The 69,245-nt window shown below is 32.6% G+C and overlaps 10 protein-coding genes across 31 annotated transcripts in view; 7 read left to right on the top strand and 3 right to left on the bottom strand.

Moving 5' to 3' along the window:
* Positions 1-4,144: 4,144 nt before the first annotated feature.
* Positions 4,145-8,562, top strand: LOC137814932 (cytochrome c oxidase assembly protein CtaG / Cox11 family). 4 transcript variants are annotated; one of them, XM_068617896.2, is made up of 8 exons: positions 4,145-4,615; positions 5,401-5,527; positions 5,857-6,169; positions 6,269-6,321; positions 7,175-7,247; positions 7,620-7,724; positions 8,016-8,096; positions 8,174-8,562. In XM_068617896.2, exons 2-8 carry the CDS (start codon positions 5,448-5,450, stop codon positions 8,273-8,275), a joined length of 807 nt encoding a protein of 268 aa, XP_068473997.2. In that variant the 5' UTR covers positions 4,145-4,615; positions 5,401-5,447; the 3' UTR covers positions 8,276-8,562. The 4 variants fall into 4 exon arrangements, with proteins under 4 accessions (XP_068473997.2, XP_090150055.1, XP_068473998.2 ...); XM_090293929.1 differs by having other exon boundaries at positions 4,441-4,615; positions 5,821-6,169; XM_068617897.2 differs by having other exon boundaries at positions 4,453-4,615; positions 5,428-5,527.
* A 7,730-nt stretch (positions 8,563-16,292) lies between these two features.
* On the top strand, positions 16,293-19,807 carry LOC137814931 (TPX2 (targeting protein for Xklp2) protein family). Of its 5 annotated transcripts, XM_090293922.1 has the most exons (9): positions 16,346-16,645; positions 16,750-16,809; positions 18,211-18,243; positions 18,331-18,357; positions 18,473-18,511; positions 18,587-18,709; positions 18,795-18,854; positions 18,949-19,043; positions 19,302-19,807. In XM_090293922.1, the coding sequence occupies exons 1-9, from the start codon at positions 16,613-16,615 to the stop codon at positions 19,429-19,431; spliced, it is 600 nt and encodes a 199-aa protein (XP_090150048.1). In that variant the 5' UTR covers positions 16,346-16,612; the 3' UTR covers positions 19,432-19,807. The 5 variants fall into 5 exon arrangements, with proteins under 5 accessions (XP_068473993.2, XP_090150048.1, XP_068473994.2 ...); XM_068617892.2 differs by lacking the exon at positions 18,211-18,243 and having other exon boundaries at positions 16,293-16,645; XM_068617893.2 differs by lacking the exon at positions 18,211-18,243 and having other exon boundaries at positions 18,599-18,709.
* A 3,358-nt stretch (positions 19,808-23,165) lies between these two features.
* On the bottom strand, positions 23,166-28,595 carry LOC150029691 (uncharacterized). The gene has a single exon (XM_090296948.1). The coding sequence runs from the start codon at positions 28,593-28,595 to the stop codon at positions 23,166-23,168; it is 5,430 nt and encodes a 1,809-aa protein (XP_090153074.1).
* Positions 28,596-29,906: 1,311 nt separating this feature from the next.
* Positions 29,907-35,560, bottom strand: LOC137814930 (protein serine/threonine kinase). Of its 2 annotated transcripts, none has more exons than XM_068617890.2 (13): positions 35,305-35,560; positions 35,148-35,194; positions 34,992-35,062; positions 34,744-34,857; positions 34,474-34,649; positions 34,284-34,372; positions 34,038-34,155; positions 33,848-33,921; positions 33,209-33,256; positions 32,189-32,357; positions 31,827-31,943; positions 30,783-30,869; positions 29,907-30,393 (listed from the first exon to the last, which is right to left on the bottom strand). In XM_068617890.2, the coding sequence occupies exons 1-13, from the start codon at positions 35,386-35,388 to the stop codon at positions 30,205-30,207; spliced, it is 1,383 nt and encodes a 460-aa protein (XP_068473991.2). In that variant the 5' UTR covers positions 35,389-35,560; the 3' UTR covers positions 29,907-30,204. The 2 variants fall into 2 exon arrangements, with proteins under 2 accessions (XP_068473991.2, XP_068473992.2); XM_068617891.2 differs by having other exon boundaries at positions 30,783-30,848; positions 35,305-35,556.
* Positions 35,561-37,003: 1,443 nt separating this feature from the next.
* On the top strand, positions 37,004-39,199 carry LPA66 (Pentatricopeptide repeat (PPR) superfamily protein). Its single transcript, XM_068617889.2, has one exon. It carries the CDS (start codon positions 37,193-37,195, stop codon positions 39,107-39,109), a length of 1,917 nt encoding a protein of 638 aa, XP_068473990.2. The 5' UTR covers positions 37,004-37,192; the 3' UTR covers positions 39,110-39,199.
* Positions 39,200-41,990: 2,791 nt separating this feature from the next.
* On the bottom strand, positions 41,991-44,215 carry LOC137814928 (uncharacterized). Of its 2 annotated transcripts, none has more exons than XM_090293903.1 (5): positions 43,566-44,215; positions 43,313-43,422; positions 43,133-43,202; positions 42,747-42,860; positions 41,991-42,440 (listed from the first exon to the last, which is right to left on the bottom strand). In XM_090293903.1, the coding sequence occupies exons 1-5, from the start codon at positions 43,606-43,608 to the stop codon at positions 42,181-42,183; spliced, it is 597 nt and encodes a 198-aa protein (XP_090150029.1). In that variant the 5' UTR covers positions 43,609-44,215; the 3' UTR covers positions 41,991-42,180. The 2 variants fall into 2 exon arrangements, with proteins under 2 accessions (XP_090150029.1, XP_090150033.1); XM_090293907.1 differs by having other exon boundaries at positions 42,736-42,860; positions 43,566-43,719.
* Positions 44,216-47,547: 3,332 nt separating this feature from the next.
* Positions 47,548-50,153, top strand: LOC137816105 (cation/H(+) antiporter 15). The gene is made up of 3 exons (XM_068619198.2): positions 47,548-47,739; positions 47,828-48,835; positions 48,918-50,153. The coding sequence occupies exons 1-3, from the start codon at positions 47,548-47,550 to the stop codon at positions 50,151-50,153; spliced, it is 2,436 nt and encodes an 811-aa protein (XP_068475299.2).
* A 1,873-nt stretch (positions 50,154-52,026) lies between these two features.
* MDO1 (telomere-capping, CST complex subunit) lies at positions 52,027-55,711 on the top strand. 3 transcript variants are annotated; one of them, XM_068617886.2, is made up of 5 exons: positions 52,027-52,165; positions 52,831-52,959; positions 54,461-54,617; positions 54,772-54,930; positions 55,155-55,711. In XM_068617886.2, exons 2-4 carry the CDS (start codon positions 52,856-52,858, stop codon positions 54,892-54,894), a joined length of 384 nt encoding a protein of 127 aa, XP_068473987.1. In that variant the 5' UTR covers positions 52,027-52,165; positions 52,831-52,855; the 3' UTR covers positions 54,895-54,930; positions 55,155-55,711. The 3 variants fall into 3 exon arrangements, with proteins under 3 accessions (XP_068473987.1, XP_068473986.1, XP_068473988.1); XM_068617885.2 differs by lacking the exon at positions 55,155-55,711 and having other exon boundaries at positions 54,772-55,132; XM_068617887.2 differs by lacking the exon at positions 55,155-55,711 and having other exon boundaries at positions 52,064-52,162; positions 54,772-55,132.
* Positions 55,712-61,229: 5,518 nt separating this feature from the next.
* Positions 61,230-64,496, top strand: LOC137814926 (putative protein phosphatase 2C 73). Of its 4 annotated transcripts, none has more exons than XM_068617881.2 (7): positions 61,279-61,447; positions 61,591-61,782; positions 62,768-63,073; positions 63,208-63,519; positions 63,688-63,805; positions 63,887-64,110; positions 64,220-64,496. In XM_068617881.2, exons 3-7 carry the CDS (start codon positions 62,831-62,833, stop codon positions 64,394-64,396), a joined length of 1,074 nt encoding a protein of 357 aa, XP_068473982.2. In that variant the 5' UTR covers positions 61,279-61,447; positions 61,591-61,782; positions 62,768-62,830; the 3' UTR covers positions 64,397-64,496. The 4 variants fall into 4 exon arrangements, with proteins under 4 accessions (XP_068473984.2, XP_068473982.2, XP_068473983.2 ...); XM_068617882.2 differs by having other exon boundaries at positions 61,288-61,447; positions 61,532-61,782; positions 62,786-63,073; XM_068617880.2 differs by having other exon boundaries at positions 61,301-61,447; positions 61,532-61,782.
* A 4,182-nt stretch (positions 64,497-68,678) lies between these two features.
* The window catches only part of LOC137814924 (topless-related protein 3), a 9,501-nt gene continuing 8,934 nt past the window's right edge, over positions 68,679-69,245 (top strand). For all 8 annotated transcript variants that reach the window (XR_016514882.1, XR_016514880.1, XR_016514886.1 and 5 more), the window contains exons 1-2: positions 68,679-69,045; positions 69,162-69,245. The exon at positions 69,162-69,245 is cut by the window's right edge and continues 49 nt beyond it. Coding sequence is in view for 2 of the 8 variants with exons in the window: in XM_068617879.2 (XP_068473980.2) it covers positions 69,215-69,245 (31 nt within the window). In the remaining 6 variants the exon portion in view is untranslated. The remainder of the gene's footprint in view (positions 69,046-69,161) is intronic.

The raw sequence follows: 69,245 nt of genomic DNA, 5'->3' as shown, positions 1-69,245 counted from the left end.
ACAAAACACGCTCTGCAAAAATAAATTCTAAATTAAACTCCATCGTAGAAATAACTTCTTTATTCTCCTGAATAATCAGATTAATAATCAGATAATAAGAGAGACTAAAGCATGCATGCATTTATTTAATCACCATCCATGCACTTAGAGGTAGTTTTTGAAGCAGGACTAAATGCATAAAGGCATCTTTGGATATAGTTTATAGTTACAGTAAAAAAGTGTGGTTTCTTTATTTTGCTTTATGTTGGGAACCGGAATTGGAAAAATGTAAGTTGAGTTCAGTTATGTGTCATCTGGGATTTGTCCTAGGGGTGGGTGGGACGGTTTAGAAGATGAAACAAAAGGTTACTAGTTTTGATCTGCCATTAAGGTTGACACCATACTAGTGTAGCTCTTCTCTTGGAACTTGGGTTTCATTGCTTCCTCTTCCAACTCTTTGTCCTTTTCTTTAATGCATTGCATTTCACTTCTTTCTGATATCCTCCCAAATTATTTTAACTAATTCTCCAGATTTAAGTACCCTTCTTGTGGTCCTTTGTGGTGTACTCATTCACACTTCTGAACCCTTTTAATTAAACAACACAAGTGTGTGATCAAAAGCATGGGGACCAAGATGGGGTGGTCCAATTTTTTTGTTGGAGTGTGATCCAACAATATTAACGGACTTGGAATATTTCTCCTAGAAGGGTTCTTGAGGCATCCACAGTGATGTATGGTAAGTTGTATCTATATTGCAGGTTGATCTTAAATAGAGTGAGATTTGTCCTTGGTAATAGAATATACCAATTAGGGGTATGTATCTAATAAAATGGCTATGGACAGTGTGATGAGGTTCAAGTTGTTGGGAAATTTAAGATGAACAATGAAGAATACTACCTTGTTAGGTAAAGTGAGGGAGAAGAATGCATGGACACAGATCAGAGAATGGAATAAGGCATAAAACAATTGACTAAAGTCTGTTAAATATTTGTTTTATAGGGGTGTAGGAACTAGGGTATACCACAAGAAATGGTCCTCAATGGAAACCCTATAAATAGGTCAGGTTTTGGTCATAAGAAACCACCCTGATCAGTCCTTCTCACCATAATTGCATTTTTGTTTTTCTAGGAATCTACCACTTTTAATTCATTTCCTTTCCAACGTGTCTCACTTTCATAAACATCTCTTCAATAATTCAACCACTATAACGAGGTGCACCAATAATCAAATTCCTTTCTTATCCCACCCCACCCCAAACATAGCTTAATCCTATTACCAAGTATCTCACTCACTCTCATTCAAACAAACCAACACTACTACTAAGTATGCTAAGTAAAACATCTTTTAACCTAAATCAAATGAGTCTTGGAAAATCACAAGAAATTAAGACTAGGATTCAGGCACACTTCTAACAACACTAATTTCAATTTTTGCATTTTCTCCCGTTTAAACAACCTTTGCACTCTACCTACCAGTTACCTGGCCCAGAAATAACTAAAAACCGGATACAAGTTATGGCATTGCATTTTGTTACCCCATATTTTGAAGCCACACCCCCATAATTTTTTTTTTAATTTTACCTTTTTCAAAAAATTTATTTTTTATTGTAAAATCTGGACATACATGTTTTATGATTTTTTTAAAAAAATTAACCTATTTTTTTACGAGCATTGTAATACACAATTTTTTTTAATACAAAAAATTGATTTTTTTTAATACAAAATTTATTTTTTGAACACAAAGATTATTTTATAATAATAATAATAATATTTTCATAAATTAACACCGTTGAGATAAACCATTCGAATATGTCATATATTAATGTTTTATAATATGTTTTAAAGTTCATATATAATATTTTTTTAATTTAAGGTTTAGGTTTCATGTATCAAAAGGTTTGTTAGAGGATTTGTTCTGCTCATTATCTCCTCTTACCACCAATGTCATTACCAACTTATTTTCAATCTCTTTTACAGATAAATATCGTCAATTTCTATTTAGCATGTCTAGTCCTAGCCATAACTTTGTCAAATAATTCTATTATTAATCAATTTGTTTAAAAAAAAAACATATTATATATTATGAAATGTATTTATAGATAAAAAATACATTTTTAATGTACATTACGAAATGTACATAAATCTTCAAAATATATTATGGATTGCAAAATCCATAATTTTTCTAAATATCCAATCTAGAATAAACCAAGACTAACAATAATGATAAAAAAGTTCAAAAAATAATCTCTTAAAACAAACGACAAGGCAAGGAGATTTAAGGTGTGTTCTTCAAAAGGCAATAATATTTTGGCAGCCTCTTACACACAAATACAAAAAAAAAGGTGTAAAAACTTTCAGTGCATGGTAACGGGAAGAAGATGAAGTGGGGAAGAGAGGAAAAATGTAGAATTTAAAAAATCTAAACAAGGGGTAGTTTTGACATTTCAATAATCCAGGGGATACAGCTTTAAACCTTGGGGTGCAGAATGCAAAGGCCTACAAGTTATGGCTACGTATATGATTTCTTGATAGGCTAATAAGCCCAACAAAAAAGAAATAAGGGTTTTTTTTATTTAAGAATTTGGATTACGGAACATGGGCATGTGTATCTCTTTTTTAGTGTTTCTTTCTGCACCTCACGAATTTCTTTACAGTATTAATTTCGAAATATTTTTTTTTTATACATTTCAGAAAGTCACTGTAACGAATACAAGGGGTAAAAGAAATTATGGGGCCTTAGGTCTTTGGGAAATGGACTATGTACCCTAAATGGTTAAATCTCTAATTTTACTTTCATTTTTTGACAAAAATAGTCTGAATGAAACATGTTTCTGTGAAAAAAATAACACAGTGTGAACTTGGTTTTATTGTGTTAATTGTTTTTACATTTTTAATTTGAATGAAAAATATACAACAAAATAAAGTTTATTTTCATTGTATTAATTGTTTTTGATAATATTAATATTATGAAAATTTGTTTCTATTTGGTTAATTTTTTATTTTAAAAAAATAATACAAAAGAAACAATAATTCTCTTTTAAAAATATTGAAAAAAGTTTAAGAAAACAATAACTTGTTTCTGTTGTGTTAAATTTAATCAATGGAAACATGTTTCACTAAATAAAAAAAAGAAAAGTTTAGTCTTTTCATATTGGTAGGGAGTTTAAACAGTAACTTTCCAGTGGCAATAGGGGCCCATGAAGTTTTGTTGTTGGATCTGCCAATAGTATGAAAATGGGACTGTTTCTTCCTGCACCTCCATATGTTCTTTTGGCATCCCATACAAAATATGAAAATATTTTTTATTCTGCTTGTACCACCTCCATATTTTGGATTATATGGATTTAATAGTAAATTCTGGATTATGTAATCCGAATACGCATTTGACAAAAGACTTCCAGATTTAATAATTCAAAAATTAGAAAAGACTTTTGGATTAAGTAATCCAAAAACTAATCATATATCTGAAAAAAGACTTTCAGATTATATAATCCGAAAGTTAATTATGAATTTGAGAAATGACTTTCGGATTACATAATCCAAAATATTACATAGGGACATTTCTGAAAATACAAAAATTTATGGAAATGAAAGAAGAAGATATGAAGGTGCAGGAAGAAACAGTATGATGATGGTCGTTTAGTGAGAAGTAGGAAGTGGAGAAAGAAAAAGGGTCAAGGTCGCAATGGAGTGAGGAAAATGGTGTTTCTTTTTGCACCTGTCAAATTTCTCTTTGCATCTCCTTTAATTAGGTAAAATAATTAAAATGCCTCATTAATTTGTCATCATTCAGGAAAGTTCTTCTTCAAACATACTCTGAAAAAATTTATTTAAAAAAACACATGCCGTATCTGAAAATTTTGTTCTAAAAATGTTTTACAAGAATATATTTTATAAATTCAGAAAAGCATATTTTAAAAACATTTTGAAAAAAAGTAATTTAAGATTTTTTTCCAAAATTAATAGGATGCTGGAAGAAATTTGTTGAAATGGAAGAAGAAACAAAAAAAGTAGGTTGAGAAATGACTATAACAAAATGTTGTAATTTTCTTAATAAAATTATATTATGTAAAATATCTTGTAATATTAAAAAAGTACTATTCCCACTTGTGGAAGGACATTTTTTAATTGGATTTAACCAATTTTCTTTCTTCCTTCTCTAAACTCTAGCTGAGCAAATAACTTGCTTACATCTAATTCCTTCCTCCCTAATCATGCAGAGTAATACAAAGAAATTATATTAAATTCCTTTTATAAAAAATAAATTATAATTTTTAAAAACCAGAGACTAAAAAAAAAGTAACATGATATTTATTATTTAACATAACTAATAGCTGATTCTATATTGTAACCAAAAATAATAATAATAATTATATATGAGAAACTGATCTTTCTAAAAAGTTATTACCTTCTTTATATATAAATTACCTTATAAAACTATAAAAATTAATTATCCAAACCCACCCTAATATATCTAAAATTCAAGTTTTCAAAATTTCCCAACCCAATTAAAGTGAAGGGAAAAGAAGGTCTCTTCAATCCATAGCTTGGAATTCCCGGCAGGCACTGTGATTCTGATGGTTGTTGTCCTAAAAGGCTTCAGCTTTGCCCTTCCCCTCTCAACTTCATCAATTTCGGTGAAACACTCATTCTCTCATTCTCGCACTTTCGCATTTTTACTACATTTCTATACAGTTTTATGTTTTGTCTCGTTGCTTGATTTGCTTGATGGGTTATGGGGATTGGGTTCACTTATGTTTTGGGTCTGATTTTGATTTTGCGTTTTCGGGATTATGGTTCCCAGAGGAGCAAGTATTGTGGTGCACTAATTGTTCGATGGAATGCCCCTCTGAACTGATATTTTCTAATGGCTGAATCCTTCACTTTCGAAAGCTGAACCCCTTTCTAACTTCTATTTTCTTTTTATATTCGAGCTTGAGAATTGTTCTCTATGGCTGCTTGTTAGTGCAGAGTATATAAACTTTAACTCGGTCTTTTGTTAATTACAGTTCCTATGGATGTGTTTTAAGGCAGTTTTCTTGTACTTGGTTTGGTGACTATTCTCCCATGCTTTCTTCCTTTAAAATAGTTTAGTGCATGCATTTAGTTAGTGCTGATTTGATTGCTCATAATTCATAGCCAATAGCCTTTATATACCCATTATATGATTCCATTGGGAGATTACCAAACACTGTTATTGGTTTGTGCTAACAACATGTATAAAAACATGAACGGATAAAAACTGTCACCAAATTAAACATCAACATAAAAACTCACAACATTCTTCCAATCCAAAGTCAAGTCGTGTCTATATGTTGTATTATTTTATGCATCAACAATTATTATGAGAAAAGGAAGCATTTGTCTCTTTTAAAAAAAATCAAGTTGTCAATAATTACATACTTATTTTCTTTTCTTGCAGTTAGCACTTAATGTCCTGTTATTGTAGGGACATAAGTCTTGCTAAACATGATATGGTCAAGGCTAAGTAGGAGAACTCATCTCTTGCCATATGTTAGGGCCTTGCAAGCAAACTCTCTTGAGTCCAGGTTATGCTATGTTGCACTAATTCCTATGGTTTTGTTATTTTTGTCTCAGATTATTGATTAATTCTCTTATGGTTATGGTGAATTATTTGAAACATAGTGATAAAATGAAAGAAATTATATTTTACTTCTTAAGCATCATTCTCAAACCAATTGTTCTCTCTAATTAGTTGTTTTTTTAATTATAGAGATACGTTTGTGTCAGTTATACCTTTTTGCCTCTCTAAAATCTGACTTCCAAAAAGAAATTAGTGTCTACTTTAATGAGTCATTTGTAGATAATTTTTTTTATTCAGATGGCTGTCAATCATTTCTAAAGGATCAAGTTACAGGTTCATTAATCCTAATACCAGCTTCCAACACAATTTCTCTTATAATGTACGGGTATCAAAGTTTAACCAAGAATCGTTCCATCTGAGTCACCGCTCTTCAGCTTTTGCTACACAGAATGTTGGAAAGTCATGTTCCATGCCTGGTTTCCGACACTTCTCATCTCATGCATCTAAAGAGCAGAAGTCACAAAAGATGCTTTTATACTTGACGGGCTTAGTTTTTGCTATGGTTGGCTGCACGTATGCTGCAGTTCCCCTTTACAGGAGATTCTGCCAAGCCACTGGCTATGGGGGGACTGTCGCACGGCGTGAGGTGTGTTTGTGTTGGTTTTCAATGGCTTTTTGATTTTTCATCAAAGTTTGGCAATTTTTCTTATTTTAACGGATGATTATAAATTTCAAATTTTTACAGACTGTTGAAGAAAAGATTGCTCGACATGATAGCAATAATACAGTCTCCACAAGGTGTTATTTTTTTTTATTGGATGTTACCTTTTTACTATCCCTCATCATAGGATTAGTTTTCTTCTTCAGGTTCATGGTTATTGGAAATTGCTGTTGAATTTCCCAGCAGTTTTAAAGAAAAAAAATCATCATTTCACTGTTCCTAAGATGGTGGTTCAAATTATTTGAGCTGCTTTTTATTCCTTCCTTTCTACTCTGAATATGTATTCGATAGTACTTAGACAAAAAAACTAAGGAAAGGAAAGTGAACATACAATATATTTATTCAGCTTTATGCTGTACCTGAAGATTACACCATAGAACTTGCCTATTCTGTGCCATCAACAGTAGTACCTTTACTATACTTTTGATATGTCTTGGGAATATTTATGTAATTGTTCAACAAGAGATATGCTTATGAGGCATTATTCAATAAATCTCATTTAGGGTGTTGTGCTTTGGAAGCTAGCTTTTTGTAGTTTATAAATATTAAAGAGTTCACATCGATCAGAGATAAGGTTAAATTATAATATATAAGTAGGTGTAAACTTCACCTTATAAGCTGATTTTGTAGAGTTAAATTAGGCTTAAATTCTACCTTTTTAAAATGGTATTAGAACCATTCAGAGTCTATCTTTGCAAGGTGTTGAGTCTCATGTCACCTGCTATTGGGTTTCCTCCCAGTCCCAAGCTCGAGATGTCCGGTCCTTGGCATGATGAGGTGTGTTGAAAAACTTACTCTGACTAGAGATAAGACTAAATTATAGTATATAAATGAATGCAAATCTCAATTTACAAACTGATTTTATAAAGTTAAGTTAGACTTAAACTTCACTTTTCCAAGTGTTTGGGTTGATAAATTTTTTTGGTTCAGGGAAATTGTGGTGCAGTTTAATGCTGATATTGCTGATGGGATGCAATGGAAGTTTGTTCCCGCACAGAGAGAGGTTATTATAACTTATCTTCTTGCACCTTACAAAGAAAATACTGCTCTCCATCACAAAGAGGATTTATTTACTTACATCTGAAAGTATTATTTAAGATTATGCTTAATTTTATTTCCTGGAGCTGCTAGTTTTATTTATATTAGTCCATTGTAATTTAAGAATGGCAACTCAAAGAATTTTAATAATCAAGTGAAGTTAAAGTCTGAGCTTTTGTTTGAGAAGCTAGGTTATGGACAAATGGTATCTTTAAATCTAAATCTAGTTGTATGCTTACTTAAACACTTTCAAATTTGACTGCATCCTGGAACACACGGGGAATAGGAGAATGAAAAATAAGAACTGAAATGTGGCATTATTCATTTATTGTACCAGGTTAGGGTCAAGCCTGGTGAAAGTGCCCTCGCATTTTATACTGCGGAAAACAAAAGTTCTACTCCAATAACAGGTGTTTCTACGTATAATGTCACTCCTATGAAGGTACTAACTACTGATTAATACTCTGTTCCATTTATAACAAAGGTTGTCCGTGAACTCTGCATACTTTAGAATTTTGGAAGTTTATAATATAAATATCTCTATGATTAAAACCTTGGCTTATGGCTAAGAACTTAATGTCGTTTTTGAAGTCTTCCTGTTGCAACTCTTTCTTTTGATCTCTTTTTGCTTTACTTATTGAAGAATGTTGTTTTAGTTTCTTCCCTTTTCTTTCCTTACTAGCACTCCAAAATAGTATAATCATAATGTCCGATTTTAAATTTTCTTATACAGGCTGCGGTGTACTTCAATAAAATACAATGCTTCTGCTTTGAGGAGCAGCGACTTCTTCCTGGAGAGCAGATTGACATGCCTGTAAGTGGTTTCAAACTGAACTCCAATTTCTTCATAATGCACTTACATCTAAACACTATGCTGCATGTACAATGTAGGTATTCTTTTATATTGACCCGGAATTTGAGACGGATCCTAAAATGAATGGTATCAATAACATTGTATTATCATATACATTCTTCAAGGTTTCTGAGGAATAAGACCAACTTCTATGTTCAAATGAAATTCAAATAAATGCTCCCTCCATTTCAAAGGACAAATATGCAGAGCACATTGATGAAGCCTCAAGTTTTCGATACTTCTGGTGGCCGACATAAAAGTTAGAAATTCGTTTTCTTATTTGTTTCACACATATAAAGAATGCTGCCCCTTCTGTATACTTGTCAAGTTCTTGAATATTTTCAGCTTCAACAGAACTATTAGAAAACCCTTGTGATCAAATTTTGAAGGTTCAAGGTGAATCTAAGTTAAAACAGCATTTGGAGTATCTCTTGAAATTAGCCATTTAGATGAATTATTTTGGTTTTAAAATTTATTGAAATTCGTATTGGCAAAATGGTAAGTTACAATCACGTGTATGGTCAGTGGAAACTAGGAAGGTTTGAGTTTTGGTGTAAGTCTAACGAGCCATTTATTTTTATGCTTTTATAAAACCCGATCTATATCTATAGAGCTTGTTTCTTTTTGAAAAATCTTTTAAAATAATTATTTTAAATTTGAGTTCTTGAAGTTAAATAATAAGACTTTTAAGAAATTATTATAACCATGTGAATTAATTTCGCGTTAACAAACCATGTCCCCAAACTATGGATATAACTATAAAAATTGTAGATTTTCATGAACTGTGGTAATTTAGGGTTTGCTTAATTGTGAATATTACACGTATTCTAGGTTTACAAAAAAAATCTGTTTTTATCCAAACACAATATATTTTACTATTTTATAGCGAAGGTAATGTTATGTTTAAATATAGTCTCATTTAGTGTTAGTTAGATAAATACAGCAATAAAATTTTGCTTCTCTTTTTCTTTAAGAAAAATCCTTTTTTTTTCTATTTGTATCTTAATATTTAGTTCATCCTTATTAAAAATATCCAATTGGGCTGACTGCAAGGTAGGGCTGGGCTTTTTTTTGCTAGCCGAAGGCAAAATGACTCTTTCTTCCTACACCTCCATACCTTCTTGTGCCACCCCCATACTAAATATGAAAATACCATTTTATCCTTTTTTTTCCACCCCTTGAATTTGAAATAATAAGCCCATGGATTATGTAATCCTGATATATTCTGGATTACATAATCCGGAAGTCAATTTCATATTTAGAAAAGACTTCCAGATTATATAATCCGGAAGCTAATAACACATCTGAAAAAAAAGCTTCCGGATTACATAATCCGGAAGCTAATTCTAAATCTAGGAAGAGACTTCCGGATTATATAATCTAGAATATTGAAAAGGGTATTTTTGGAATACAAAAAGTTTATGGGAGTGACACAAGAAGATATGGAGGTGCAGGAAGAAGCAGTCAAGCAAAATAAGACTTGAATTCAATACAACACAAAATAGTTAATTTTACCTTTTTTAATTAAAAAAGTACAATTGATTTTAATTTTTAATTTATTATATAAATTTTAACATTTTTTAAGTATTATTTAATATAAATATGTTTGGTATGTAATATATTTTAAAAATATAGGGTTGAAAAAAAAAATCATGTGGGGATGAGTTTTCAAGATTCCTACTGAATTTAGTATCAATTTTTCATGATTGAGAAAGATATAAATGAGCTTTTGGTTGGAGATGCACTCACCCACCATATTATCCCTATCTCAAAACCTATTAAAGTTAATAAATGAGAGATAAAATTCTCAATATGGTAAGAGCATTTGATTATGACATAGGCTCACTAATTACTTAGTCTAACAATTCAGTGTTTCATTCTTATGCTTTCTTTCCTTTCTTTAAGGACAAATATAACAAACTACTACCTTTTTTTAAAATGCTTGGTTTCTTTTGTGAAAAATACAAGTTAACGACCACCAATGAAGAGATAGTTTAGGATTATTGTGAAAGTTATACTATTTTATGTTTGGTTTAATTATTATTTTTTGTAAGTTTGTTGAAAAGTGACGGAGATCCCACATCGACTAGAGATAAAGACATTTCATTGTATATAAGTGGGTATAAACCTCAATCCTTTGAGCTGATTTTATGGGATTGTTCATTGTCTATAAGTGAGTGCAAATATAAATCAGATATTAATAACTTAATTGATAAAATAATATCCAATTTAATTAATATAGTAATTAATTATATTTTATCTTTAAAATTATTTTTTATTTAAAATTATGTTTTAGTGATATACATTAGAAAAAATATAATATATATTATTATATTAAATGAATATCAGAATTTTAACAAACTTGAAAAAGATGTTTAGCATTTTTATTCAGCAGACTAACTTGATAACTACTGGACGAAAGCTTCATTTGTTTCTCTGATTCCTTTGTGTTTTGTGAAAGTGTTTGAATAAAAGAAGAAGAAGAACTTTACAGGTAGGCATGGCTCACTCCACCAAAACATGACAACTGCATCTGCGTGTCAGAATAAAGCAGTGGTGTCATGTTTCTCCAAAATTAAAAGAATAAAACAAAGTTTTGAAACACATTTTCAACAATTATTAATCATCTTTGCATGCTTTCAATTCAACCATTAAGTATACATGACACAAGATGTGAAACACCAACAAACTAACAACCCAAAGATGTCTATTGCATTGGCCTTATATTGGACTATAACAACAACTACTCTCTCTCACTTATCAACCAACCACATTTCATAATTTTATGGATGGCTACAATCATATACATTATAAGACAATTATCAATATACATAAAAATATAATTAGATATTATACTAATTAAATTAAATATTATTTAAAAAATTAAAAAAATTAGTTACTATTAGACTAAATTAGAGACCTTAGAGACTAAATAATTATTAATATCTAAATTAGTTTCTATTATTAATAAAAATTTATAAAATAACTTTTAAATTAATATCTAACCATTAGTTACCAATGTTTTAGCTACTAATATTTTATATAATCAATTAGTCTCTAAAACACTAATTGAAACCAATTTAGAGTCTAAAATATGTAGTTAAAATCCTAGTAGTTAATTTACATACTAGAAACCATTTTACAAATTTTTATTAATAATAGAAATCACTTTAAATACAAATAATATTTTAATCTCTAAAATAATATCTAATTTAGTTAATATGGTGACTAATTATTTTTTTATATAATTTTGATTGCTATTTAATGAATTTTTTTAAGTATAATTTAATCAATATAACTAATTATACTTCATTTGATCTCTATTTAATGAATTTTTTTAAGTATAATTTAATCAATATAACTAATTATACTTCAATCTCTATTAATAATTTTCTAATAATAATATATGCATTATAAGATGAACTCTTGACATAAAATTACAATTATACTCACTAAATATATTACCTTATTCTAAATCTATTTGTGGACTTATTATCAAGTGATGTATCTAAATGGTAATATAAGAGTGTGGAACTCTATATAGTGCATGAGTGAGAATGGTAGTTGAAACTTTATACTCATGTTCAGTTACATTAATGTCTTTTCTACTGTGAATTGAAAAGAAAGAGAGAGTGAGGTGCACTAATCTGTTAAAGTGGTGTTGGAGGCTCAATGATATGATTTCATATTATGATGTAATGGAATGGAAACCCCACAAGAGCTTGAAGTGCAAGGATGTAATTGGGTGGTGTCTTGTAGTAGGTTGATTTTCCATTCATAAACCTAACGAATTCGATGACATTCTGCTTACCCTTCAGCTTCACAAAACCACAATCCGTTGACGGCTTCAAGAAGAAACATTTGAAAACTTGCTCTCAACAACCTTCTATTTCCCCATTGCTCTTCTTAGCTTTCGTCCCTGTCCTTGTCCTCTTCTTCTGCAAATCAAAACCACTTTCCTCCAACTCTCTCCAGCCCATCGGATAGGATTTCAACTTCAAATGTAAAACAACCAATATACACTACAAGAAAATCATGAAATAAAAACTAAGTGTTAAAAAAATATAAAGTCTAAGCGTCAGGTAACAACAAGTTTTCCTTTAGACAATGTGTATGCCAATTATAAGTCACTCTTTAGGTGATTAGTATGTTGGTCATAAGTAGTCATTTAGGCGATGAGTATGTTGGTGTCACCCTTTAGGCGATGAGTATGTCGGTCATAGAGACCTTCTTTGGCCGGTGTAGTGAGAATAACGAAAATTATGATTCTGTTACCGAATTTTTGGAAGCTCGAGAAACAATCGAATCCTTAGATTCTAGGACACGTTTTTTTTGTTATCCTATGCCTCTTTTCTCTCGAATAATTTTTCCAGTACTTAAAATTATCTAATGAACACTAAGATGGAGGAACCTCTATAAATACTACATGGTCTAGGTTGAGAGGGACACTTGAAATACTAGCTTAAAAACAAAGGTAATTTCTTTATGTAACCAAAAGATGCATGTTTTAGATGCTTATGCCATAACCATATATTCTTGCCTTTTCTGACTTCTTGAGACTCTTTTGTTGTTAACACTTGTGACAAAGTCTATTTGAATTTTTTTTCTGTCAAATTCAGATAATACAATTTTTCTCACCTAGTACCACAACCAATTATCTTCCTCATTTTAAGAAGTCGGACTTAAAAATTACAACACATAATAGAGTTTTGTTGATTTAAGAGACGGATAATAGATTATATTTTGGAGAAAGAACAACAAGGAGGATATTAAGGTTCAAATTGTTTGAAATAGAGAAAGATTGTTCCTTCTCCAATGATAATGGATCTCACATTCGTAGCTAGAGCAGAATTTCTTTTTTGAATTATTCTTTGAGGCCCAATTGTGATTACACCACTAAGGGTATTTTATGATTTCACAACATCCTTCCTTGGTGTGTCCATCCTTATTGCACTGAGTACTTGTAGTTAACATTTTCAAAATATTTTAATTGTTTTGTTTGCTTCCTTGTCATCATAGTTGTGGAAGAAATGATATCTTATGTCCTCAAAATTGTTCATTAAACTATCTATCTCCGGATCAATGCATGACATTCTTCTAAATGAGATGTCATTTCCTTCAGCATGATTTCTCCACGAACTTGCTCAAAACCATTATCCAAACAAGGAATATATGCATCCTTAATATTTCAATTGATTTTTTATTTATGAGTTCACATTATCAGGGTCTTTCGTGACTATTTTGTCACAATTATCCAATCCCCTTAAAATATCAGCCAATTGTCCATAATATTCAGTTAAAGTTCTATTATTTTATTTTAAAGAAAATGCCTTTTGATCCCAGGACAACACATGTAACTCATCATTTCCATCATAAAATGATTATGACAAAGCATTCCAAATATTAAGGGTAGTGAATAAATGTATATACATTTTCATGATTTTTTACTTCATGAATAAACGTATAAAATGATTTTTTACTTTTTGATTTTCAGCATACTATTTTTCATATCTCTCGTCTTCTTCTATTGGAGGCTTTACATTTCTCACTAATGTAAGACACTTTTTTCTTCTCTACGATATGCATCTTCATAAGTTGTGATCATATAGTTAGATTCATTTAGGATGACTGACACTTATGTTAAAAACACCTTCAAATTGAACTACTATTTGAAATTGGTTTCTCTACATCTCTTTAGATAAGATCTTAAAAAAAATCCTAAAGTCTGATACCAAATTTAATCTTCAAAGCAAAACTAAATTAAAGATTTTTTATTATACAATATTTTATGGACAGACCTAGTTTGTCAAAAATTAATTAATCAGTATAAATATTATAAATACACATCTTTCATTCATTTTATTAACTTCATATTTAGTTTCTATAGTTTTCAAGGAGATGTTATTAATATATTTGAGAAACTCTTTTTAATAAGAGTTATAGGAATAAGAGTACATATAAAGAATATATAATAAAATTTAATTATAATATAATTTACATTATTGTTAAATCATAAATTTCCATAAAATATTTATTAGTATAAAAAAGTTGGTATTCGTAGATAAATTTTGTTTGTCTACTCACAAACAATTCTATTTCTTTAAAGTGACAAATTTAATGAAAGATATGACAAGTTTTGTGTGTGGTCATGTACTGCTGAAGAAGTTTTCGAAAGCAGACGAAATAGATATGCAAAACTTAGATTAACGACAAAGCATTGAAAAGCATAACAGGAATTGAAAAGACTGCGAATGCAATTGTACAAAATTGATCAATGATGATGTTGTATCCAATGAAAGATTTATTTATAAAGGTTAAGAGAGAATAATAATGCACATGAATTGACAATTATATTTATTTTTCTGTAAATTCATGAATTGACATTTGTTCATTGAATCTGAATGACACGAGGATTAACTAATTGATTAAGAAGACAAAGAGTGTAACTCAAGTTGTCCTAACGTTAATTAACCATCGACAGTATCACAACTGCAGAATTTAACATTAATTATTTCAACATATAAATAATGACCTATTTTGTTGTTTTGTCATTTTCAGTTCTTCGGAAGTGCTAATCTTAGTGCATTTAATTAACGTTTCTATAATTATGAAACGTTCTTTAAGCAGCATATATAACGCATTAAACTTAGTGAAATGGTAACAACATCATAATGGATTAAATGAAACCACTAGAAAACATTATCACCCTCTTACAAGAGTCAACTACTGGCAGATTACTATTTTAATCATCGTACTAATTAGTTTCTTAATCACAAAACAAATATGATGTTTATTTCAAATTAACACTTTCATTGCGTATTTTTCTGGATGCTGCTATGGATGTTGCGATGAAAAGAAGTCTTTAATTTGCTGTTAGACCTCCATCAAGCAACAAATACAATTTAATAAGCAACTAAAATTTCTTTACACTGTTAATCCACAAACTATTTACTCAACCAAAGAAACAAACGGATTAAGGTATATAATAAAAACTTTATCATTTTCAAAAGGGGTGTGGCTGGTGTGTCAGAAGTATTTGCAAGTAAATGTTTGATCTTAGATCTCTGCAAAATCTCGTTCTGCTTCGTTTTTTTATTATTATTGGTGTTTGGAACTTTCGGCGGCGTGCCTGAGGATGGTTCCTTGAAGTTTTTACGTTGTTAGTTTGATTAGTGCTTTCGCCAGTTAGGTAGGTGATTCTAGTTAGAAATTGGTTATTGTGAAATATTATTGAACTTTGTATAAGGATTGAACCACCTCTAAATTAGTTCTCATTTATTTATTGTTTATTGTTGATAAAAAAAATATATAATAGAAAGGAAAGCATATATATTTGGTAGCATGATATAATATATAAGATTTAGATTATGATAGCATGAAGTGATGTGTGAAGGGAGTGTGTCTTAGGTTGGTTTGACCTTGACGGCTTCAACAAGAAACACTTGAAAGGAGGCTATTAACAACCTTTTTTATCATCACTTTTTCCTCTTTCACTAAAAAAAAGATACTCAATTACTCAATCACATCTACTTAGTTTAAATGTCTTCTGTACAACTCTAAGCATAAAACATGTGGGTTTTATACACACATTTATAACTCTAAATTGAATTGGTGATTCACATTTTAGATTTACTTACAAACTACTTTTTGTTAAACTAAAATTACAAACAACTTCTGTAAACTGAAATATTTCTCTTTATCTATGCAAGTCAAACAAGTTTTGATGTTGTGAATTAAAACTAAGATGTGAATATAGTTTAAAATATGCAGGATATAGAATCAGATTGATTTTCTTTTATTCTAATACAACTTCATAGAATCTACAACTCAATAAGTTTATCTCTAGTAAGAGATGCTGATCAAATTACTCTTGTTTAATAAAATGCATTTGTATTTTCCTCCTTATTTTTTTGTGTTGAGCTCCCATTTTTATATACTGAAATCCATATACTGTCAAGAAAAATAGACACCAGTGACATATGGCATTCCCCCCTTAGTGCTCAACCAGAGCAGAAGTTGATTTTTTTCTTCCTTTATACTTACAATTTATGGTTTTGCCACCAAAACATGCAAATTTTCTCTACTTCAAAATACTACTAAACTATGCTTTTTCAGTATTCAACATTACATAACTAAAGTGACACTAACAATTATAATGAGAGGACGTATTTTTCCAATTAACTATACACCTGAGTGCTCTCAACATGAACATACTTATAAAACTTAAGATTATCCCTCACTTAAGCCAAGTGGAAATTTGAAGGAACATGGCAAAGTTTGACAAAAATATGGGTGAGAGGGAGGTTTAATCAGAAGTTTGGTACAAGAAAGCATGCAAATCCCAGATCATGTTGGTGATGTAGCAACAGAAAATAAAATTTTCAGACAGTTACCAACCTCCAAACTTCTTCTTTTCCACTCTTTATATACTCCTCTAAGCTCATAAACTGCTACGCACTCATCCCACTTAATTAATCATGGAGAACGCAAGCACTAAATCTGCTTTGAAGGTGGGGAAGCTTAGTTTTATTTGCTGTTTTGTTCTTTTCTCTCAATAACATGTCCTAACAGTTTCACTATTCTTTTCCATTTTCCTTAATTTTCCATGCAAAAGTTTGTGAAGACTACTTCTCAGTCTGCGGCTCAATGGAGCAGTACTAATTCTAGAGGAATGGTGAGATTATCCCTAGCTTTACCCTCACATATATATAAGCCTTAAAAAGCCCCTCCTTTTTCATTGTCATCTTTAGGTGTCCCTTAAACTTAAAAGCTCCATGACATACATGGATGTTTGATTTGGGTTTTGGAGTTTAGGATTTAGATTCCAGGTTGCAGAGATTGCAGAGAAGTCACTGGAGATAATATTTATGCACTTGTTTATGTTTTGCTTCAGTTCATATTAAGGCTGAAGTATTATGAAACAACTGCATCACCTCTGAGTGACAGTGAAAAGAAAAGAGATCAGTGAGAAGTTTTATATATTTAAGTAACACCTCTTGGCATACATAGATAATGGTGATACAACCTTTGTTTTTGTTTCTATCTTCTTCGAAAAGCACACCTATCTACATGGATGCTGCAAGTGGATTGCCACCTTGTGCATATGGATGTGTTCTTTTGTCTGTGCCACTACACTTAATTGCTCTTAACACTCACCCCTATACGAAATAATAATTTGCATTTAAAATGCAGTTTAGACATGCATGCATATGATAACTTTTGTCACAAGATATCCTATTTAGCATAAAAAAGTGAATATCCTATATCACCTTTTCAATATTATCATTGAAGTTGTCTCAACAACCCTATCCACACCCAACAAGCCATACAACTTTCTACTTGCTATCAATTATTGAATTCTTGATTAAGTAAATCACATTATCTCCCAAAATTTTGAAAAATATTATGGCTATAAACCAAAGAGAGCTTTTCAGACAAAAAGAAAAAAACAAGAACCATCATTTACCCGCGAATTATCCACCTAAAAGATGATAATTAATGGATTTTGTTTGCTTTACATGGATACTATATATTGTGGAGTCTGACTCGGAAGACATAATATATATATGTACCATGTAACTCAATGAGTTTTCTCTTATTTTTCAAATTCATAATATTAGTTTTTTTCTTTGTTTTCCCATTTGATACTTTCAATAAGTTTTGGTTTACACCAATCTAAAAATATAAAGAAATTATCCCTTTTTAGCATAGTCATGAGAATGAAGTGAATTGGTATTTCTCATTTTGAAGGTAGTTTATAAGGTTATCCACACATCGTACATGGGCTATGTGTTCAGACATATTGGACCACTTTTTTTCCTTTTTCTCACTGAGATAATTAGTTCATGAACCATGCAACCCCTTTCCATAATTTGGAACAAGTGCGTCACCCCACAGTGGCCCCAGAATGATCACGCGAGTTTTGTCTACTAATATTATAATTATTATGCTTTTTACTCTTCTTTCTCTTTCTTCTCCATTATTCTATGAATGATTGGTTGTTTAAAAACTCCTCTACCTTATTATACATGAATCATGATGGCCACCTAAATAGACATAATTGGATGTTTCACAGACAAAAGATGTGTTCAAACACTACAAGACTAAAGTAACTAACATTGTATATACGATTTAGTATGTAAACTTCTGCAGTATATATGTAAATTTCTTAAATCAACTTTTTCTCTGTGTGTAGGCTTCAAGAAGGTCTCCATCCAAAGAGGTATGATATATATATATATATATATACACACACATGTTAGTGTGTAAATTTCTGCAGTATATATGTCAATTTCTTAGTTCTAATTTCGTGAGCCATTTTTCTCTGTGATGTCTAGGCTTCAAGAAGGTCTCCTCCACCCAAAGAAAGTACATTGGTATGTAATATATAAGAGTTAATATATATGTAAATTTCTTCTTCCAAATTTGGTGAGCCATTTTTATCTCTCTAGGCTCCACCAAAGTCTCCACCAAAGTCTCCACCAAGGTCTCCACCTAAAGAAAACACTAAGCCACAGGAATTCAAACTCCACACCCAAGAAAGAGCTGTCAAGCGTGCAATGTTCAATTATGCTGTAAGACAATGTGACCAATCAGTGATGAAGTTAGGAAATAGCTTTGTGCGATTATTAATGAATGTGGTTTTGCAATCATGCACAGGTGACAACAAAGTTCTATATAATGGAGCTGCAAAAGAAACAAGAGGAGAGGCTGCAAAAGGTAGGCACATAAATATTGAAGATGCTTATGAGAATGAGAGTAACATTTGGGAAAAGATCATATATATGAAATTAATTGAGTTAATATGAAGCAGTTGATTGAAGAGGAAGAGGTTCGTCTGCTAAGGAAGGATATGGTTCCAAGAGCTCAATTGATGCCTTATTTTGATAAGCCCTTCTTCCCGCAAAGGTAATGGACAATGATAAAACTTCCTAGGATAATAAAATAAAAAGCAATTATGTGGAAAGTGTGACAAGGAAAAGGTTGATATATAGAGAATTGGAGTAGAGTTTAATTTTTATAAATTGTTATGTCTAAAAGGTTTTACAGTGAACAAAAAAATTATGTTTACTAAGAGCTTAGCTATGTAGAATTGAAGTATAGATGTATAATAATAGTAATAATGATGAAAAATTTGAAGAGGTGGATATAAAATTTGACATGCAGATCAAGCAGGAGTGTTCCAAGAGAATCATGCCTCCACATGATGAGCAGCAAGTGCTGGAGCTGCAGTGTTGGCAATGAAATTTACAACTTGCACCACTGTGGTCACCAAGCTCTGAAACCCATTAAGTAGAAGCTTTGTGGGAAGGAGCATGTAAAATGTATTCATCCTTGTATGTCATGCATGTTGTACACTATCAGTAGGAAACTTAGAGTTTTGTACCATACCATACCATGCCCCACAACCTAGCTCCTTCATTAGGTATCGGGAGATGTTTTGAACATGTTTTCTTTCTCAAAAATAAAGATCAATCATGTAATTTTGTTGATTGTTGTTGTGTCTTCTGATCTTAATTGGTATTTCCATACCAATGCCATTGTACCAATATTTTTCCTTTCCAATGCCTTGTACCAATATTTTTTCTTTCCAATGCCTTGTACCAATATTTTTCCATTCCAATGCCTTGTACCATTTGAAAATCAATAGAATTTATCATTTTGCATGTGAATCATGTGCCATTATACCTTTATTGTTCTACCTACTTTTCTTAGTCTTAGTGATGCATTGATCCTCTGGTTTGTATGTATTTGATTAAGTGACTTTCAACTTCAAGACCTTTTGTTTTTGTAGGAAGAGTTTGAGGTGTTTGATTGTATTTGTAAGATGTTTTATTTTGGTTGGATTGTTTGTTATTTCTTAATCTAGTAGGTTTTTGGTAAGTTGTAAAGAAACAGTAAGTCTTATTGTGTTATGTCCGATATAAGGGTTGAATCAACCTTAAAGTAGTTCATATTTTTTTTTTTTTTATTTGCTGATAAAAAAAAAGTTGTACAACATCTATATCTATTATTAAGATAAAGTGATGTTAAAACTTGATATCATATAGTGCTCTATTTAAAGGAATAAAAATATTTATAAGTAGTTAGTACCAACCAATCTTTCGTAACATATAATTAAATTATTTATCATCCCATTATTTCTAAACGTATATCTGTGTTTTAAATTCATATTAATCCTCAATGGTATATATATATATATGTCAACTGTAAAGTGGGTAATTTGAAACTTCAACAAATTCAGGTATATTTTAAGTGTGTTTTCTGACTGTTTGAGTCTAATTTGTTTGTTTAATATAAGGTATTTGATATTTTTATAAGTTAGATATAGTTTAAAAACCTATTTAAAAATTTAATATATAATAAAAAATTTAAATATACCCCTAAACATATTAAAGAAACTAAATTACAGCTAAATCAAAATATTTAAGCCACTAAATAAATAAATAAATAAAACAATTTGGAAACATTACACAAAAGACTACAATGTGATATTGTAATTATATTAGTTAAATTTATTTAAATAGGTTTGTCTATTAAATTAATTTTTTTTAGGATAGCTCAAAATCTTATATTTTTAACTAAATAAAATACACTCTTAATCTTTAACGTATTCTATAAATAAGTTTATCTTATTGTATATTACATTACTTCTAAAAAAAAACGCTTACTCTACACAGAACAATTCGTTTTGGTGGTGACTTTGCATTAGTGTAAAGAAAAGGACTTGATTAGACACTAATCCAAATGTAATGTGTAGAACACATTTAATAAAAAAAATGGACACCTCGTTATAAAGTAATCTCAAATTAAAAGAAGATAACTGTTTCGTTGTTTGTTGGGCTGTTTTTACATGACAATGGTTTATGGGCTGTTTCATTATTTGAAGTGAAATATGATGAAGTTGTGATTATGACAGAATGTTTTAACTTCTTAATTTAAATGTTGCATTCTAGACTCGGAGACCTGTCTTTGACATTTCATCAAACAGGTTCTTCGCACACTGAAGATTGTTCATTACGTGATAAGCCTTTCTCATGATATTACACATTACGTTATAAACTGTAACATTTCTCATTGTAGGGTAACAAATCAAATTAAGTACGGATGTGTAATAGATGGGTTGAAATTCAATCATTACATCACAGGGATTTAATGTATCATGATATCATTATCGTTAAACACAATAGAGTTAAAGCATATATAAAAGTAAAAAAAAAATGTGAAGAAAAAAATAAAATCAAGACCAAAATCAAAACATTCATGAAATTATAACTAAAATATATAGATGCTATATGAATAGGAAATATGTAAATAGTGAAATTTGTACCTGTATGGATATTGGGGACTGAGTAATGTTGATCCACGTCGATACAAGGTGTCTTCTTCACTCTTGGTTGTCCTATTCTTCAAGTCTTCTTTCTCTTCGCGTGCTTCGGTCGGCCGGCGGGGGTACCTGCGATTGCACTCCGACGCTCAAGTCAGCGATGGTGCTCAAGTGTGAATTCTCTGATAGTATGGAAAACGTACCTTTTCCCCCTTTTCAGAAGTCCCTTTAGTAGGTTGACCTGGGCCTTGGCCATGTGGGCCAATCAGTTGATGGTTAGAGACATGCTTAGTGGTCTTTGGGTCGTGCCTGGTGGTTTCCTGAAAACCAGGGGAGTGGTCTAGAGAACGTGTTTTTACTTCGTCAATGGTTGTCATAACTGCTCTTTTCTACACGTGTAACCACGTTCTGGATTAAATTAGATTTAATCGACATAAACCATTCGGTCGTCCGGCTAGAGGTCATGGAAGGACGAAGAGTCGTATAAGACGCAGGGTTTTGTGATGATTTTACCATGAGTATACAGCGGTCGTCCGGTGCCGACCGGTACACTTGCCCCCCAGGCTCGAGGTCATGGAAGGACGAAGAGTCGTATGAGACGCAGGGGTTTTTGTGATAATTTTACCATGAGTACCCTGGGGTCGTCCAGTGCCGACCGGTACACTTGCCCCCCAGGCTCGAGGTCATGGAAGGACGAAGAGTCGTATGAGACGCAGGGGTTTTTGTGATAATTTTACCATGAGTACCCTGGGGTCGTCCGGTGCACAAAATCTATTCTATAATGCCGCTGGAAGCACAAAATTTCCATTCTATTGGACGGAGAATCCCACCTCTCTTGACCATCGGCTTTGGGAATCTTTGTCACCCATCGACCAAGAAATTTTGATGGTCGTGAATCAACTACCGTGTAGGCTCCCTACGCGGGAACTGATAGCTCTTTATGGGTCGTCCAAGCAGTAGGCGGAACTAAAAGGTGAGCACCTTCTTCTTGCGGTCGTTCGGCTAATAGCGTATCTGTTTCTTACTTTCGTGTTTATGTTGCAGAGATTGTTGTGAGCATAGATCCGGGTTTGAAGAAGTATATGATTCGGAGAGCCGTAGTTATATAATCTCGACCGAATGAACGGTTAATTAATAAATTGATTGAATTTCTGACCAAGGTTGGTGAATAATTGTAATGATATAATTCTGATGCCGGACGAGGCATAAATAATTCAGATTACCTTAAAGTAATAAGATAATTCTGATGCCGGACGAGGCATAAATAATTCGCATTACCTTAAAGTAATAAGATAATTCTGATGCCGGACGAGGCATAAATAATTCTGATTACATTAAAGTAATAAGATAATTCTGATGCCGGACGGGGCATAAATAATTCTGATGCCGAACGAGGCATAAATAATTTCGATTTCTGACCAAGGTTGGTGAATAACGTTCAAGTTATAATTCGGATAACTTTCGTTATGTATTCCGACCGAATGAACGGTGAATTAATTGAATTTCTGACCAAGATTGGTGAATAACGTTTAAGTTATAATTCGGATAACTTTCGTTATGTATTCCGACCGAATGAACGGTGAATTAACTGAATTTCTGACCAAGATTGGTGATTTAAAGTGCCTCGTTAAAACCTTCTCGGTAGAAAACCCTCCTTAGGGATAAAACTACCGAGCGAGGAAAGAGTGCACTAAGTTTATTCATCAACTGTAATAGAATTTGAGATGCGTGGCATTCCACGTTCTCGGTGCAGATTTTCCTGACAAATATTCTAAGTAATAAGCTCCTCCTGTTGCTGTGTCGGAGATGCGGAACGGACCTTCCCAATTGCTTGAAAACTTTCCTCCGTCCTTCCGGGCGTCGCTGCGCATGCGCCAAACTAGATCTCCTTTCTGATAGCTTCGTGGCTTCACTTTGGAGTTGTACCTTCGTGCTGCTCGTATCTTGCATGCTTCTTCCCTTATCTTGCATTTGTCCCTTAATTCATTGATGAGGTCGAGGCCGACTAGTAGACTTTCCTTGTTTAAGTCTAGGTCTAACGTCTGTCGGCGTAGTGAAGGCTCGCCGATTTCGACCGGAATCATGGCTTCTGTGCCGTACGTCAGGCTATAAGGTGTTTCTTGAGTTGTTGACTGGGGAGTACAACGATAAGCCCACAGAACCTCTACCAATTCTTCAGTCCAATTTCCCTTGGACGGGCCAAGTCTCTTCTTTAACTCATTGAGAATAACTTTGTTGGCGGCTTCCGCCTGACCGTTGGTTTGAGGGTGTTCGACCGAACTCGTTATATGTTTGATGTGAAGTTTCTCATAGAATTCAGCTAGCCCACGGTCGGTGAACTGTCGACCGTTGTCTGTGATAATGATCTGAGGTAGGCCGAACCTGCAGACAATGTTTTTCCACACAAAGCTTTGTACGTTCCGGGCGGTGATGGCTGTTAGTGGTTCAGCCTCAATCCATTTGGTAAAGTAATCTATACCCACCAGTAGGAACTTGCATTGCCCTTTTCCGGGTGTGAAAGGTCCGATAATATCCATTCCCCATTTCACGAACGGCCAAGGGGATAGGATGTAGTGCAAATGCTCTGGTTTTTGGTGCAATAGGGTGCCGAACTCTTGACATTTCACGCACTTTTGAACGTATTCAGTGCAGTCTCCTTGTAAGGTCGGCCAGTAGTATCCTGCTCTTAGAATTTTGGCGGACATAGTCCGCGCTCCTGAATGGGTTCCGCATATCCCTTCGTGTAACTCGGTCATTACATAAGTGACTTGTTCTGGACCAAGGCATTTTAGGAGGGGACGGGAATACCCTCTCCTGTAAAGATCTTCGCCAATCAGTATGTATCGGGCGGCTTGTAACTTCATCGTTTTCTCCAAATGTGGATCGCATACACCATCGGTAAGATATTGTTTTATGGGAGTCATCCAGTTAGGTTGGGTGTCAGTCGCCATGCATTCTTCGGTACCAACACTTGGTTTAGCCAGGGTCACGTGTATGGCCGACCGGTGGGCGCCTTTCTTTTTTAGGGTAGCCAATCTCGATAGAGCGTCCGCCCTAGTATTATTTTCCCTCCGTACGTGTTGGAAGGAGATTTCTTTGAACCTGTTTAGAAGATTTTTTACGAAATGAAAATACTGTTGGAGTAATGTTTCTCTTACCTCATACTCCCCTGTAAGCTGTCCGACGACTAGACGGGAGTCGCTTTTACAAGTTATATTTGTTACCTCCAATTCAATCGCCAGATGCAAACCTGCGATTATAGCTTCGTATTCGGCTTGATTATTGGAAGTTTTAAATTCAAATTTCATGGCTTGTTCGACAACAATCTCCCCTGGTCCTTCAAGTACAACTCCTGCTCCGGACGAACGACTGTTAGATGACCCATCTACGTATAGTGTCCATCGGGGAGTCCGTTCGGTCAGATAGGGAGTGAGTTCTGCTGTGAAGTCGGCGAGGGCTTGGGACTTGATGGCTCCCCTGGGTTGGTATTCGATGTGGAATTCTGACAGTTCGACTGCCCAACCTATCATTCGTCCGGCGAGGTCAGGTTTGGTGAGAATCTTCATAATGGGATAGTTAGTCCTAACAATGACCTTGTGATTTTGGAAATACATCCGCATCCGTCGTGCGGTGATGACCAAAGCGAAGGCAACTTTTTCGACCATTTGGTACCGGGTTTCTGCGTCATGTAAGACTCGACTTACAAAATATACCGGTCGTTCTTCCGCTTTAATTTCTTGTACCAGAGCGGAACTCACCGCTTCATTGGAGACGGCGAGGTAGACCACAATGGGTTCCCGTGCGTTCGGTTTCTGGATGACCGGTGGAGATGCCAGAAATGCTTTTAACTGTTGGAAATTTTGTTCACATTCATCTGTCCATTCAAATTTACTTGTCTTCTTCAGAAGTTTTATGATGGGTCTCGTTCGTTCGGCAAGCTTAGGTACGAATCGAGACAACGAAGTGAGACGGCCGACTAGTCTCTGGATCTCTTTGAGTCCGTTGGGACTTCGCATTTCGGTGATTGCCTTGCATTTTTCTGGATTAGCCTCTATACCCCGATGTGTGAGCATGAAGCCTAAGAACTTCCCCCCTTCTACGCCGAACGCGCACTTCTCCGGGTTTAAACGCATGCGGTATTGACGCAAGGCTTGAAAAACCTCTTTTAAGTCAGAAACATGTTGTTCGCAAGAGTCTGATTTGACGACGATGTCGTCAACGTATACTTCTACATTCCGACCGATCATGTCGTGGAATACGTGATCCATGAGTCGTTGGTATGTGGCTCCTGCATTCTTGAGGCCGAACGACATGACTTCATAGAAGAAATTATCAGAATCTGTTCTAAACGCGGTTTTTTCTCGATCACGGTGGTACATTTGTATTTGATTGTAACCTGAATAAGCATCAAGGAAACTTAGGATTTGATGACCGGCTGCACCGTCGACCAGCCGGTCGATAGTAGGTAGAGGATACGAGTCCTTTGGGCACGCTTTGTTAAGGTCTGTGTAGTCTACGCACATTCTCCATTTTCCATTCGTCTTTTTTACCATCACTACATTGGCTAGCCATGTCGTATAGTGGGCCTTTTGAATAAAACCAGCTTGAATTAGCTTGTCGGTTTCTTCTCGTGCGGCTTTCCGCCGTTCTTCACCTAGTTTCCTTTTCTTTTGAGCGATCGGCCTGGCCTCTGTATAAACAGACAATCGATGGGTAATCACATCTGATTTTACCCCTGGCATGTCTGCAGCCGTCCAGGCGAAAAGATCAGCGTTCTTTGTTAATGTTTTACCGATCGTCTCTCGGTCGTCTGGTTTGAGGGATGTTCCCATGTATGTTTTCCGGTCTTTGTCCCGAAGGAATATGGGTTGAAGATCTTCTCCTGCTTCCATTCGGGGATCATCCAGTCGAGGATCTAGATCGACTAAAGCGACCAAGTGTCTTCTAGATTCTCTTCCTCTGGAGCGTCTTTCTGTTGACCGACCTCTTCGCTCTGTGGTCCGTTCGGCTGACGTGGTATAAAGCCTTCGGGTCGGCTCCACCTTCAGGCTAGCTACATAACACTCTCGTGCTGTCTTCTGGTCTATATGTACGGTTGCTATGTCTCCATTGACCGAGGGGAACTTCATAGCTAAATGAGGAGTTGAGACAATGGCTTTCAATCTGTTGATAGATGGTCGACCGAGCAAAATATTGTACGATGTATTGGCATTAACGAGTAGATATCGTATGTTGATGGTCTTGCTGAGGTAATCATCCCCGAACGTGGTGTATAGATCGATAAATCCTTTCGTATCCACTCTTTCCCCTGAGAAACCAACTATCTGCTCGTTGTAGGGTTGTATCTCTGCTTCTGGAATCTTCATCTTCTTAAACGTTTCCCAATATAGGATGTCGACCGAGCTACCCTGATCTACCAAAACTTTTGCAATTGCAAATTTATCTATCTCCACAGTTATTACCATGGGGTCATCTTGAGATGGATCGATTGCTGTGAAGTCTTCGTCAGTGAAAGTGATTGGTGGTATATGCGGTCGGCGTTGTGTGGGAGTCGAATGAACAGATTGAATTGCTCTCAAATGTTTTTTCCTTGCCGAATTAGAGCATCCTCCACCCGCAAAGCCGCCTGCAATGTAATTAATTTCTTGAGGGGGCTGACCGAGCGACACCGGTCCAGCGATTGTATTGATGACTGTGCGAACTTTTTGTTTAGTTCGACTTCTACGTTCAGGGCTTTCGCTTTTAGGCCTCGTTCGTCTGATCGGACTTTCGCTTCTTTTTCTTCTGCTTGAACGATAGTGGTTGTCACGGGTCCGGTCGTCTCTTCGTCCCGAACGTTCGCGGGGATCATGATCACGCTGGGGTGACCTGGGTGCAGTGATGGTGGTTTTCACGAACTTGCGCAGATGACCGGCCTGGACGAGCTCTTCAATTTTATCTTTCAGTGCTTGGCATCCTTCGGTCGTGTGGCCATAGTTACGATGGTATTGGCAACGTTTACTGGTGTCGGCATTGGGAGGGGTTTGTGATGGCCTCAATGTCGGAATCAATTCAATCTGCAGTGCTTCGTCGAGAACCTTACCCCTTGGTACAATCAAGGGAGTGTAGTTGTGGAAACGGGGTCCCCTATTGGGGCGATGTCGTTCTCGGTCGGTCGGTATTGTGGGGGGACGAATTCCTTTGCTATTGTCCGTGTTCTCAGCATAAGTTTTTCGATGGTAGTCAATATGTTCTTCTATCTGCATGAACTTTGTTGCTCTTGTTCTTAATTCATCCATATTGCACGGAGGTCGTTTGATAAGGCTTTCAGTGAACCTTCCTGGTAGTATGGCCGAGACCAAATGATGCATGGCTATTTCTGGATTAAGATTACGAATGTTCATACACACTTTGCTAAATCTGTTCATGAATGTTCTCAATGATTCTCCCCTTTCTTGTTTGACATTTAGAAGAGACATGGAGGATGTCCGATGAGGTCTACTTGTGGCGTATTGCGTGGTGAACTTCAATTCCAAAGCGTCGAAGCTTGCAATGGAATTGGGTGGAAGGTCCGAAAACCATCCAAGGGGGCCTTCCCTGAGAGAGGTGGGGAAGACTTTACACCATACCGTTCGGTCGGTTGTGTAAAGGGTCATTTGAGTTCTAAATATATTCAGATGTTCGTCTGGGTCTGTGGAACCGTCATAAAGGTTTATCGTTAGGCCCCTCCACTTGTCAGGGAGAGGAGTGGCTATGATGTCATCAGTGAACGGATGGCCTTTCGGGTTTGCTACCTCGTTTGGGGTTACTGGCTTTGCACTCTGACGGGTGTGTTGAACGAGTGACGTGTGAGGTATAGCCTGGGCTATTGTTCTTGTTCCTGATTGGAACGGTGATGGAGAAGGTGCACGTGAATGCCCTTCGCGTTCAGATTGCTCAAGTCTATCCAACAATCTCTTGTTCTGTTCTTTCAATTGTGCTATCTCCTCTGCGTGTTGTTGACGCTCTTCTTCTCGTCTTTTCCTTTCTTCATCCTGGCGAAGTTGATCGATGACTCCTTTTTGGAGTAACTCCTGCATCTGAATCTGGAGGGTTTGGAGTATGGTCCTATGCTCTTCGGAGATATCATTGTTGTTGTTTGCCGTTGAGTCCATCTTCAAGCGTTGGGATCCTTGGGTCTGGGAATAATGATTACTCGGGCCCCACGGTGGGCGCCAATTGTACCTGTATGGATATTGGGGACTGAGTAATGTTGATCCACGTCGATACAAGGTGTCTTCTTCACTCTTGGTTGTCCTATTCTTCAAGTCTTCTTTCTCTTCGCGTGCTTCGGTCGGCCGGCGGGGGTACCTGCGATTGCACTCCGACGCTCAAGTCAGCGATGGTGCTCAAGTGTGAATTCTCTGATAGTATGGAAAACGTACCTTTTCCCCCTTTTCAGAAGTCCCTTTAGTAGGTTGACCTGGGCCTTGGCCATGTGGGCCAATCAGTTGATGGTTAGAGACATGCTTAGTGGTCTTTGGGTCGTGCCTGGTGGTTTCCTGAAAACCAGGGGAGTGGTCTAGAGAACGTGTTTTTACTTCGTCAATGGTTGTCATAACTGCTCTTTTCTACACGTGTAACCACGTTCTGGATTAAATTAGATTTAATCGACATAAACCATTCGGTCGTCCGGCTAGAGGTCATGGAAGGACGAAGAGTCGTATAAGACGCAGGGTTTTGTGATGATTTTACCATGAGTATACAGCGGTCGTCCGGTGCCGACCGGTACAGATTTCATTACTTTTAGCCTCCAAGTTGTTGTTAAGGTTAGGAATCAAATTATAAGTTACTTGAAAGTTTTACATTAAATAGAAATAAAATATTTAAATAACATATAAGAAAAATAAAATAAAATCAGTTTGGGTGTAAGGTGGTATTATATTATGGTAACTCATACTTTGTTGGTAATGAATACTATGAGTTGAAAAGTTCAATATCATAATGAAAAAAAGACCAACAAACATTAATTATCTTCATAATCTATCTCGAAAAATAATCAACACTTAGAGGACAATAAGTAAAAAAAATTAAAAGTAATTGAAATTTTAAAATTAGATGCACTTAATTGGATTATTTCAAATTTTAACTAATATATACGAATTTGAAAATTTATACACTAAAGTTATTATTCATACTAAAGTTAATTGCAATTATTTTTCAACTCATTAATTATAATATAGAAGACAATAACATTTAAGTATTACATTTTTATATTTGAACATAAAGATATTTTCCTTTCTCTTTTTAAATATATGTTTTATTTTTCATGTAGCTTTTAGTATAGAACTAATTTTAGAAACAATTCAAAAGCAACACTGTTAGAATCAATTCACTGGAAAAAATTGGAAAGTTTAATTCCAACATCAACCAATTGAGAGTAACAAAACCTATGTTTTAAAAAAAGTAACGGAAAAGGGAAAGAGTAGAATAATTAATAGTACATGCATCAATGATAGTTGAGTCCAACAAAAAAATATGGTAATGTGACAAAAGTTTCTAATAGAGAATGGCAAAATTTTCAATTGAAATAAATACACATAATATGATTATCCTTCACAGGAAGAGGAGGAGGAGGTCGATCATAACCTATTTGCTTTCCTATATCTGAACTTTACGTATGTTTTAAGTTTTGACCACACAAAGGCCGTCTACAATATCCTACCAAAACTTGAAACTGTGATTTCCTTCAATGGCACACACGTGTTTTGGCTCCAACATATTTCACCAGATGCTCAACTGTTTCTGGACTTTAGAATTGTTAGATGACCTACCACCTTTGTCTTTGTAGGAATTTCTTCCCCCAGCACTCTTCCGTCCCTTACGAACTGCTGCTACAGCACGTCGTCTTTGCTTACTCAAGCTCTTAACCAGTTCAGCTTCATTTTCCTTTGCTTCTTCACTGTTTTCCTCCTGAGAATCAAAATTACCACAGTTGAGGCTTCCATGCAACGGCCAAATAACATGCTTTATATATAAACTATAATAATTAAAACAAGGAGACCATACAAGGAAAAATTGTTCTACACTACGTCAATAGCAAATTTACGCTAATATATGAGCCTATGGTAGAGAAAAATTTAGATTTAAAATACCACAAGTCACATCTAGATTAGAGAAGATATGCATGGCATTCCTTGTTAACAAGTCATACATACACGCTATTTCCCATAAAATCATCATGGACCAGCGTTTAAGACTATAAATTCTTTGAATTGAATATTATGAAGAGAAAAAGCAAGCAGTACAACAAACATAAGATTGAAATAAACACCCGATAGAAAGATTAAATCATTGCTCACATTGTCACTTGCATCTTCTTTTTCAGATCCACTGCTTTCACGTGCTTCACAACTCTCCACTTTCCCCTGATTTTCACATCCCTCATTCTGGTTAGAACGAAAAAAAACCCTTCAGCCAACTTTGCAGATTTAGAATTATACTATTGAAATAAGCTCAAAAAACTATGGTAGAGTGTATATGCCTGCTAGTCAATGGACAAACTAAAACTAGACCAAATTTTTGAAATTCAAGTTTAGATATCACTGTTCACTTAGAGACTTTATTTAATGATATATTCAGGACAATGAAAATTTTCAAGCTCAGCCCTCTCAAGTGCAGAAAGAAAGTTTAGTTTAGTATTGTTCAGCACGGATCAGCTAAACAAAATACCCATAACCTTCCATCCGCATGAATTATATATGCTCATTTTCAGCTATCTATGCTATATTACGGTTTTAATTAAAATGAGCTATCAGCTGCCAATGTTATATTATGGTTTCTGTTTTGAACAAAATGCCCATTATCGAACACATCTCAGTTCTTAGGTATGCTACGTTGTTTGTTACTTGCAGTGATTTTGTTATGAAGTCACTTCTTTATTGGGGCACAACTTTCTCACGTCCCCCTGATTCATAGCTCAGTTTCCCCCTGCTAATCTCCCCTACAGGTAAGCATGTTTGTTTTATGTCAGCTTGTGCTAGTTATTGTTTGGTTTTAATTAAAACGAGTAATCAGCCGCCTATGCTATATTATGGTTTCTGTTTTGAAAAATAAAATGCTCATTATCAAGAACACATCTCAGTTCTTAGATTTTCTATGTTGTTAATTGCAGGGCCTTTGTTATGAAGTCACTTCTTTTAATGGGGTACAACTTTCTTAACTCCCCCTGATTCATAGCTCAGTTCCCCACTGTTAATGTCCCCTACAGGTAAGCCTATTTGTTTTATGTCAGCTTGTGCTAGCTATTATTTTATCTCTATGTACATCTTTTATAATTGATTTTATTGAAATAAAATAAATAACAGCAGATTTTTACATAGTCTGTATCTGCTTTATGGCATTACCTGTTCCAACAAGTCAGAAGAATTACCATCAATAGTGCTTGCTTCATTCTCGTCTTCTACTAAGTCAACATCTTCACTGTCTGAATTTGTATCACTCTCTGCCCTGCCTTCAATGAACTGCACATAGAGATTTAAATACCTTTGAGGCTGAACCAAATACAAAAATGAAATCTTACCAATCTACGCCCAATAACTAAAAACAGACAATGTTATGCTTCACTAGATGCCAAATGGAGGTCCATGCAGGGTGTTAGCAGCTAAGCCAAACGAGGCGTAAAATATAAAAGCAAAGTTTCGTTGCCTTCAGAAAAATGATCCCTATATTTTCTTCCCCCTCTAAACGAACAAGAAAAACACTATACCCTTTGAATATCTTCCTCTTCCTTTCTAGTAAAGCCACTGGCAGCAAGTTCCCTATCTAGAAAACCAGCACTTCTTTCTATCGCAGAAAAACAGGGTTTTCCAGCTTCATCTTTCCCCTCATCAGAACCATCAATATCATCTAAGCTTTCTTCAAAAGAAAGATTGAACCTGAAACAGAGAAGAGGGAATGATATGAAGTTAATTGATTTACCAGCCAAATACTAGATCCAAAAACCTTTCAACAAGTTCAGCTACCAAATATCTATCAGCCATGCAGTAAAAACAGGAGGTGAAAATGAGATATGCATAAGATACCAAAAAATAAATGAAAAATATTAAAATTATACTAAAAAATACAGGAAAAAGGAATCACATAAATACATCTCCACAACAGGATAATTTATAGTAACAACTACAGATTGCATATAGGTTATATATAAATGCAAGTTAGACAGAAAAGATTCAAGAGCGTAAATACAAAAAAAAAATCCCAACATGAAGGACATGACCTTAAAGGAACCTCTTTATTTAATGAAAGGGTGAGAGAGTGGAATACAGACTTAAAAGGATAGAAACTGGCCCGGTGTTTGGTTGTGAAGAATGTAAAAGCAAAATAAAGTTTAAATTGCTACATAAAGAAGTCAATTCTTATTTTCTCTCCAACTAAACAGAGAAAAAAAGCATAATTATTTGTTGTTTTCCTCTTTATTTATTCTCTCCCACTGTCATCCCTTCCAAACATAGTGTAAGAATCATGAGTCCAAGTCCTTTGACCATGTCCATGATATTTTGTACTAAATGCACTATCTAACAAGTTATGCTAACTTGTAATAACAGACTTGCCTAATTACTTGCTACTTCACTGAAATTAACTCTGCAGTTTGGGCAAGTGAAGTGAGAATATCATTTCTATTTTTTTCCTAACATCATTTGAATTATCAATACAGCAAAATATTAAATATAATATGCAAAAAGCAACTCTAAAGTTGACAAATACATGATTCCAAATAACAACCTACCTTTTCCTGAAAAACTTAAAGATGCATTCAACATCACGGTCAAAGTACCTGAAATAAGAATAAATAATATATAATTAAACCAGAAATAAAATATACTATGCCCTTCCATTAATATGACACACTTAGGCATGCAACTTCAGCATTTTGTTACTATTTGCAAATTTTCAAAATTTTATTTTTACTATGAATATTGATTTTAAACTTACGAAACAAGACTTAAATAAATATATAAGTTTATCCCCAAAAACAATATTTTAAAAATTAGAGAAATTTTATTAGCATATTCTAATTCGTAAATTGAAAAGAGATGTAAAGATAAATCTAAAAATTGTATTATAAGGTCTAACATGTTGAATTGAAACCACACAAATTTAAAGACTACGTGAATAAATTACAAACAGATTTTTTTCAGGGACGAAGCAGGTTGAACTATGGGAGAAAGATTTTTTATTTGAAAACTGTATACTAGCCCATTAAATTCTAAACAAGTGTGACTAGAATGTGAAATGACCTGCAAAATTTGTAAACTATATAAGCAAATAACGAAACAAAACATAAAAAAATGACGGGGTGGCTAGGAATTGTGATAACAAGTCAAAAGAAGATTATGACAAAACTATCTTACAAGGAAACCCTTACATCTGTGCATTACGATGTGAAACGGATACCATTTGTGGAAAATCAATCATGGTAATTTTTTCATCATCTTCAATCTACAAAGAATGGAATTCAAAGTGTAAATCAGATTTGAAAAGCAACAGGCTAACAGATTTAACGAAATAAAACTGAGAATCCTCTTTGATCATTATGCAGACAAGTCAAAGCATACCATAATATTGAATTCATTGAAATCACAATGAATAAGGCCACGCTCAGCCAACCGAACAACTAAACCAATAATTGTCTCAAAAACTACCTCTGGATTTTCTAACTGCTTCACCTGAACACTGCATTTGAAAAAACAAATAGACAAATCATGCAATTGTTTACCAACATCAGCAAAATAGGTGAAAAAAATACTAGAAACAAGAAAACCAGCTTAAGAAAATTAGCAGAAGTAATGAAGGATACCTACAGAGGATAACCTTGAACAAGTGACATGATTACACAATGTCTATTGTGTTCCACAGCATTTGGAACAGGAAAGCCATGGTTTTCCAGAGCCTGCTCAAGCAGACCGTGTGTCAGTGACTAGAGAGTCAAACAAGAATAAAAGAATTCAAATATACAGCAACTAGATAGACGAAAGGGGAGGAAGGTAAAACCTTCATGAAAGCAAATTCTTTAAGTGCAGCAAGGCGAGACAAGTAGAGCCAATTATAACTACTTCGATGTCTCAAGTAGTCACGCTTAGATTTGACAGCTCTAAAAGAGGTTCTACCTAGTCTATGCAACTTCATGGCTAGAACAGTTCCATCTTCACGAGCAACCTCAAATATATCTAGCAGAGCACAAATGCCAACGTAATTAGCAAAAAAAGGATGAAATATGATTGAATAAAGAGCACAACATTAGAAGAGCATTAACTAAAATACCAGATTCCTTTCCAACACCAATTTGGCGACCAACAGCAACAAACACTCCCTTGTTCACCATGGCTTTAATGGCAAGAAAATCATAACCAAGATAGGTAAGGCGGAATCCATCATCTAAAACCAAATGAAGCTCTCACAAATTAGAAGGTCATTCAAAAGAACTTCATATACTTATACTAATATGATCATAATTGTTCTTTGTTAATACGTTAATACAAATAATAATAAACAGACTAGAAGGCACCAACATTTAGAAGAGTCATGATGCAACAACTTGTGCTTGAGCAAATTCTTCAAAACCTTGTACGTGCCTCCATGCCTACAAACATTAACATAAAATTAGTAACGAAAACGAAAATAAAACACTGTAAAGAGAGTGAATGCGGAAGAATATTGAGAGGTACTTGAGACGCGCAATTCGATCGATGAGTTCCGTGGGTACGATTTCATGCTGCAGCCGGGGAGAATTTCGTTAATTCGAACTCAAAATTCAAAACAAATGAAATTTAAATTGAAATTATAAAATAAAATGGCGCGAGAGGCGAAGAGAGAAAAACGCACATTCCTCATGCCCAATTCAACCGCGGTGAGAACCCTAAAATCATCTTTGGAGAGATATCTCAACACATCTACGTCGAGCTTCATTCTGTATTGACGTTAGTGCGCGCGTTTGGAGTGAAGGTGGCTTGCGGCAGAGCTGGTCGCGGCGGTTAGGTTAGGATTCAATCTGATATTTTGGTGAGTGAGAGAATATACTCGTCTGGGCTGGGCTTAAGATGTTGCTGCTGAGAGTTGGAGATGTGCGTGTTTCTTAATTTTTATTTCAGTGTAATCTTAATATATAAGTATTTTTACTTTGAATCTTTGATAATATTTTTTAAATTGCATTTAATAAATTCAATATTTTTATTTAAGTATTTTATTATATTATTTAAATTAATTGAGAAACAAATTTTTAAATATTTTAAAATAAATTAAAAATACAACATAATAAATCTTCAACTTTTCTAGAAGTCTTTTATATTGGCTTAATAGCTCTCAAGTCCTATAATGATAAAGTTTTAGAGATATGAAAAGTGTAAAAGATTGCAAAAGATTTTCTGTTCAAGTAAGTTTTTGATATTTTTAGTGAATATATTTAAATTAAAAGAAACTATATTTAGTGAGATTTGTTATTTATAGAGTATATTGTAAGCATTGTTAATCCAAGGTTAAATTATCTCATTTTTTAAGGTTGATTTGATGATAGTGTTGTTTGATTAAATTCTCTAATCAATCACAATTATTATAATTTATAATTAAATTATGCTAATAAATGTTAATGCACTTCCTTTGGTATCCTGTGTCAGCCTCAAGCCGGTTTATATACACGTATACATGTCTAAAAACAATTATAAAAGATAATTTGGTAATATTGAAATTATTAAGTTACTGTATATTTTAATATATCACGTTAATTAAATTATTCACAGATTTTCCATTTTTTCTTTTTTTTTGTGTTTTTTATTTAATGAAATAATCTCATTTTTTGTTATATTTCACTTTACTCCTTTCTCTAATTAAACAAAGTATTAACTGCCAAAGTAAAACAAAAAATAATAATTAAATCAATTAAAAATAGTATTTGATTATTTTACTCCCAAAAACATTCCAATATAAGACCGTGTGTAATAGGAAAAAAGTATATAAAATTTTTATTTTTCTTAAAAGATTATATAGATAGATAGATAGTAGAAGAGGGTTATGTTATTTTGTAACATTGGAAAAGAGAAGGGTCTTTTATTTTTTTTCACAAGTTTTACATATTATAGTAGTGATTAAAAGCCATTCCTATATTAATTAAGCGGGCATAAATAATTTAGAAAAAAATTGTTGTTTATGAGGTAAAACGTAACATTATATTAAAACTATTTGCTTAAATTTTCTTCGTGAAAAATGTTATTTAGATTATTTTAAAAAAATATTTTTTGAAGAAAATATAATGAGGTTTGATACTAGAAAAAATTTATACGCAGAGAATTCAAATCCCGATAATTATGGTTTCGATAAATGATTAAAATATAGTCTGTTGGTAAAAGTAAAATTTTATTTTTTATTATATTAAATGGTTTAATAACATATTATAGTATTTTCAGTAAAAGATTTCATTTTTTAACATTTTTTTAATTTTGAATTGAAAACAATGAAGTTATAATTTTTATTGATTTTAGGAAAATCTGGAGTCAAAATAAAATAGAAAAACATAATGTAGAAAGAAAGGAAAATGGAAGTGATAGATATGCTTATCCTGCAAGCTTTCTTCATTTTTCTTCCATCTTATCTTCAAACCCAACATTTCCAATTCTATTAGAAAGGAAGAGTTTTCTTTTGTTAAAACCATGATCTACACATACGAAAGATACTGAAAATTCACGCCTAATCTGGAAGAAAAAATAAATTTTGTTCACAGATGAATGCTTTTATGTTTCAGCCCAATACAGCATGTTATGATCCACGTGTGGGTGTCCCACAAATCAGGACATGCAAAAGCATGCGAGAATTGAAGCAAGTGCATGCGTTTTTTGTCAAAACAGCACGAACCCATGACACCACAATAGCAACAGAGATTCTCAGTCTCAGTGCCACGTCTGATTTTCGTGATATTGGGTATGCCCTCTCGGTGTTCGACCAAATGCCTGACAGGAATTGCTTTGCTTGGAACACTGTGATAAGGGCACTTGCTGAAACCCAAGATAGGCTCTTGGATGCCTTGTTGGTTTTCTGTCAAATGGTGACTGAGGCAACGGTAGAGCCTAACCGATTCACTTTCCCATCAGTGTTGAAGGCTTGCGCAGTCATGGCCAGGTTGGGAGAAGGGAAGCAGGTTCATGGGTTGGTTCTGAAGTTTGGATTGGAGGACGATGAGTTTGTTGTCACTAATTTGCTAAGGATGTATGTGATGTGTGCGAGTATGGAGGATGCTCATGTTTTGTTTTATAGGAATGTTAAGGGTGTTGATGATGTGAGGGGGTTGGTGAGAGAGGAGAAGAGGGGAGAGTTTAATGTGGTTCTATGCAATGTGATGGTTGATGGGTATGTAAGAGTAGGGAACCTTAAGGCTGCTAGGGAGTTGTTTGACAGGATGGCTCAAAGGAGTGTGGTTTCTTGGAATGTGATGATTTCTGGGTATGCTCAAAATGGGTTTTATAGAGAGGCCATAGAGGTGTTTAATAGGATGATGCAGAATGTAGATATGTTGCCGAACCGGGTCACTTTGGTCAGTGTGCTCCCTGCAATTTCGCGTCTTGGAGCGCTTGAGTTGGGGAAATGGGTGCATTTGTATGCAGAGAAGAATAAGATTCGGATTGATGATGTGCTTGGTTCGGCTTTGGTTGATATGTACGCCAAGTGTGGGAGCATTGAGAAGGCTATTCTGGTCTTTGAGAGGCTACCTCAAAACAATGTTATAACATGGAATGTTGTTATTAGTGGTCTTGCCATGCATGGTAAAGCCAATGATGTGTTTAATTATTTGTCGAAGATGGAAAAATGTGGAATATCCCCTAGTGATGTTACGTATATAGCCATCTTGAGCGCTTGTAGCCATGCAGGCTTAGTGGACAAGGGAAGATCATTTTTTAGTGACATGGTTAATAGGATTGGATTAGAGCCTAAAATTGAACACTATGGATGCATGGTTGATCTTCTGGGCCGTGCTGGTTATCTTGAAGAAGCAGAACAACTTATATTGAACATGCCAATGAAACCAGATGATGTCATATGGAAGGCTTTACTTGGTGCTTGTAAGATGCATAAAAATATCGAAATAGGTACGCGTGTTGCAGAGGTTTTAATGCAATTGGCCCCTCATGACAGTGGGGCATATGTGGCTCTCTCCAACATGTATGCCTCAACAGGGGATTGGGATGGAGTTGCAGAGGTGAGGTTAATGATGAAAGACATGGACATAAGAAAAGACCCTGGATGTAGCTGGATTGAAATTGACGGTGTTATTCATGAGTTCCTTGTTGAGGATGATTCCCATCCTAGAGCCAAAGACATACACTCAATGTTGAAGGAAATTTCAAACAAGTTGAGCTTGGAAGGTCATATGCCAGATACCACACAAGTGTTGCTCAAGATGGATGAGAAAAACAAAGAAACCGTACTGCACTACCATAGTGAGAAGATTGCTGTTGCTTTTGGCTTAATTAGTACACCCCCAAAGACACCACTTTGCATTGTGAAAAATTTGAGAATTTGTGAAGATTGTCATTCCTCGATGAAATTAATCGCGAAAATGTATGAGCGAAAGATAGTTATTCGAGACAGGAAGCGCTTTCACCATTTTGAGCATGGTTCATGTTCTTGTATGGACTACTGGTAGATTGTAATTCTTATTATCTGTAATTGTATTAAAAATAAACTTTTAAGTTTAATTTAACTTTATTAAATTGATTCATAGGATAATATTTACACACTTACTTGTATATTATATTATGAAATGTATGTCTCTTGTTCTCCAATAAAATGCAAATGTCTATTATATATCTAACAAAAAAGCTAACTTCCCTTACGTCTTTGTGAATATAGCTTTTACATTTAATGAAAAAGCTAACTTCCCTTACGTCTTTGTGAATATAGTTTTTATATAAAATGCAAATGTCTATTATATATCCTAACAAAAGCTAACTTCCCTTACGTCTTTGTGAATATAGCTTTTATATTTAATGAATGTACATCAAATGATTATTAATAAAATGCAAATGTCTATTATATATTTATTAATTATTTTATGCATTAATTTTTCAAATTATGATATATGTTTAATTATTTTATATATTGAATATTATTTTTCATATTCACATTATTTTTCATATACCACTGACTTTTTACTAGTCGAGTTACAATATTTTATCTTTTTTCGATCCTCGAGTTTAACAACATTGGTCATATGTCTCTAGATAAATATATAATGCATTTTTTCTTCTTACACTCAAGTGGATGTAATCATACACCTCAAGATGAATCTTTTATGCAATTTCTATTGTAGTGCACTCCTACACCCATGTGGATGTAGTCACACCTCTATGGTCAAACTTATGATGCAACTTCTATTCTTTTTTGTATATTATGAATATTATTTTGATTTTGTATTTTATTTATTTTAAAAATATTAAATTGGTACAACCTCTTTTCAGGGAGGATTCATATTTAATAGTATGTCAACTCCACACGTGAACATCTTTAAGTCGACTTTGCACCATAAGCATCCTTTGTTCAAATTCATGCATTGAGCATCTAGCTAGACTTCACACTTTAAACATTTTAGTTTGCCCTGATGTTTTTAACATCTTTGGCTCATCATCAAACTTAAAACATCTATAACTCTATTTTGTTCTTTAAAAATCTCTAATTGGACTTTTGACCTTATGTATCTTTAGTTTGACCTTAGGTCTTAAACATATTTGAATTAACCTTACACTTTTAGTTTCTTTAGCTCAATATTATGTCTAAAACATATTTAGCTTAATTCCATGTTTACGGTCTCTTTGACTCATCTTATACCTTACACATTTATAACTCATCTTCACACATCAAATATATTTGGTTTAACTTCATGTCTTATTTTTAGCTTGACTTCATGTCTTAAACATCTCTAGTTTGACTCTTAACATTAATGATATTTATCTTGTGCCTTAAGCATATTTTGTTTGTCCTTGTCCCTTGAACAATTCTTTATTGACAACTTAAAGGTAAATATCATGTTACACCAGCCAAACATCAAACTATAACACTTAACTATCTTTAGTACAAACGTCACATTATATTATATCAATTCTAAAGGCAAACATCACAATTTTCCAAGTGTAAAATCAGGTTTCATCATAACTTGAGCAACAAGCTACAAATGATGTAAGCATCACACTATACCACATCAATTCAAAATGTAAACATTACACTTTACTAACTACAAGCATCAAACATCAGTAATGAAACTATCAAGTTATAGTATTGAGTTATACCTAATACAAATATCTTATTGTACTATATCAATTCAAAAGATAAGCATCATGTTTTATCAAGTGCAACTATCAATCTTCTCAAATAAAGACATTGAGTTATGTCAAATGTAAGTATCCAGAGCTACAATATCAACTTATACCAAACATAAGCATTTAATCACGATATGCATTGATTCTGACATTGAATTCATCGTTGCACAATTTTTTAACATTTACTCACTAAGTGAAAAGATGTTTTAAGACCGACAACTCTTTAACTTCCTAATACACTCCTTCGTGGATGCATGTCAAACTAGGTGAACCTACTAGAATCGATAATTACCAAGATGAGATATAAACTTTGCTATTTGGTCATATTTCATCTTAAAACTAATTGACATTAAGTGAAATTGGTAGATGATAGTGAGATTTCCTAACAATATTTGCAATACAAAACTCTTAATTACAGAGATTGTTTGATACTTAAAAAAATTAAGTTTTGATCATCATGTCAAACTAAACAATACAAATATTCTTCAAATTGTTTAAAGTTATTTGATCCTCCTCAAATATTGATAAACAATTATCATAATTGTTCATGTCTTATACATCAGATATGGTATTCATTTTAGCCATATTATCTTGGTGAACTTAAATTTAAAAATATTCTCCCTATATCTACGATAAAAATGAGAGATTTAAACTATTATTATTTTCCATAAACTGAGAGAATTCTTTTATGAATTGGAATCAATTATTTGTATACATCAACAAAATGCTTTTAAAGGTAAAATTGTTATCAACTAAATTTACAATATTTCAAATATAACATTTATAATGATACTATTTTAATGCATTTAAAAAAGAATTCTGATTTGTAAATTTAAGAAACAGTAAAGTTGTCGACATTTACTGCACAACTCCTGCAATTCAACACCTTTAGGTGCTTTACTTTATTTCTTGAATAGATACAATACAAAAACATAAATGAGAATCTTTAATAGCAGAGTTCAATGTCTACACAAGACGAGAAGGTTACCACAAAATTTCTTCACCATGATTGTCATTAGTAATCCAGACCAGACATATATCTTGGTAGGTCCATAAATGTTTCTAAAAATGATATAATTTTTTTTTCATAATTCCTGAAACTATATCAAACGGTCTGTCCAACTGACTAGTCAATGGATAATTCAAATTTGGCTTATTATTTCATAATATTTATTATTTACTAATTAATTATTATATATGCATGAATTAGGCTTTGAAATCCAAATACGAAGCCAATGATATTCAAAATTTAAAATTAACATTATGGCTGGTAAACCCTTGTTTTTTTTTGTTTTCTAGTACATGTTTTGCATACTATGGTATGGACTATGAAACCATGAGTAGGAGTATAACACAAAAATCTAAGATATTATACAATACTGAGTTTTCACTTCAGTTCAGTTCAACCCTTGGTCCTGATAATGGTGATAGATCCCCTACCCTGAGTGTGAATTCTTGTAAGAGCTGCCACTGCTTTACCTGAAATACCAAAGGCACGAGTTGAAATGCATGAATGAGTGAGAGAATCTCCCACAGGGTGTGGAATTGGCTTTGATGGACTCATCAACATCTGCTGATTTATATCTTTCAGGGTTGTTTCTCCTTCAACTCCTCCTCTCTTCACCAACTCAAATGGATAAGCTATTTTCTTCCACTCACCCCCTGGACAACAACAAGGGACAAAAGGACACCTGAGTGAGGGAGCCACAAAAGAAAGAAAGAAAGATAAAGAAGAAGTGGCACAATAAGAGGCATGGATCATGTTTTTTTGTTGTTGAAACAAGAGAAGATATGTTATTATCTAATCTCAAATTATTATGCATGATAAACCTTATTAATTTTTACAATTATTATCTTAAAACTTGTATTTTGTATCATTTCTGATCAATTATGAGAGTAAAATTATTTGCATTGAATTGAGTGTATGGAAATGAAAAGAAGATATGATATTTATAACTGAAGCATCACTTTCATCTGATTCTCTGGATGCATAGCTCCTCTGAGCAGAATCATGCTTGATTGCAGCTCCATGTTTATCATTTTGTGATGATGGTAGCTTCATGGTGCTGAAGTTTTTATGGTCTGTAAAGAAATAATTTGCATGTCAGTGGTGGGTAAGTTTCAATGACTATCACTGCTGCCAAAAGTAGTAGCAATTGCATAGGAAAAGAAAAAGAAATGTTAGGTTGGTCATTTATTGCAAAATCTAAACTCCTTTTGTGGACATATTGAGCCTCTAGCCAAGTAGTAGTATTGTGAAAAACAAAAAACAGAGTTGAGAATAATAGCCATGAAGATTATCACAGGAGTTATTTGCCAAATCAATCAAGTTTGAAAATGAAACCAGAGCATACCATGAAGGATTTGAGCTGTTGAAGAGAATGCTGGAAACAAGTCTTTCTGATCAACCAAATATTGGGTTTTCTGTAATTAATAAGTAAACATCTTTCATGATATATACTTGACAGTAAACACTTGGGAATAACAATTGAGCAAAGGTAGAGAACATGAAACCATAGATATACATGGTTAACCTTGTGATCTTGAGAGTAGGATGGTAAGTTGTGCTGCTTGCACCAAATATCCCAACCTGCAATAACATCTTCAAGGTACCCAGTTGAAGTTTCAGATGAAAACCAAGATTCTGTGCATCAACAACAACATAAGGGCATAATAAGCAAATAAGATCATCACAAACAAATAGAAGTAGTAGTGCCAGCCAGTAATAGCATTCTTTGTAAACCAGGGAAGTCCAAAAAAGGAAACAGAAAAGGATGGCATATATACCAGGACTCAGATCTGAGTGAGAGACTCCAATGTCCAATTCCATGGAGGCAAGGCAGTGAGAAGACAAACTATTGAGGATGTAGTACTCAGCATCAAGACCCTCTTGTATAGAACATTCATACAAGTGAACAAAAGGACTACTGTGTTTCACTTTAAATTATTGTCATGGGGCCCTTGTAAACTCTGAAAATACCCACCTACCTAACCATACATTAGTCAATGCAAATCAAAATAATAAATGGGCCACATTAATTAGAGTGTTGATAATGCAATATCACTGTAAGTTGATCAAATTTTTGGTCTGATTCTATTCAGGAAGCTCTTTTAATCACCAAAACCAAACCAAAAAACATATATTAAAACATGGTTTTGGTCACCTCCAAAACATGCACCCTTTTCTATGGTGGATGCTAGAACAAGACCAACAATAACATGACATCATAAAAGATTAAAAGGTGATGCATCTAGAAAAAAAGATTAAAAGGTCACTTCAGCTCAAGGCTTCTCTGAGATCATGTTTCTTTAATTCTTTGTCCATGTCCCAATGTTGACTGCAGAAAGGTTAGAAAGGCCTAAAGAGAGATAAGTAATTTCTTTTTAATTTTTCAACTTATGAAAAATGGTTTTCAATATTTAGGTATCAGAACTATTCTTTTACAAGAGGAAGCAACCCACACAGATTTTAAAGTTGAATATATTATGGTTGTACAAAGTTGAATTAAGCACTGTGCCAAAAAAACCAGTTGAACAAGAGTTAGAAAATGGAAACAAAAGTGAACAATAGTAGGCTATTCACAAAGGAGATTCAAAGCATCACTATCTGCTTTTCTAATTTGCTATATATCTTTTTCTTTGGTATAGTTTTTCAAAGCATGCATGACAATCTTCTTTTCCTTATTCGTTTACTTCTTTTTCTTTAGTGTAGTTTTCTTTTCATCCCTGTTCTCTGTAATACAAGGAACACAATGGCTTTTGTAGCTTCTCCTACTTCAGCCTTATTTTTTTCTTTTTCTTTTATCTATGCTATATTCTGAAATACTCTTTATTTCTTTTCCTTAAATACTACTACTCATTCCTTTAATCTTTTATTGGGTTTATTTTTCTAAAATACTTGATTTTTCTTGAATAGTTTAAGTTGGTAAGGTAGGTGGTTATATTAGTAAGCACTGCAAGAGTAGAGAGAGTGGTTGATTTTGCAGTGATTTTCATGTGAAGATGTGAGGAAGAGAAAGGCCGAAAATAACAGGAAAGAAAAAGTAGATAAGGAAATAAATATCAATTTGACATTTTGACTTAAAAGACACTGCATAAAGGAAACAAAGAATCTTCCATTTATTATTTTCTTATCCTCAAATGTCCTATGGAAATCAGCACTGCTATTTATATACAGTTATAATAAATTGTACACAGAGGAGAAAACTATATGACAAGAGACAGAAAATTAGGATAAATTAGGTGATAAGATAAGTTACTAACCATTTTTTCAAAATAAGTAAAAAAAATAGAGATTTTTAAGACTCAATTGTGTCCACAATGTGAAATAAGAGTCGAATACTTCTCCTATGCAACACTTTAATTCATTAATTTGCATTCTTAATGAAGTTAAATAAAATCCACGACCACCTATTCACAATTCGTTATCAATTTATTGTTTAAAATTTAGACAATTATTTTTACAATTTAATCAACATTTTTGTTGTTCTTTAAAGACATTTTTATTGTAATACTCGTTAAAATATCAATATTTTTCATAAAAATAACTTTTGATAATGCTTTTTTTAGATAATTTTTTTTCCTAAATAACATGTTTTTATAGACATAACATAATGGAAATAAAACCTTAAGTTTTATAGAATAAATTTTCACATAATCATATTATTATTATTATTAAAAATTAGACTTTAACCTTAACTCAACCTAAATTACTTTATAAATAAAATTTACATTTATTTATATATTAAAAAGTATTATTATCTCTAGTATGTGTATTTTCAAAACGCATTACTCTTTGTAATGGGTATAAGAGGATATACAATAGCGATTTGTGTAAGAATTATACAAAATTCATAATAACTATTTTTTTTTATCTCAATAGCATATAGAATGCTCAGAATGCGTAGGTGTTTAATGAAAAGATAAAATATAAAAGATGCATATACCTTCTTATTTTTCCTTTTAATCTAACTTTAAAAAATGGTGCAATAAAATAACTAACTTAACCCTATACAAATAGAAAATTAGAGAAATATGCAATTCAAAGGCCAATATATGTGCAAAACTTCTTGGGTAGTTGAGGTTTGAAGATCATTCATTGAAAAAAAAGCAATATAATAATGCCAACATTGAAAAATATTGTCTTGAGTTATTAAAAGAAAAAAGAAAATATTGTCTTAACTTTTCTAATAAGACTAAGAAGCGAGTATCATTCTTATTAACTATTATACTGTTTGAAAAAAAAGTTTCTTCCAAATTTATTCTCAACTCATTCATTCATTTCTTTTCATTTTCAAACCATCTCATTTCAACCAACGTCACTCTTAGCAAAATCTTCTCCTTTACTTCTAAACTGTTTCAATTGTCAATTAAATACTTAAACTCTCAATCTTTTAAGAAGTACAAATCATTTAACAATAATAACTCAAAACATTTTACTATCTACATTTAGTTTTTTTTTTAAATGTTTGATTATTTACATTTAATTTAGTTTTAAATTTATTTATGCCAACTGACGAAGGAATCAATGATAAATGAACTCGAATATTAATTTGCTTCAGTTTCTTCTTGTTAATTTTCAACCTTTAGCTAATAATCCCACTTTTTTAATTAGTTGTTCTTACTAACACTCAAATTCTCGCTGATGATTTTGAATTTTGTTTTAATTTGTTTAAAAATAACTTGAGAGATCAGTTAACTTAATTAACATTCAAAATTTATTGACTTTTGGTGTAATAGAGAATCTATGGTGCACACCACAATCCAATCCACTACATTAGACAATTTACACTCATACTCTTTTATTTATTTGATTGAAAAAGACAATATCAATCAACAAGATCTTATTATTAATTCTATAATTCATCTTGGTAGAATTTGTTAAATAACCTTGTATTTGAGCTTAATTGATTATAGTTACAAAATCTATAGTTTTTTCATATAGATCTAATTGAATGAATGATAAGATTTATTTTTTTAATTTTAGAAGAGAATTCAATTGGAACCTAGAAGGTGTTGTAAATTGACAGTGTAAAATATAGAAAGTGAGTAAATAGTGAAAAAAAAACTATAAAACTAATTATAAATAAGCTTTGGGTAAAAAAATTATTTTTGACACAATTAATTAAAATGTGAGTATTTTAATTCAATGTTGAATATGTAGTTTCTAAATTTTTGTCAAAAGGAGGAAATATTGCAAGTCTAATGTAATAGTTGACTTGAAATGGTGACATTGTGGGTCCCATGTGAAAATATTTTACGTTTTAAAAATAATTTACTTTAATATTTTTAACCTACAGATATTTATGTCTGGTTATATATATATATATATATATATATATATATATATATATATATTTGACAATTTGTCACATTTGTTCTGTGTAAAACTTCCACCAGTTTATGAAATGGAATAGGTTGTGAAAGTATCATTATAAGCACATAAGGTATTAATAGGAAATTATAAGATGATGTATGTACAACACATTTTTTCTAAATAATGATAACTGATTTTTAATAATAAAATATTAAATTAAGATATATAAAAAAAATATTTTATAAAAAAACAGAAAATGACACTAAGGATAAGGTAAGTGAGACCATAAATAGATATGTAAAGGTGGAATTTATGTTGTCCAGGATATACATACCAGTAATGTTTTAATCATAGGTTCTGTTAGAGACAAAGAAAAAACATATATAAAGGTTGAAAACAACATAGTAGAAGAAAAATTGAGAATAGTGCATCAAATACAAAATCAAAGGAAGAATGACGGACACAATACCTGCATGTTACGAGGTATCTATAGTTAATCCTAATCAATTCTGGAAAACTGATAAAGTCTTGAAGACAGAACTACCAGTTTTGGCCATTCAAATTGCGTTTGTTGCTGTGTTATCTCGTGTTTTCTCCATAATCTACAAACCTCTCCATCAAACTCGTCTCATCTCACAAATCTCTGTAAGTAAATAAATCTCCAAGATGTTTTGTTCATAAAGCTATTTCAAACTTTCTCATATGGGTGATTCTAACAGTAGAATGTGTGTAGGTTGGTTTCCTACTGACACCACCATTACTTGGAAGATACACGGCAATTTTTGAGTTCATTTTTCCTGTAAATGGGGTCGTCAATGTTGAGATCCTTTCCCACATTGGTCTCATTTTTTATTCATTCCTTAGTGGATTGGAGATGAACTTGAACACCATTCTACACGTGAAGAAGAAAGCTGCAAACATCGCAATTGCTGGGATCGTCTTTCCCATACTCGTTGCACCGGGGTTATATGCTCTGTTTCGAAACATTTATGGATATCATACGATGTTTCCCCTTGAAGAAAGCACAAATAACGTTTATATACTTTGGACTTTAATTCTCACTGTTACAGGTTTTCCTGTGGTAGCACATACACTTTCTGAGCTTAAGCTCCTTTATACTGGTCTTGGAAAAGCGGCTTTAACAGCAGCCATGATTAGTGACACCTATGGTTGGATTCTTTTCATTTTACTTGTTCCGTTTTCAGTTAATGGTGAAGGATCTGTCTACACTGTGATAAGCACGATAGTGTTCATTGTTGTATGCATCTTTGTGGTACGTCCAATCATTCAATGGTTTATTGATCGCAAGGCTGATAAAGACGAATGGAATGATAACCAATTACTCTTTATAATCATGGGGGTTTTAGCTTGTTCATGCATTTCAGATTTTCTTGGTGCACATGCTATCGTTGGGGCTTTTGTTTATGGATTGATTTTACCTCATGGGAAATTTGCTGACTTGGTCATGTCAATTTCAGATGATTTTGTTGGCGGGTTTTTAGTACCCTTGTTCTTTACTGGAACTGGGATGAGACTTATGTTGAGCTCGATTTTCTCCGAAGGAAGCTGGCCCTTAACAATTATCATCATATTCTTGTTGTGTACTCTAAAGATTTTAAGCACTGTATTTGCCACTGTTTTCTTTGGTATTCGTATTCGAGATGGTTTGACCCTGGGCTTGCTTTTGAATACTAAAGGCGCCATGGCGCTAATAATGCTCAACATTGCTTGGGATAGAAAGGTATTAATTGATCTATTTATTCAATTCCTTATACAAAACAATTGCAATTCAATCCATAAGTTCTTGTGACGTGTTATTGCAGATATTTTCTGTGCCTACCTATGCCGTTTTAACTTCTGCTGTTCTTCTGATGACCATAGTTGTGTCTCCCGTCATCAATGCCGTCTACAAACCAAGAAAGAGATTTGAACAGAACAAGCTAAAGACTATTCAGAAACTAAGAGTTGATGCAGAGCTCCGAATTATAGCATGTGTTCACAACACTCGCCAAGCTGCAAGCATGAGTAGCATAATTGAATGTTTCAATCCCATGAGAGTTTCCCCTGTGCATGTTTTTGCCTTATACCTTATTGAACTCACTGGACGTGCTGCTGCTCTAGTTGCTACACATATAGGGAAGCCAAGTAGCCAACCCGGAGAACAAAACCTGACCAGGTCACAGGAAGAGTTAGAAAGCATTCACAACACATTTGATGCACTTGGAGAGGCATATGATGCTATTAGAATCGATACCTCAAATGTGGTATCAGCATACACCACTATTCATGAGGACATACACCAATCAGCAGATGAGAAACGCTCAAGCTTAATTCTTCTTCCATTTCATAAACAACTCAGTTTAGAAGGTACTCTAGAATTAACCTGTGTTGTATACAAAGATATCAACCAAAATGTGATGCAAGGTGCTCCTTGCTCCGTGGCTATATTTGTTGATCGTGATTTTGGGCCAGTTCCCAAAACGAACCTTCGTATTTGTGTTGTCTTTGTTGGGGGCCCTGATGATCGTGAAGCCTTAGCTATTGCATGGAGAATGGCAGGACATCCAGGAACACAGTTATCAGTGACTCGAATGGTTTTGTTGGATGAAGCAGCAGAAGTAGATGCTTCAGTTCAGGAAGAAGCACAAGGGATATTATCTGCAGTAATAGATACAGATAAGCAAAAAGAGTTAGATGATGAGTATATAAGCTCATTTAGACTTACAGCGGTTAACAATAAAGATTCAATATCCTACTCAGAGATTGATGTTCGTAGTGGTGAAGGTATTCCTGTAGTCCTCCATGAGATAGAAAAGATTGGTTGTGATCTTTACGTAGTTGGACAAGGGAATTGTAGGAACTCTAAGGTGTTGTCAGATTTGCTGGAGTGGTGTGATTGCTTAGAACTTGGAGTTATAGGGGACATTTTGGTGTCAAATAATTTTGGTTCACGTTCGTCTGTGCTAGTTGTTCAACAGTATGGATATGGAGGAATGGAATTTGGAAATAATCTTAACCAGAAGGCCACTAATAAAGCCACATTTGAGTCTGTTCCCTGAAGACAGAATAACCATGAAGGTTTGCAATGAACAGATGTATATACATAAAATTGTTTGGTCAAGTTGATGTATGAAAGTTCAAGAATCTTTCAGGAAACGCGAGGTTTTGTTTTATATTGAAAAATGTTGTTGCCTATCAATTGTTGTTGGTACCATGATAATAAAAACACGTCTCTTAAAAACTTATGTACTTGTTTGGGGGATCATTGTAGGAACTAATTCGCCACTTTAACATTTGAAAATTTTGAAGTTAACCAATTAAATCTTTTACCATGTTCAAGTTTTCAAAAGTTGTAGAAGTTACAGGCTACCCACTCTATTTATTTTTCAAAAATTACATAAGAATTATGAATTATTTTTTTAATTTGTATAATGATTAGCCTACATAGACACGCAATAAGTAAAATTTAACAAAAAAATTAAATGAAAATGTTAAAACAATAATTTTGTTTTAACATTTCATATATGTATTGTATCATATGAGTATATAATTGAAAGTAAAATTTAAATAAGCTAAATAAATATAAACTTCGATCTACATCAAATAAATATGTTAAATGTAAATTTTTTATGAATAAAGAAACATAAAAAATATATTATTTTTTAAGCAACTAAAAAGTTATTATAATTAATTATTATCATGTTTTGATTTTAAAAATAACATAATAACATAATTGTTATTGTTCCATTTCAATAACATTGAAATATAGTAATTTTTTGTTGTTATGGGTTATGTGGACCAACCACACGTTCCATCTTTAACTACATGAGTTCATGATCTGCCTCGCATTGTCTTCACTAGTAATAGTCGTGTGGGAAACAAACTCAATAATTTTAGAAACTCAATAAATGTTAATTAAAAAAAAACTTAAACCTATTTTTTCATATTTTAAAAATAAAATGGAAGGTGGTATATAGTTCAAATATTTTTTTTAGATAAAAACTAATTTCTAGTTAATGAACACATTCGTGTTCATTAAAATTTAAAAGTAGGAAAATTTACTACATGAGATTAATTAGCAGATATACAGGAAGATTTTCTAATTACAGATTTTCTATCCGCAACAAATTTACTTTTCTTCACTCTATTAAGCTTTCATCGTCATTAATTCAATGACAAAATTGGTACCATCCCCATAACCCTTTATGTTCTATTATGGGACTTTTGTATTTAAAGGTTTATGTTGTTCAGAAACTTTAGCCTCCTGTTTGGATTGGACGAAAAGCACATATTTGCTGTGCAGCAAGAAAGAAGCTGAAAATATGAAAAAAAATATATATAAAAATCAAGAATATAACAAACTTTTATTCAGAACAGAAAAAAATACAACGAAATTCGTGATTATATAATTAATTTTGTTCTCGCGTTCTTTGCTAAAAGCGAAAGGTAGGGGGTTTAAATAATAAATAGAGAGTGCAAATATCAATTTCCCTCTCGTTTTCTCTGTTATCCAGACTTCTCGTGTTTGTGAATCTGTGGTTCATGAGGCCATGGCCCAGCCCATTGTACGTTTCCCTGTCTCAGAAACTCAGTTGCTTTTGAGGGTATTTCTTCCTCCACCCCCGACAAAGTTGTTCCTGCACCCCATTAAATGGATAAAAAGACCAAAATACTCCATCTAATCTGGTCTCATTCTGAAAAACATATTCTAAAACATATTATATTAGTTATGGAAATTTTATTCTAGAAATCTTTTTCAGATTTTTTTTTCTAGAATTTCTTGAAAACGTTTTTCAGAATACACATATAAATTTCGAAAAGGGATGTTCGAAAAAATTCTGGAAAAAACTGATCAGAAAATCATTTAAAGAGAGGATAAAATTGTATTTTCAGATATTGATGGGGTGAAGGATGAACTTTGTCGGGGTGGAAGAAGAAACACCTGCTTTTGATTTGATTTTGTTTTAAAGTAACCTCGTTCTTTCTCTTGTTTCCTCAGAAGTTCGGTTTCTCCAAAGCGCAAGTTATTAGGGCTAAATGATGGAAGACTGTTAGCCATTAACGAATCGTTGTGAGTGTTATTTATTATTAATGCTTGTTTGTTACATCAAAATTTTCACTATGCAGTGGTTGTCTAATTTAATTTAGGAAGTAAAAAGGGATAGAAAGGAAGCTTAACCTTGAACTGGCAATGTTACTTGAAAATTTGTTCTGTCCTACAATCTTTCATCATTGTGAGGGTTGATTCTGTGTTTTTAATCTTTCTAAGCTCTCTCTTGTTGAGTGTTCACCTTTTTATGCACTTAAAATGAAATGTTATTTATAAAACGACTGGAGTCATCTGTGTTTTTTTTATTTGTCCTATGGTTTTGATAAAAAGAGAATCCCTTATAAACACTTTTTAATAATTAACGCTTTCTGTCTATTGCTCGTGTAGAAATTGCTTGTGATTAACTGTTATATGATCAACTGAACTTGGATAAACAGTGATGGGGAATTATGAATTGACTGGGAATTTATTGAAATAATGATTTGTTAAAGAAACAATTCATTAAAATGTTTTATGATTATTATGTTGTGATGATGTCATATAATGGAGCTATGTTAGAGTTAAAAGCTTGTCTCAAGGTAGATGATGTGCTACAAAAGCTTTTGTAATGTGAAACTTACCATTAACATGAATTTGTGCCTTGGAAAATGTCGTCATTGCATATGTTATGTTTTGCCTAATTGCAGTCAAAAGTGGAAGTTTTACTACCTGATGGCGTCTTTGGAAATAAAATCTGGTACGTTGGTTTCCTTACAAGACCTGCACCCATCATCTCCTTTTTTTAAGCAAGGAGCTTCACTCAGAATAACTGGAAAGTGAGTTCCACCTTTCAAATTACAATATATGTGTGACTTTTTTTTAATGAGATGTTTCACTGTTGTAGTGGTGACAAATTGACAATGTCAAATAATGGAAGTTAATGTTAAAATTCCTTGTCTTGTTATTTTGTTGCCAATAAACACTTCAGGGATTCAACCAACATTATGATAATTTTTAAAAGTATAAATCTCGTTATGCACATATGCACATTTATATGACTTCTAGTAGTGAAGGTCATGTGGATACTAGTGAAACTATTCTTGTAAGAATTATAATGGCATGCTATCAGGGTGACCATAGCGGCAATTGGTGCCATGGTGTAGAGTGGGGACACCAACATTGAGATTTCTGAAATGATGGCAGTTTGGTTATGGTAAATTTACTTTCTATCATATGGATGGAATGGAAGTTACGTGGGAATGCTAAATTGCCTGATGATTTTAACCAGCTCTGGGTAGTTGGCATACTTCATGTCTCAGATCAGATCTATACATTTCAAAATATTAACGATTTCAAAGCTGCTATAAAAATATGAAATAATTTCACTCATCTCCCCAAATATGACTTGGATTGGAGTGACAAGTTTCAATGTAAGATACATATGTTCAGTATCCACTTCAAGATAACAAAATTACCCTGCAAGTTATTTTTAATTGAATGTAGTTCCTCTGGATTTCATTTTCATCTGTTTTCATTCCCAACATACCCACAATCTACAATAAAATACATTTTGATTATCTTTTGGTCCTTGACGATGGTTTTAGTTTGTTAACTATGACGTGTATATTAGTGTTCAATTATGAAACATAAACACACTTTTTGGTTGTGATTCACTTCTTTAAAGTCTACCGTTGTTGTAATTCATTGTAATAATGTATTGTACTAAGAACTATTTTGCGAGAATGCATCATCTCTGCATTCATGGGTCACTCTGTGAGTGGCATCTATAAATCTCTTTTATCTTGATGTGGCTGCATAATTGGAGGGCACTACTAACATACAGTATAGGTTTAATTGCATTTCTGGTTTTCCTAGTTTCACCAAAATTCAGTTTTGGTCCCGCTAGTTCCTATTGCAATAAAAGCACCTGTAGATTTTAAATTGATGCAATTATGTTCACTTGTTAGATTGCTGTTAGCTTTGCAATAAGGATCGCATGATATTATTTTTTGCTGACGTGACAATCAGCACAAGACTAACTTGAATTTAATCACTTTGAGAGCTATCTTCAACTGAAACAAGGGGGTTCAAAACGGTAACAGCATACTGAACCATGTAATATACTTCCTAATAATTGAAAACAGTTCATATATGTCGGGATATTTAAATTCCTTATCTAATTGTCTATAACTGCACTACTGGTACAACTTGGTGTATGATTTCATTGACAGAATAAATTTCTCTATTATATATCTTTTGTGGTTGTTGTTGCCACTTGCCAGTGATGAGTGATGACAGTGAAGTGTCAGTCAATAACTTGTGTATAGCCTTCCATAGGTTACGTGAATATTCTGTAGAGGCCGGCGTAGCAACGATTATTGATGGCGATGACATTCTAAAAGTTAGTACCGAACATCTCAGGGACCTTAGCTTTCAAGTTGGCTCTGTCTACCAATTCATTGGTGAACTCCTTATCCAACCTGATGATAATGAGGTATACTCTAGTCAAGATTTGGAAAAAAAGGCTCACCTCTCCGTTTTCTTTTGCAAACACACATACATAATGTGCTTTGTAATACACATTCACTCACAACATGGACAACTGTCTTTATAAGACGATTTGAGCATGCTTCTTTTTTCCTTGTTAGGTAGTTTTGCAAGCACGTGTTGGTAGAAACGTTGATGGGATCGATCTCAATCTTTACCATCAGTCCCTGCTGCTTTTAAGACAGTTTCAAGCCAATCATTTAAACAATCCAGAAACTACGTAGATTTGCACGCAGAAGACGCTATGCTAATATGAAAACGTACTCTTCTCATAATACAAAAGAAAAATGGAAATTTGCTCATAAACTTTTGTATAGCTATCTATATGTTTGTTGTCACATAGATATACTGAATGCATATGCATTTCTATGTGTGTTCAGATAAAGACGTGGTTTTCTGCACTCTACAATGTTCTTCATGTAAACAGAATATTAGCAATGTTCATGATGGCATTTCATTTTATTTTATTCTGCCTTTCTTTCAGCTGCAATGGGGCATGACATCATAGAGCTGTTAAGTATTAATTGGGCTAAGCTGTGCATGCTTCACGGGGACATTTAGTTTTTCATGTGACGCTATGCAACAAACTTTTGGCCACCCCTGACTTTGCAATCGGAAATTGAGGCAAGGGAGAGGGAAGGGTGGTGGAATATTCAAGGAAACATGAGATATTTTAATGCATCTCATCTGTCTCTTTTTTATGCTGCATCACTATTCCAACATCTCTGGCATTTGAAAGCTACATGGTCCTACATTTTCCATTTGTGTGGGAAAAATAGCAGTGCCAATTATCTAGTTGGTAGGCCCCGTCACATAAATTTAGTGGTAGCGATTGACGTTGGAAGGAGGTTATATTCCATGTGCTACACAATGTGATGAAATGGCACAACTCTACATATTTAGTTTTTACGTATTATTATCCACCACTCCACTGAAGTTTGGGTGTTGAATTTGCAAGTTATGCAATGATTTGAAGATGAATATGCATATCTACCATGTAATGATGGAATATATATCACTCCATGTTCATTTGATTTTGAACTTTATTGAGCACGCGCTTGGACAAATTTTATGTCCTTAAAAGCTCCTCAGTCTTTTTTATATAAATACTCCACTTGTATTTTAAGCGTAAAACTAACGTTATTGTCTTCGTCAAACTATGTGGACCCTGTCTATCCATTATTTGGTGTTAATTGTTATATTTAGGGCATCTTTGATAATTTTTTGTAAGTAATTTTAAGAAAATATAAAAAGTAAAATATCATTTTTTAAGTAAATATTAATTCATGCACAAATTAAAAATCTACGAGAAGGTTTTTTTATTAATCATTATATGTAAAGTTAATATTCTTTTAGTCTATAAAAATATTATAGAGAAGCTCATGATTCTTAATATAGGGGGAAAATTATTGTATGTGTAAGGAGAGTTGTTATTATTATGGCTTTGGCATTAGGCAAAAGTGGGGTCGGTGCATCCACATCCACTGAGCCGAATAAATTATGAGAAATTGGATATTGTTTGTTATGGAAAAGCAGCCACAAAGAGAATGAAAGCATTAACTTTGGTTCCATCTTTTACATAGTAATGTTAGATGATTGCTATATGATGGTGAATAAACGTATAGCCACCATAAGGTAAAGTCCATGGGCGCACGCGAGAATGAGTTTTCTCGTATTAAATTTATGGTAAAATCATACTCTTAACTTTTCTTTTTGACAATTTCCTCTTCATTTTGTTTTTTAAGGTTTAATATTAGTGTGAACACAAGACACACTCCTTCATTTTGAGTCTTGTAGTCTTTCTCTCTTGAAACATCATAGTTACCAAACACTAGATTCTTTTCTCCACACTTTTGAGTCCTCGTAGTAACAATCTTTCTATCCAAATTCTGAGTTGGGTTAGAGAAAAAAAAAAGAGGAGGATAAAAAGGCACATGCAATATTGTGATGAAGAGCATAATTTCACTTTTAAGAAATTTACTTGGTTAATTGGAATGTAGGTGAAAGGGAGCATAAGAAATTAAGAAGTGTACTTTAAACTTAATTCAACCTCATAAAATCGATTTATGAGGTTAAGTTTGCATTCACTTATATATTATGAAATGCTTTAATCTCTAATCAATATGAGATCTCTAATATCCCTCAGCCGAGAGTGATAGTTCGTGCGTGGGAGAATATACTCATGGATGGTAGCAAACTCTTGTTAGGATAAACTTTAAATGACTTTGATACCATATTAAGAAGTGAACTTTAAGTCTAACTCAACTTCATAAAATCGACTTATAAGATGAAGTTTACATCCACTTATATATTATAAAATATTCTAATCGGATCTCAACATAAGAAATTGGGAATTGAGATTTGAGATGGATCTATAGCACTCACCAAGCTATGGAGGGGCAATGTTAAGAAAGTAGGTTAAGTATATTATACTTGAGTGGGGTCATTTTTATTTTTAACTGCAAATTGCATAACATTTTACTGCAGAATGCTCATATGCCAAATCCTCCTAACTTGTCGTTTGCTTCACACACTCAAACCTGCCCCTCCCTGCCAATGTGTATTGTTTTCATTTAATCTTTTAGTGTTTGGAAGTTTTGGTTTGTTTTTTTGTTACCTACAACTAGAACACAGCACCCTAATGGAATGAAGGTGAAGCATATGATATATACCAGGAATCACAGTAGCCATGTGTAGTAACTAGTAACTAGGTTAGGAAAAACAGAAAGGTTGTGCTGCTATGTGCTGTCCAGCATTAAAGTTAAAGTGAATTTGAAGAGACAAAGTAAGTGGTACATGTACTTATCCAGGGTAGGGAATCAAAGTAAGAAAACCATTTTTGAGTGTGAAATCAGAAATATAGAAGCAGTTCTAATATGTAACTGCTAAAATGGAATTGGATTTCCCATTGAAGCAAAGGGTAGGTTTTAGAATATTTAAGGAAAGACTAGTAACTTTTGTTGTCTTACTCTGCCTTTTGAAAAGCTCTCACACACGCACTTCTTTTTTAGTTATGTTAGTTCCACTTCCACCTATGTACAATGCCTCACACTTTCACACGTAACACACAGTAAAAGTAGTTAATAATCAACTAGTTTTTACTTTAATTCCTATCATTAGAATTCTTTATTTTATTAAAACTTTTAATTTAGTTCTTCATTATGAAACACACACACTATTCATCATTATTTAGTCCCTGCTTAGCACTTTAAAAAGGAAGTCAAAATTCAAAATTATTAGCATGAACTAAGCTTTTTTCAATATTAGGATTTCGGGTAAATTTTAGTAAGGTTACAAACTAAACCTAATATATAGTATGTATTCTTAATGCACACCCATTTATTAGTATCATTTTCTCATTCTTGACAATGAGAGGGTAGTGGTGGTGACACGTATATTTATAGTAATTTTATTATTTTTTATATATCTTATTTTTCTTTTCTTTTTTCTCGTAAATTCATTCGTTGTTTTTTTGGATAACTAAATATTATTGAGTATCAATTTAGGAAATCAAAATCAAATAAGTCAAATTGAGTTTTGTTCTGATTGGTTAATTCTCTGAGTTTTTGTTTTTTTTTTAATATTGATTTTGTACTTTATGATTACAATTTGCGTTTATAAATTTAAAATCTAAATTAAAAATTGATTGAATCTTTATTTATTTGATGATTAATTACAGATAAAATTAAATAATACTTTGATTTAATTTGTAATCAATTTAATTAATTAATTAATTAAATCAGTTAATAGTTCTTGGAACTTGATATTTAGATAACTATAATAAAGAAGATTGTTTGAGTCTTGAATCTCCCAATTCATCTATTTTCATCATCTTAATGTTCATTTCTATTGCCATTTGAAAGTTGTGCATATTTATTTGAATCTTCAAATAAACTTAGACAGAATCCAATAAACATGTGTTTTTTGAGAATTAATAGTTATGTTCTATATTTTAAAATTTAAAATTGTGAAAATCAAGTGGGTAGTTTAAATAATTAATGTTTGACTTTTTCTTAGATGTAAACTTTAAAATATAATTATTGTGTGTCAAAAGAAATATTATAAAGTATTTTTTAATTTAAATAAGGTTGTGTTTATCGTTTAGACCAACAATGTAATATTATAACCTTCCATTTTATGACTTGGAAATTACATGCCATAAAAATGAAAATTTATAGAAAAAATAATTATGATATAAAGAAAATAGTTATTCTTTCTCTCTATGCAAGCTAGAGAACACAAAGGAACTAGTGGGTTTAGGAAAACCTAGAAACAGACAACGTGTTCATTTTCAACGAATATCCCTCCCTGTTGTTGTCGAATAAGATCCAAATTCCAAAATTCACAAACAAGGTTTAATATTTAATACATGTCTCAAAAAAAATGTATTTGAGTGTTAAGTATATTTTAAAAAAATGAATATTCGTTGTATCTTCTTAATTCAACAAAAATTCTAAAAATATTTTTGTAATAATTATCTATTAAGTTTAATTTAATTTATTGATAGGATACATTTCTTTTTTATTGTTTTGCCTATTTATATGAATCTGATAAACCGAATCAAAATCATTATATTATAATTAAGGATATATTATCTAATTTTTCGTACTATTTGACTTTATTGATCATAATTTATCTCGATGCATTTAAACATGTTGATCGACACTAAATAGAGACATTTTGAAATCATCCGGCCCGAATTAGATTAGTACAATAACAATTATTCAATATTACTGTGCATTTTTTAATTTTCTTTTTTGACCAAATTTAGATAGCCTCTTAAACCAATTGCACCACATTTTTCTTTATTGTCTTTGCAATCATCAACATGACTCAAACTGAATAAAATAATTCTTTTAGCAGTGATTTAAAATCATTTATTTCATTTTCTACTAATGACAAGTAAGAACCACTTTTGATATACTTTATATGCTGATTAATTAAAATAATGAGATGATAATGGTAAATTAAGATTTTGGGCGGTCTTGTAAGGAGTCATTCAACCCTACCAAGACGTGTGCTTATGACAAAATTTTAACAAACTCATAAAAACATTATCTCTTTTTAATATCATTGCAAACCATGGATGCTGACTCAATCTAAAAAACTCTAAAGTTTTTTCAAGTTTTCATCAAACATCTAACTTAGAGGAAGAATGAAAATAGAACTTGGTCACAATTATTGCAATCAAATATAAAAGGTTTTATTCATAGTTCAACTTCTTTTGGTATTATCTACAAAACAGCCTTTTTTTAATTAAAATAAAATAAAATGGCTATCGAATATGGTTGAATAAATATATAATCAGGGTCGCGAACTACTGATTTATTTTCTTTCTTTTTAGTTAGCAGAAACCATCCTTCATTAACATGTTAATCTTATTTTTTAAGACTGAAAAACATTAGACACAATAATTCCCGAATCTGCAGAACAGTATAAGAATATTTCGATATTATGAACGTTATAAAAATGGTCCTGTTTCTTCTAAATAATAAAAAAGATTCCCACTGTTTGGGTGTCCAAATCAACCATATTGTTTCAAAATTTGCACAATAATTATCTTCCTACATGTGGGGAAAACAAATGACAAGTCAACAATTGTCTACATGCATCTGCCTTTAAAGAAGAACAAATATTAGTTTTACAACTATACACGGAAAGATATTACTATAATAAAAATCAGATTTTAGCAATTTTTTTTTTAAAATTGTAGCTTGGTAAATTATTTTTCTTTATAATTGTAGTTTGGTACAGGATTGTCAATATATCAATACCCAAGACAAGAAATATCATATGTGTAGTACATGAGGAATATATGTAATTTCAAAATTGTTTTATCTCTTCATGTAAGGTTCACATTTTAGCAAAAAATTATTTTTCTTTTTAATTGTAATATGATGTAGGATTGTCAACATATCAACACTCGGACAGGAAAACATCATATATGTAGTACATGAGGACATATATATATATATATATATATATATATATATATATATATATATATATAATTTCAAAATTGTTTCATCTCTTCATGTAATGTTTACATTTTAGCAAAAAATTATTTCTCTTTTCAATTATAATATGATGCAGTGTTGTCAACATATCAACACTCACACATGAAAACATCATATATGTAATACATGAGGACATATATGCAATTTCAAAATTGTTTGATCTCCTTATGTAATGTTCACATTTTAGAATTTTCTTTCAGTTGTAATCTGGTGCATAATTGTCAACATATCAACACTCGATGAAAACATTATATGTGTAATACATGAGGACATATATACAATTTCAAAATTACTTTATCTCTACATGTAAGATTCACATTTTAGTAATTTTTTATTTTTTAATTATAATTTAGTGCAGAATTGTCAACATATCAATACTCTAACATAAATACAACATATATGTAATACATGGTAGCTTTATATATGATAAATACTAGTAAGCAAAGAAAGTAATATTAGATACTAGTTAGGGGATAAAAAGAACATTTTTATAAGATATAAACAAATATCTATAAATATCTATTGAAATAGTCATATAATGTATATTTGTAACTTGTACCACCATTTATATATATAACTTATATAACTATGAGGTAGAGTAGAAGGGTAGAACATACCAGTTATGGTAAAAAAAGAAAGAAAGAAAAGGGTGGATAACGCTATGGAGCCAAGAAACTTGACAATGACTAGCTGGGGTTGAGAGCTGTGGAAGATTTCTTATCTGAATTGAACACGTTAATCAACAAAAGTTACATCAGAGGTACAATATTTAATATTTTCTTCTGAATGTTGTTAATATTATATGTTAATGTAGAAAGAGAATAATAGACAAATTTATGTGCAGTTGGGTTGTATGCTATGTTTGTAAAAATGTGTTTGTTTTGGTGTGTCCTGGTGTGGTAGATAAAGAAGGAAGAGAAGGAACTAGAACCAAACAAAAGAAAGCACCATTATGGATTCTCATCTCTCTTCACCGTTGCTTTCTCCAACTCTCACCGTGCCCTGTCGGAATTCCCTCCTGTTCCGGCCACAGCATCTTCTTCTCCGGTTACTCCCTCAGATTCACCCTCTCTAGTTCCCCCAACAAACTCCAAGGTCCTCCCCATCTTTTCATTTTCCTTTCTCACTTTCTTCTTTCAAAACTAAAAACAACCAAATGGGAGTTTTCACTTGACCCACAACCTTAACAAACTACTCTATTTCCTTAAGATGTTTTGTCTCTATTTCCTCAAGATGTTTTTACTTCTTTCATTTTTATTTTGCACAAGTAAAGTCGATTCTGGTCCTGTCTTAAATGGTGTTTGAACATGTTCCGGTATATATGGGTTGTGACCTGTGACTTATCATCATGCGTTTTTGAAAATTTGTTTTTGTCAGGTGTTCAAGTTTTATTGCTCTAACTTTGATTAATATTCAGAATCTCTTTTTAAATATGCTTCTGATGTCAACAGAGCAGTATGCTTTTTTTCATGACACTGAATCCAACGAGAAAGCAAACCAGAAAGAAACCATTTTTACTCTTACTTTTATGTCCCACTTCAGTTACCAATACACAATTCGATTTTGATCTATGCTTTTCTATATTATTAATAAACCAATGTGTGGGCATTTAATGGGGGCTATATCAAGGAAGCTTGACTCACATTATTTCCTTTCTCTTTCTCTGTTAATATTTACTCTGATGTGGGCGTAGATTTTAATTTTCATGCTTCTCCAGGCAGTGAAATAATTTCTGATTCAGCCCTGGAATTCAACGTCAGAATGCATATTCTTACTTCTGCATAATCTGTAGTTTAAGGTTTTAAATCTGTGATAAATATTAAATTCTTAGATTCTAAGCTTTCTGAGTCAGAAATTGTCCTTTTGTTCAGTCACGGCATCCCCCAACTTGTTGCACGTTTCAATTTTTTTTGAGAAGGAAGTATGTAGGAAAAGGCAAAGATACGAATAAAAAAATTAAAACGGTTCCTTCCTGTGGGCTCTTGTAGAATTTCTCACCTGCTACTCATTTGCTTTGTTCTGTATACATACGTGTATGAGTATATATACGTTTAGTTATCACTACCTAATTACAATGCAGATTCCACACTATATACAGAAAAACCACAAAAAGTGCTGTGTGGAGAGTCACGTTGCAGAGTTGATGGGGCATTTTTCCTCGATGTTCAATGGGTTGGCACGGTCGTTTTCAATGAAGAAAGGAAGAAAGAATGAGAAATGCGGAGGGAGGGAAGCTGCCGAAGCAATGGCAAAGGTGGCTAAGAAGAATGAGATGATGCTGTGTAGCTCTGGCACAGTTCATGTCGATGGTTCAAACAACTTTGCCTCCGTATTCTCCAAAAGAGGTCAGAAAGGAGTGAACCAAGATTGCTGCATAGTGTGGGAGGTATGCATATCTTTATCTTCTTTGTCATATAGTTATGGGAGGAATAGTTTTAATTGTGATAATAATGCTTGAGTGAAATTCAATTCAAGCTTACTCATTGTGGTCCCTTTGTTATGTTTTGGTGTTGTTTATAGGAATTTGGATGCCAAGAGGACATGATCTTCTGTGGGATTTTTGATGGGCATGGACCATGGGGTCACTTTGTGGCCAAAAAAGTAAGAGAGTCAATGCCATCATCTTTGCTATGCAACTGGCAAGAGACGCTAGCCCAAACTTCAGTTGATCCTGGTATTGATGTAGAGGAAGGAAAAAAGCAACTATACCGATTCAACGTATGGAAGCACTCTTACTTGAAGACTTGTGCGGCCATTGATCAAGAACTGAAGCAGTACCGCAAGATAGACTCATTTTACAGCGGAACAACTGCCCTATCAATTGTTAGACAGGTAAAAACAAGGGACAAAACTTGGTGGTTCCTTAAATGTTTTCCCATGTTGTTTTTCTTATAAAGAAAAAGAGAGTTTCATGGTAGTAATTGGCATACGTAAACAGACCAAGCAAAATGTTTGTAGAGTTGCTTTGAAACTAATCCTTAACCATTCCATGATGACCAGGGTGAACTCATTGTGATAGCAAATGTTGGAGATTCTCGTGCTGTGTTGGCTACAACATCAGATGATGGAAGTTTGGTAGCGGTTCAGCTAACAGTTGATTTCAAGCCCAATTTACCCCGTTAGTTTTGCTCCGTGTGCTTTTGTAATTATGCATTTGTTTTGGCTTCTCATTGTGGTGATGCACAACCTTTGACTGCAGAGGAGGCAGAGAGAATAATTGAGTGCCAGGGGCGTGTGTTCTGCCTAGAGGACGAGCCAGGAGTGCATAGGGTGTGGTTGCCGGATGCAGAGTCTCCAGGACTAGCCATGTCTAGGGCCTTTGGTGACTACTGCATTAAAGGGCATGGCCTAATTTCTGTGCCTGAGGTAACACACAGAAATATAAGTAGCAGAGACCAGTTTGTTGTGGCAGCCACTGATGGGGTGGGGAATCTTGTCCTTGAAACTGTTTTTATGTTTACATCTATTCTGATTGAAATTAATACTTAGCAGCAATGTTAACACATTCTATTGGTTTTGTTTTGTGATGCAGGTTTGGGATGTAATATCTAACAAAGAAGCAGTGGAAATTGTATCTTCAACACCAGATAAAGCTAAGGCAGCTAAACGGTTGGTAGAGTGTGCAGAAGATGCATGGAAACGGAAGAGACGGGGCATTGCCGTGGATGACATTTCAGCAATTTGTCTTTTCTTTCACTCTTCCCTTTAATAAGACCAAGCTAAATATGCTGTAAAATGTCGTAGTTGAAGGATGTTTACTTCATGCACCATTGCTCCATTTAACATAAATTGATTCGAAGTTCATGCTCTTTTTGTTTATCCATAGTTAATGCACTCACTTATATTGCTTATTTAGGTTCACATTTTCAAATATAATCTTTCAATATTTTAGTTGCTAAAATGCACGCAAGCTATAATAAGCTACCTGATGAATCCATATCCATTCCATGCTAAAAAAACACCAACTTATTCCGTTTATTTTGAAATTATATTAGTTTAAAGGGTTAAATATGTTTTTATTTATTATATTATAAGACCAAATTAATTTTTATTTTGAATTTAAATCAAATTTTAGATCAATAGGTACTAGTATGAAAATGATCTGAATAAGTTCTTTTTTATAGAAATGATTGTTAGTTACTTTTTTAGTGGATTGATGAAATAAAATCTCAAATTAAATTTATTTCACATATAAAATGATTTATTTTAACATTTTTATACTACAAGCAAGTGAATGATCTAAATTTTAGACAAAAAAATATAAATCAATTTTGTGTTATATGATAGGGATAAAAAAAAACATATTTAATTATAATTTAAACTTTTAAAAATAATTAAAATTTTGTTAGAAATTAATTTAACCACTAATTATACCTTAAAACGTATCACCAACTAGTTTCTACTTGTTGTATGTCCAGATAGATGCATTCAAATGTAGCAACTTTGGCGATTTCCAAGTTTAAATTAACAAATGGCCATTAACAATGGAAATTGGATTTTTAAAGAGCACAACAATTGAAAAATTAGAAATAAAGGATCTCCCTGAAGATAAAATTTGCAGAGACCAAAACTTCTCAGATTTTCAAAATTCAAACTCTTATAAATTATTGTCGGCAGGAATTAATGCGTGAATTGCGTCTTGTGATTTTTGAAAAGTGAATTTTTTTACCTGAGTTGAATCACCTCAAATCAATGGTGAAACTTTTTGGGATGAGTGCCAAATGGGATCCACAATGCACAACTCATTTCTTCACTCTTCAAGATAGTAAGTGGTTATAATTTTTTCACACCATTAAAAATACAAATTATTTATTTAATAACTCAAATTAATAATATTTTAATTATATTTATTTTATTTTTTAATTAAAAAATCTAATATATATTATTATATTATTAAAATTGGTTGTTAAATTATTGTATTTTTTTAGTATTGTCAAAATATTTTTTCAGCATTCCAAAACACAACAACGTCTATTAAACGTGGGAAACAACTAGTTACAGTGCAATGTCTTTTAATTAAAAGTTGTCAGAAGAATATTTTAAAGTGAAGCATCCCATTACTTCATCAATTATTTACTAGCTTATTATATATGTTATGGTATGCTTACTAGATGTAAGTTCTTCAACACCACATTTATTTTCGGTTTGTTGGGAGAAAGTGATTAAAGAAAATTAGAAAGGATATGTAAAGTTGTTTGAGTATTTCTTATTATATATATTTTGTTATTTTATATAATTATATATATTTTGTTTATATTATAATTTTATTTATTGTTTTTATTAATATTATAATTAAATATTTTTTAAATTATTAAATAAATTTATTTAATATTTAATTTTTTATATTGTATATATATAATTATAATAAAAAATATAATAATAATTAAATATTTAATATTATTAATATTTTAAGAATATTAACGTAAAATATTTCTATCCTACTTGTATATTCTTCATAATATTTGTATATGTGAGAGAGGAAAGAAAAATTCATCTATCCCTCTCCTCTAGTCTATACCATCAAATCGATTTTCAACGAAATTAAAAATATATATACAATAGAATCGTAACCATAGAATATGATCTCAATCGAAATGTATTCATTTATCTCTTACACTACGGGGATGGTGAAAACAAATATATTTTACACCCCAAATGAGCTATAATTTGAAATACCATTGTTTATGATACAAAAGTTCCTATAAAAATGAGAAATGTCTTACCTTTGAATGTAGTTTGAACTATTGATTTACTTAATTGGAAGCAATCAACTAGTTTTACGGCGAAACCTAAAAATCAATTACTGATCCAATTGGAGTACCTCTATAGAATAAACTTCAAAAAAAAAAAATGAAGAGTAACGATAACAAGTGATTGAGTTCAATCATCTTGATTCACACAAAGAATCTTCTCACTTTATCATCTATTCTGTCACTCCATCCATGGATCCAAACACAGTATAAAATAAAATTGAAAAATATTTAATCTAAATGTTTAGAAAAATTACATGCGACAAGTTGATAGACACGTTATGTTATTGTTTTGTTAGTTATTAATAATTGCAGACAGTACAACAATGAATGTATGAAGAAATTAGATTGTGACTTTAATTAGACATTGATGTTGCGTTGAAATTAACCCAACTTTTAATAGCCAACAAACATCCACAATTCATTAAAAAAACTACAACTCAAACTATTTTATCTGATTAATTACCACTAATTAATTAATATATCTTCTATTTTTTTATACACACAGACAATCAATTGTCTTACTACATAGTTATTTTAGTTAAATCTCGTTCTCAATATTTTATATCATAAGAATCAATAATTTAAATCCATATATAATCAATTATTCTCAAGTGTTCTACACATACACATCCGCTTTAACAGAAAATAAACCGTTAACTATATTTTAAATTATTACTTTTTATAAATAGTTGTTAAAGAAATAAAGTCATCTAACTCTTGAATATTTATCATTTTAGTTAAATATTTGTAAAATGGGTACGTTTTCTAATATATTTTTTATAATTAGTCAATTATTCTTTTAGTTAAAAGGATAAAGTAAGAGAGATAAATACTTAAATTATGAAATTAATGGTTTAATATCTTTGTGTCGTTTCTATGTAATAATTTTTTGGAATAAAGTTCTAAAAAATATTTAATTATTATTCAACATTTCAATATTGATAGATTATAATTCATTTTCACTGTTGATTACTACAATAAATAATAAAAATAAATAATAATTTTTTTATGGTAAATTAACACGTAAAAGCTATGTTTTTTTATATTCTTCGGTTGAAAAACATTAGCCATAAACAATTTGAAAAATTGATGTACAGCTCTATTTTTATTATATTTGTTTAGAAAAAATATAGTAAATAATAAATCTATAGTATATTAATAACTTAATGTAAGTTTAGTTTAAATATAACTTTCTTATAAGTGAATACAATAAACTACCAAATGTGCATTTTAACTTTGGAAGAATATAAAAACATTAAAAACAATACATAGTAATAAACTTCTACCCAAACTATAAAATATATGTTTTTTTAATTGAAATTATATAATAGTTTGACATGCTGGTCTCCTCTAATTATTGGGTTGGTGATTTAAATGAGACGATAGTAGGTTAAATAACTCAAATTATTAAGTCTAACCTTTTTTATATTTATAAATTTTTTATATGTGGTTAAATTTTTAAAATTAAACTAAATAAATAATTGAAAACATCAAAATTTTATTTTAATCGTCAACTAAAAAAAGATTATCGTATTAATGATTTTTTTTTCTTATTTCTTATCTTTTCTCTTATATCTCATTCTAATACGTTTGAATTAATCTCAAACGTGTTTCAACCTAGAAAAAAAATAGATTCATCAGAAATGTTCGAATATAAAACAGAAAAGGAGAATAATAATAATAATAATATATTTCCTTTATTAAGTTAAGGAAGAGGGAAATATACTAATTTATAAATAACTTTTTATTTAAGTTGTTAAAGTTTTCACTGAGTTGACTTTTCTGTCCGTACCAACACTTCCGTGATAAACTGTGAATTGATTATAGTGTGTTAAAGAAACAGTGTGTTTACATACATTTAAGATAATACAATATATTTATTATTTACGTTAGTATTTAATATTTGTTTAAAAAATGTATTTAAAAATGAACTTAAAAGGTAAATAGTATTTACATTTGTGAAAATGGCTTTAACTGGGTACTTAATTGGTAGTATACCAGGAAAAGAGAGTGGCTCACAACCAAGTCAGAGAGACAAAAATGAAGGACTAAAGCATAATTTAAAAAACAAAAAATAGTGACAAAACAACAACCTAGTGGTCCCAGAATTAATGGAGAGATGAAACCCCGAGTTATCACGATAAAATGAAAGAAGGAGACATTGAAAAGAGTTAGTAATAAACTCATTATAGCGTGAAAGGGAGAGCGACAATAGAGAAAAGATGGGACGGAGTGGACGTGTGCTGAGAATATTCACTTCATTTGAATTGCAGTTTCGAATCCGGGACACTCTCCCTCGGTGACTTATCACTCATGAAATGATAACGTACCATCTGATAAGTAATCGTACTTATCAAATAATAGCAGGTACTTATGTCTGATGGGTCAGTAGAAAAAGATAGACTCCTCTGTACAACACATCGAAGATAGCGAGTCCAAGTCTCTCTCCATTCTCTCTCTCTCTCTCTTCCTCTCCTCTTCTTATCTGCAGCTTTTCAAACCCTAGAATTTCTCGAACTTGGAGCTTCTGTAATCTTCAAGAACCACTAAATCCTTGAGAAATTCTAGGCTGTGGAGCCTCCCTGGGTTCAGTTTTGACGTTGAGGTTGCATGCTTCATCCCTGATTCGTCTCTGTTTGTGGGGAATTATGTTATGTCGTTTTCTATAGTCTTGATTTCTTGTTCTTGTTTTTCTTTCTTTGGCGTGTTGTGTGTTTGAAGATCGGAGTTCGAGGATCGAGATTTTTGGTGCTTTCCAGATTTGAGGAGCAGCTATGACTTCTTTGAGCCGAGAATTAGTGTTCT

The sequence above is a fragment of the Phaseolus vulgaris genome, chromosome 1 (genome assembly GCF_051622355.1).
Source record: "Phaseolus vulgaris cultivar YP4 chromosome 1, ASM5162235v1, whole genome shotgun sequence".
NCBI lineage: Eukaryota > Viridiplantae > Streptophyta > Magnoliopsida > Fabales > Fabaceae > Phaseolus > Phaseolus vulgaris.
Note: the sequence above shows the minus strand (reverse complement) of the source record. Positions and strands in the feature narration are given on the sequence as shown.

Bases quoted from the DNA above. Each gene is read 5' to 3' on its own strand.
- LOC137814926 (XM_068617883.2), top strand. From the start codon at position 62,831: ATGGGGCATTTTTCCTCGATGTTCAATGGGTTGGCACGGTCGTTTTCA. The intron at 63,520-63,687 runs GTAAAAACAAGG...CATGATGACCAG, and splicing joins CCCTATCAATTGTTAGACAG to GGTGAACTCATTGTGATAGC. The intron at 63,806-63,886 runs GTTAGTTTTGCT...CTTTGACTGCAG, and splicing joins TTTCAAGCCCAATTTACCCC to AGGAGGCAGAGAGAATAATT.
- LOC150029691 (XM_090296948.1), bottom strand. From the start codon at position 28,595: ATGGACTCAACGGCAAACAACAACAATGATATCTCCGAAGAGCATAGG.
- LOC137814928 (XM_090293903.1), bottom strand. From the start codon at position 43,608: ATGGAATTGGACATTGGAGTCTCTCACTCAGATCTGAGTCCTG. The intron at 43,423-43,565 runs GTATATATGCCA...GTTGATGCACAG, and splicing joins TCACTCAGATCTGAGTCCTG to AATCTTGGTTTTCATCTGAA. The intron at 42,441-42,746 runs GTGATGCTTCAG...GTTGTTGTCCAG, and splicing joins ATCCAGAGAATCAGATGAAA to GGGGTGAGTGGAAGAAAATA.
- LPA66 (XM_068617889.2), top strand. From the start codon at position 37,193: ATGAATGCTTTTATGTTTCAGCCCAATACAGCATGTTATGATCCACGT.
- LOC137816105 (XM_068619198.2), top strand. From the start codon at position 47,548: ATGACGGACACAATACCTGCATGTTACGAGGTATCTATAGTTAATCCT. The intron at 47,740-47,827 runs GTAAGTAAATAA...GAATGTGTGTAG, and splicing joins GTCTCATCTCACAAATCTCT to GTTGGTTTCCTACTGACACC. The intron at 48,836-48,917 runs GTATTAATTGAT...GTGTTATTGCAG, and splicing joins ACATTGCTTGGGATAGAAAG to ATATTTTCTGTGCCTACCTA.
- MDO1 (XM_068617886.2), top strand. From the start codon at position 52,856: ATGGCGTCTTTGGAAATAAAATCTGGTACGTTGGTTTCCTTACAAGAC. The intron at 52,960-54,460 runs GTGAGTTCCACC...AGCCTTCCATAG, and splicing joins TCACTCAGAATAACTGGAAA to GTTACGTGAATATTCTGTAG. The intron at 54,618-54,771 runs GTATACTCTAGT...TTTCCTTGTTAG, and splicing joins TCCAACCTGATGATAATGAG to GTAGTTTTGCAAGCACGTGT.
- LOC137814932 (XM_090293929.1), top strand. From the start codon at position 5,448: ATGATATGGTCAAGGCTAAGTAGGAGAACTCATCTCTTGCCATATGTT. The intron at 7,248-7,619 runs GTTATTATAACT...TTATTGTACCAG, and splicing joins TTGTTCCCGCACAGAGAGAG to GTTAGGGTCAAGCCTGGTGA. The intron at 7,725-8,015 runs GTACTAACTACT...TTTCTTATACAG, and splicing joins ATAATGTCACTCCTATGAAG to GCTGCGGTGTACTTCAATAA.
- LOC137814931 (XM_090293922.1), top strand. From the start codon at position 16,613: ATGGAGAACGCAAGCACTAAATCTGCTTTGAAG. The intron at 16,646-16,749 runs GTGGGGAAGCTT...TCCATGCAAAAG, and splicing joins GCACTAAATCTGCTTTGAAG to TTTGTGAAGACTACTTCTCA. The intron at 18,710-18,794 runs GTAAGACAATGT...AATCATGCACAG, and splicing joins GTGCAATGTTCAATTATGCT to GTGACAACAAAGTTCTATAT.
- LOC137814930 (XM_068617890.2), bottom strand. From the start codon at position 35,388: ATGAAGCTCGACGTAGATGTGTTGAGATATCTCTCCAAAGATGATTTT. The intron at 35,195-35,304 runs GTGCGTTTTTCT...CCCCGGCTGCAG, and splicing joins TTGAATTGGGCATGAGGAAT to CATGAAATCGTACCCACGGA. The intron at 34,373-34,473 runs GTTTTACCTTCC...CTGCTTGAGCAG, and splicing joins AAGAATTTGCTTTCATGAAG to GCTCTGGAAAACCATGGCTT.